Source organism: Thermobia domestica, chromosome 7 (genome assembly GCF_964235325.1).
Source record: "Thermobia domestica chromosome 7, izTheDome1.hap1.1, whole genome shotgun sequence".
NCBI classification, from domain to species: domain Eukaryota; kingdom Metazoa; phylum Arthropoda; class Insecta; order Zygentoma; family Lepismatidae; genus Thermobia; species Thermobia domestica.
This window is the reverse complement of record NC_137460.1, coordinates 265,746,408-265,818,496: the sequence shown is the minus strand read 5'-3', so window position 1 is coordinate 265,818,496 and position 72,089 is coordinate 265,746,408. Positions and strand designations below refer to the sequence as shown.

At 33.1% G+C, this 72,089-nt stretch overlaps 1 protein-coding gene across 1 annotated transcript; it reads left to right on the top strand.

The window, feature by feature from the left end:
- The first annotated feature begins 37,229 nt into the window (after positions 1-37,229).
- Positions 37,230-41,531, top strand: LOC145689707 (uncharacterized). The gene is made up of 4 exons (XM_081763904.1): positions 37,230-37,236; positions 38,643-38,903; positions 39,362-39,562; positions 41,131-41,531. Exons 1-4 carry the CDS (start codon positions 37,230-37,232, stop codon positions 41,391-41,393), a joined length of 732 nt encoding a protein of 243 aa, XP_081620030.1. The 3' UTR covers positions 41,394-41,531.
- Positions 41,532-72,089: the final 30,558 nt, after the last annotated feature.

Below are 72,089 nucleotides of genomic sequence, written 5' to 3'. Positions count from 1 at the left end.
CTAGAGTTAATGTGTAATAGAACCATTTTTATTTCTTTTACAGAAAAAATCCTATTGAATACAGATGCCTAAGAGTGACCACTGTGTTTTATCTTCAACTGCATACGAAAGAATAAGGAGAGAGGTCAACCGACAGTTTGAAGATATAGTGGCAAGTGTTGAACTCTCTAGGAATAATGAATCAGACAGTACCATTGTTTGTGACAAAGATAAGTTTCATTTCGTACAAGAAAACAGCACATGTACATCAGCACATGAAGTCAGTGTTAGTGACATCGAATTAATGAATGTAGTGAATTCAGTATTAGTGATGTTGAAAGTAGTGCACACAGTGACTGCGCGATATATATTCAAGATACAGTTTATTTTTCTGACTTTTCCGTAGAAAAGCCAGATAGGCATATGCACGTTCTACACCCGTAAATCTGGTATTATTTTTTCAGTCATAAAGGACCCTGCCCTTTTCTTATGGAAAATGGCTCTCGGTCAATTTATTATTTCTAACTATGCCACGGTTCCCACCCACCTGAAAAACCGGGAAAAGTCAGGGAATTCACCTTATTCGTGAAAAATCCTGGAAAAGTCAGGGAATTTCAATATGAGTTTATGACTTTCAAATCCAATTTTTAACTTTTATAGTGCTAAGCAGGAATTTCTTCTGGTTCATCGCAAGACGAGCCAGTAGTTTGACATTTCTTTTTTAAAATGATGTTACGGCTTTTAAACGACGAATATAAATGTACATGCACAATATACCTCTGGTCAGAAGAAATAAAGTTCCTTTTTTATATTATATACATACCTGGAAATTTATAAATTGTGCCCTGGAAAACCAGCAAAAGTCAGGGAATTCGTGCTTGCCAAATAAGTAGGAACCCTGTATGCACAAACGAAAGGTTTTGATGTGTAGGTAGAAAGTCTCCATGGGTACAAATCTCTAACAATTATATTTCTCGAGTTATATAGGTTTAAAGTCACGCGATGTCATGAAAACCGCGTAAAATGAAACTGCAATCTGCGCGTACCCCACTGACATTCCGCGTGATACATTATTCGCCAAAATATTACTTCGGAGGATACGATGGCAGTTAGTCAATGACATCAAAGCTAGCAGAAACTCATAATGGCATTGGCTAACTGGCTTTCGATCCCCTCGAAGCTGCATTTTCGCGAATAATGCATCACGCGGGTTGTCGAAGTAGCTTGTAGTTCACGATGCAATCACAGATGTTGCGCAGTCCAGTCATGGGCACATTATAGTTTTATTCCCGCGGTTTTCATGACGTACTGTAAACCCATATAACTCGAGAAATATAATATTTAGAAATTCGTGCCCATGGAGACGTTTTATCGACACATCAAGGCCTTTCGTTTGCGCATAGTTAGAAATAATTTGACCAAGAGACATTTTCCATAAGAAAAGGGCGGGGTCCTTAGAATTAAGCACATACATTTTCCTTGTGATATAACTTGAAGATATTGACCATTTGCACTTTTCTTTAGATTTCCTCTTGTTTTGTGTTTATAAATAAGCGTTTGTTTGAATAAAGTGAGATTTTAGTTTTAATTACTTTCTTTGGTTCTTTCCAGAATTTGTGCCTTCGTAAATTCACTTTAAAATTCATTATTAACTTTTGTAACACTCTCGTAGTGATGCACAATCAATGCATTATTTTCTAATAAGGCTATAGTTCAATTTGCCACACAAATGGAAGTGAGAACTCGTGGCTCATAAGTGCAGGATCTCTCATAATTTATATTTACAGTTTGTGCACTTTACTCCCTACAGTCAAACATTCCAACATGTAATAGCTTATCAACATGTATATTTTAAATCTAAAATCGAATGATGTGTGTCACGATTGAAAAGGGTTTATTTTTTAACTCTGTTTGGCAACACATGTCTTAATTCTTATCTCCTCGATGTATTTTTTACACTTATTTGTTGCTTCAACCAAGGTCAGTTCAAGAAGTTTAATTGTTGAAACTTTGCATTCAAAAATGATAACGCAAATGTAAAGTTAAAAAAAAAATCATCAGACAATAATAGCAAAATATAACCTTGTGGAATTCACCATGTCTGACAATTTTAACATTCTCGATTGACATTTTTATCGAAAGCGACGAATTATATTTTAGAGTAAAAAATACATTCGGGAGATAGAAAGATGTAGAAGCGATGGAGGAACGCCTATAGGTTATTTTTTTCTTTATTGGATCTTTTTAGTTGGTGTCCAACAATTCCCCAATATCCTGAATAGCATAAATAATTATTGAATTATATTTTGCTTCAAATTATGTGAAATTCTTTGTTATCGTTAATAATTGTCAAAACTCCTTCGTCAGTTTGTTCCCTACGTCCTCGTCCCACTCGCCATATTGTCCTCCTCCTTAATTTTCCACCAATTAGCAGGAGGCTTCTGCCAACACAGAATACTGTACTTTAAAGTCCGAAAATGCCTGACCTGATTGATTTTTTTTAACAATAGCTATAGTAAGAATAAAAAGAAAATTGCTTGTTCTTAATGCAATTGTTTTATGCTTATAATTGGTTATTCAAATGCACTTTCTCCCATTTTTATTCATAGAGATTTTGACTCAAAATCTGCAGAAACAGAATGAAGCAAATAATATTCCTGCAGATTTTGAGCCAAAGCTGTGAAGCCTCTATGAATAAAAATGAGAGAAAGTACATTTGAATACCCATTACTTCAAGAACAAGCAATTACTTCTTTTTATTCTTAGCTATGGTTACTATAAATCAATTACATCAGATAATGTTTGGACTACAAAATACGGTGTTCCATGTTGGAAGAAAAAGCATCTGCTAATTGGTGGAACACAGGCGTTTCGTGGCGGCGGGACCCCCGATTTCTGTCACTGGTGGGCCACCCAACAGTAAAATTGGAAAAACGGAAACCGGGCCGCCCGCGAGCGTCGCCACTGACCCACCAATTTCTAACGACGCGTCGCTGGTGGGCCATCCAACTGTAACATAACAAAAATATATAAGCGGGCCGCTGGCGATTGTCGCGGCGGGACTACCGATTTCTGTCGCTGGTGTGCCACCCACCAGTAAAATTGGAAAAACGGCCACTGGGTCGCATGCGAGCGTCGCTTCCGGGCCACCACTTCTTAGCGACGTGTCGCAGGCAGCCCATCAGTGGCCCACCGGCGTTTACGGCATGGGGTTAGGTCATTGGTGATGTCATTACTGCTCACATGCCGATCATATTCCTGGACTTTTCCCAGAATATTATCCGTTTTTTCTGTGATTGGTCGCGCACAGCGTGTGGCATTCTGAACATCAAAATTTCTGGAACTTAAAGCGACTGAATTGTGTTTTTGCTGTTTTTTTTAACGTATCTTGTTCATAAACAACATTAATTTCTTCGCAGGCCTGCGCAGCATTTACATCTTTATTGCAATAAAATCGTAATGCAGAGCGTTTACCTCTGGTGCTTGGGGTCCCGGGTTTGATCCCAGCCCCCACCAAGTGAACTTTGTGGTGGACAAACACCGTGTGCGTGGGTTTTCTCGGGGCTCTCCCGTTTCCTCCTACTTTCTTCATTCCACCATTTCATTCATTACTCATCATCACCGTCTCCTTTAGCCTAACCGGCATAACCCTGGGACGTAAAACTCAAAGATTTCATTTCATTTCAAAATCGTAATGCAGCTTTGCCGAAAGCACACTCATTTTCACGACATAATGTCTTACGTCTGAATGAGAGAATATCGATACATTTTGCATATACTTGCTTCAACCGTCGGCTAACGAATGATATCAAGCCTTACTCGCTGAGATTCATATAATCTGAGCTTTGGGATACTCACGCCATCTTTTGTACAAAAGGCTCACTATTTTTGAACCTGAAAGTGAAATTATGCCCCTATTGCATCAGGACTTGAGATTCATAACAGCAAACTGTTATAGGTCTTCTCTAAGCCCTTTATCGATGCATTTTCTACTACTATGCCGCTCACTAAAACGTTTCTTGGGAGGAAATGGGAGTACCCCGAGAAAACCCAAGGACACGATGTTCTCCACGACAAAGTTACTTGGTCGGGGATGGAACCAAGGACCCTAGGCAAAATGTGGCAACGTAGTACTCCGTATAAACAGCGATAGCGAAGGGCGCAAAGCTGAGAAAATCATAATGTCATATTTGTGATTATTTATCTCTTAAAACAAGTCAAAACAGTTTGGTTGAAAAAGCTACTTTAAGATCTTTCTAAAAGTTTTTTTAAGATTGTTAATACACCGCAGCAATTCAGAGATAATGATGTCTCACTTTTTACGGAATAACAAGAAAATTACTATGTGTTGAGTAATGAAATTTTCAGAACTTACAGGTAACATATGCATCTACATATGGTGCACAGGAAATTATTTCATGTTATCTCCTTTCCGAGATATAGTCCTATAAACATTGATTTACCAAAAAAGTACGAAAAAATACGCACTTTTTCATTAATTTCTATTTTTTCTCACTACACAGTACCAAGAAAATTTGTATGTCTTAAGTATTGAAAAGACAACATTCCAACAATTCCAACGAGGTACGACAATGTAATATAAGTTTTGACTGGACGTCACGGCAGCACCGCCAAGTCAGGGGCCTATCTTTATGAAATGGATAGTAGATAGTGTACCCATTGATGTGTCGTATTTTCTTCCTCGATGAGCGATGTAGCCAGCAAGAAATCGAAACCCTTCCACTTAGCAATCTGTCTGTTGTTCAATAGCCGGTGATTCGGTAGGTGTTCTGTCATCTGATACAAAGATATTTTCGATTTCGGTTTCGCCTTCAATCATTGCCAAGGGTTGCGTCATATCTGGTAGAATTCATTCTAATAACTCGATGTCAAGAAATCTCCATCATCTTCTTGCGCGATAGGAACTTCATTTGAAAGAGGGATTTCATTTATATTTTTCCCCATAAGCAAAAGCCGCAAACGGTGTTTAAATTCGATTGGTGTCGGATGGTCATAGCCCATGTAACCAAAAGGGCTGGGCCAACGTTAAAATAAGGGTTATGTTTAAAACAAAATGTATAAAACATATGTTTTAAACGAGGGACATTGTTTTATACAGTTTGTTTTAAACGTTTTAAACAAAATGTTTTAATCGTGTTTTTTTTCTGACTATTCTAACGGACTATTCTAAGATCCAACTTCACAAATTTAAAACTTGGGTATTTTTTAATCACTATCATTTCCATAATAATGAAGAGTTCTCGCATCATAAGCTAGAAGAAATGCTCTGACAAATACAACACACCTCATAGAAAAGAGCAGTGACTACCCTCAAGGAGCAAATGTCATATTTTAACTAAACAGTTTTTAAGATACATCTTTATCTGCAACATGGGCAGCTAATAATGATTAATGTCTATGGCATAACAAGATAATTAACTCTAGATGCCCGCCAGGGATTTTAACAAAATGGTAGACTCTCACGTTCGGGGCTCTGGTGACCTCCCTAATTTTCACAGTCATGAGTTATACACCATTGGAAAGCTTATAGACCACAAATTCCAATGAGGTAACATTCGTGAAATTCCCGCCGTATTCGTAGAGAAAGAATACATTGAAAAAAAGACATTAAAAATCATTAAAAATATGAAAATATTGATTTTGCGGGGACCTGGCACCCTTGCAGCCATCCTACGCTGACAAAATGATGAATGTGTAGGCCACATACGTGGCCGGGTGACATCCAGAAGTCCTAAACGGCAGAAGTCCTAAATATATAGGCACTAGACCTAAATTTTAGGACTTCTGCAGTTTAGGACTTGTGCCGCGATATGATTTTTAGGACTTGTGCCGTTTAGGTCTTGTGCCTTTTCCATTCACTTGCTTTAGTTCTGAAATTCGCCACCACCACACGAAATTGCGACGATGCAGCAACTAGTAGGCAATAATGTTACGGACGTAGCTAATTTCAACAGTAATAGCTATATTTGTACTACTACGATTATTATTATCACTATCTGTTCTGCACTTATACACGAATTACATAATACAACCAATTTAATTCTAAGAATTAAATACATAATTAGTTAAGAAATTCGTTTCTTTCGAATGGAGATACGAGAATCCCAAGACAAATTCCTAAACCAAAAATAAATAAATAAAGAAAAAATTAAAAAATGTTAAAAAGCATATTTTACCAGACTTCTGAAACCAAGCAAACATTCAGAATTGCAATATATACTGTGCGGAGCGTATTTTATTAAGAGTAGGACAAAAATCCTACTTAATTACTTAATTACTTAATTAGGAGTATACTTAATTAGGACAAAAGCTCACTAGACATTTCACGAGTGAACATTAAGTACTAACTGTATACATAAAGAACGTAGTAAATTCAAAATTGAACAAAGAACATTTATTATGCAATACAGTGGGTGACATTCATAAGTACTAAACGGCACAAGTCCTAAAAATATACCGCCTTATGCAGAGTCGTTTTGACGTAAAATTAGCGTCATACTAAAGACCTCACTACTGCAGGAAACTTATGTTAGTCTAACTCTTTAGTATGGCACTAATCACGCGTCAAAACGACTCTGCATAAGGCGCATAGGCACTAGACCTAAATTTAAATCCTATGCCATTTTTGCAGAAATTACTACATACGGTAGTCATTTAGTGGTGTAGCCTGCAAATTTTTCTAGGGGAGCAGGCTTTTTATATATTAAAAACAAATCAAAAGTTTATTTCCAGATTACGAAAGCTTCAATAAGACAATAAATTTATACATATTACACATGTACATAAATACATAATATTATTATATTTCCAGTTTTTTTTTTAACCTGGACCTTGACAGAGCGTAAATTTAAAACCACAGCTTGTGGGAAATGTACGAATAAGTTAGTTATAAGAAATCGGAAACTGTTCATGGAAGTCCTTTTGTTTGACTGTATTTATCTTCTGTACTCTTATATAAAAGAGTAAAGATGAGTGATTCTTTGGGCATTCTACTACAAGTAGAGTCGTTAAATTTTAATTATAAAATATAATTTTCTTATGAAAGCAGTACATAAGGAAGAATTTTTGGAAATAAGTATCGTAAAAAGGGTGGGGCAAAATTCTTTAAAGGGTAGTGTATCTCGCAAGTTTTTGAAGCTAGTAAAATGAAACTTGGCATATAAACTTTCCTGTTTAAAGAAAAACTGAAAATTGAACACATAAAAGGTAAAGAGCAGAGGAACCATTTTTTTATATTCAAATTCCCCATTACTTACTCAGAATATATGTAAATAAATTAAGGAAGGATTTGTTTGAGCTAGATGCGTATAGCTCGGTATTTGAACTTTTAACTAATAGTAATAAAACTATATGTTTCAGCGTCTTAAAAATTACACTTCTAAGGGGGAGGGTCAGTTTCTATAATATTAAAATATCCCACTGGTTATGAGATTTGGGTAGAAAACTCTTTAGGCCTCGGTTCATCCAGTTAAGTTAAACCTAACGAGAGTACTAAGTGGCTGATTAATTAGGTTCTTTTAATTATTTTAACATGTTGACGTAGTTTAATTCTTTTAAAATTGTATTCTTTCACATTCTATTATAAACATCCTTCCTTTGTTTTAATTATTAAACACGTTTAATAAACATAAAACAGACTAAACCCCGGTACCGGTCAGGAATGTGTTTTTGATGTTAAGCCGTCATTTGCCGTCCGTAACATAACCTTTGATTTTAACTCGACGTACTATCAAGACTCAAGTCTCAGAAATGTAGCATATATGAAATGTACTACTACTACTATTACTACTACTATACTACTACTACTACTACTACTACTACTACTAATAATAATAATAATAATAATAATAATAATAATAATAATAACTTTATAATAATAACTTTATTTTCAGTGCTGTGAACAGCTCATTGGCAAAAATACAGCACTATGTTAGGACTATTATACAATCATTTAAAACAGACCAGAAAATTTGTGATATATAATGAATATTAGTAGGTTAAGACCCTTGTCAGAAGTTTAATATATTCACATTACAAGATTAAAGATGATTATAAAATAAGATTAAAATAGATACAGTCAATATCATAAAATACTATTAACAGAACTATGGAAATTAAAGTTTCATTTAACTATCGTTAAAATAATGAGTCAACTTTGCTTAAAATTTCGTATCTTCTATGTAAAAGATCCTGGTTACCTATTGTCACATTTCCACATAAAATATTGGTTATTTGAATAAAATGTTATAAATAAAGAATCTAAAGATATATAATAATAATAAAATGAAGGCCCTTGTCGTGAAGTTAAAACAAATTAATCTTTGGAAAAAATATAATTAAATAAAATAATTGCTCTATTGTTTCTCCAAATAAATGTTCATTTTAAACTGTTATAAGACACTGTCATTCTTCTCAATATTTCGCGTTTTGAATTTAGTGCTACCAATGTTGACTGACTTCTTACACTATAACATGGCACTCTTATTCCTATATTTTCCAAGCAGTAATCGCTACTATATTTATTATCCAATACCATTTGAATAAAGTATTTATCCATAAAATTTCTTCTTTCTGCTAGAGATTGAAGTCCCCAAAAAGTTAACCAATATTCATACTCGTGTGAATAGTAGTCCTTTTTCATTTTATAACATAGTAGTCGTATAAAACATTTCTGTAATAATAATAATAATAATAATAATAATAATAATAATAATAATAATAATAATAATAATAATAATAATAATAATAATAATAATAATAATAATATGTACTTCTGAAATACGTATGTATCTATGTGTTATTAATTCTTTCATAATCTTGAAAGAAACTTTTGATTTGTTTTTAGTTTGTAAAAATCAAGGCCCTCTAGAATAACTCCCTGGCTACTCCTTGAATGACTATGCATTGGTTTCTGTACACGTATTGTGTTATCACTTACTAGTCTAGTGTTATTTGTAGAACAAGACAATGGTTCTTGTCTTGGAATATTACTAGTTTGGTGTGGTAGTACAGTGATGGAGTGTGACCTATAATTTAATTTCTCTGTAGGGTATGCTATCTGCAATGCAACAAACTGTATATGCTTCTTCTTCCTAACAAGGCTGAGCGATAAGCCCCTGCAATTCCATTACAAATAAAGACGAAATTATTTTATAAACTACTTGGTGAACCTTTGTTAATATAACGCTATTAGTTCTTACAACCTTTTGTTAATCTTATTTAACAATTGCAAAATGGAATAAGGGAGAAAATATATAATGATGATGATCGTTTATTTACATAAGGTATACATACAACAAAAGGGAATCTGTTGGTCACTACTGCGTATCTGCTAAACCAGGGTCAAACTCTGTGTGTCACAAAAGTTAGTTTATCAGAGTTTAAAATAATATATATTTTGTTTGACTTACAAAGATTATCATATTAGCAAAATGATTTAAAATAACACACCAGGCATAAGATAGGCCTTAGGCTATATCGCTTAGAACTGTTTTAAGAGTGAATCTATCATTTATGCATTTAATTTCATTACTGGCTACTTACACGTTTCGGTCTAATATTGGAAGTCAGCTTCTCGTGTTCTTTTCCTATCCCACGATAACTGTTTTAATTGCACACTAATTATAGGCACTACAATTCATTAGATGTATCACGTATTCCTCATCCAAGCCTAGAGTAGCGATCAGGTTTTGAGCCCACTACAAACCTCTTTGTGTGGCTACGTAGTCGGGATCGAACTTTTGACCTCTAAAGACAGCTTCAGTGGTAGCCCACAGCAAACCTCTTTGGGTGGCTATATAGAACTGTATGGATCTCAGGATCTCTGAGATAGGCAACAGTCACAGCCCTCAGCAAACCTTTTAGCGTGGCTTATGGAGCTAAATAATACTGAATTTAACTCTGGGCCTCTCTCTTCCGAAATCGAGGCAGCCTGTTAATCAAGAACTCCTCGGCAAACTGTTCTTGGTTTTTCAGGTCACGAACTACTTTCTGTAACTAAATTTTACTGGGTGCGGAATTGATTAAACGTAAAGTTCTTGTATTAAATAAATTTATTTTAATTATATATCTTTCTCATTAATTACAATTAAGTTGCTTTTCAAAGATCCTCTAAAATTTCAGTGACGCACTATGGGCTATAAGCCATTAACTTCTATGGCCACCCTGCTACAAACTGCAGACTTAAATAATCGATAAAGCATTTCAGTAGTAAGTAGTTGCCACAATACCAATATGAACGTATTTAATTCCAATGGTAATAACTGTCTTAGTAACACTAAAATTATTATTAATAATGATAACGAGTAAGGAGTAGTTAATTTCGAGTATGACAATTATTTAGTACAGAAAGACTTCTGTACAAGAAATATATGTGTAAAAATAATTTAATTCAAAACAACACAAGGAAAGCAAAATTTTTGACGTACATAAATAAAACAATATTATGTTACTAATATGAGGTCAATGGTGTGGGAATAGAGAAAAACAGACATTATGAAAGATCTGGGAATCACATTTGCAAGGAAGTTAAAATTTTGTCAAAATAGAAATATATCATGGAAAGAGCCAGAAAGGACAGTAGGCTCCTTATTTATTATTTCAAAACGGTAGAATATATATTTATACAAATAACTTGTAAGAACTAAGGTTCTGTAGTATGAAACAGTACGGTATATTTAAAACTTTGACTAACAGATTGACAGTATTCTTCTTATGGACGCGATGGTAGCGCCACAAGAGTTTTTTAGGACTTCTGCAGTTTAGGACTTCTGCCGTTTAGATCTTGTGCATTTTATGATTTGTGCCACGAAATGATTTTTAGGACTTGTGCCTTTTAGAACTTCTGCCATTTAGGACTTGTGCCGCGAAATAATTTTTAGGACTTGTCCATTTTAGGTCTAATGCCGTTTAGGTCTTCTGCCGTTTAGAACTTCTGCCGCGTCCCGATATTTGTGACAATAATGTAAGAAACGGTTGCCATTGCGTAATGAATTCGTTACATGTAGGAAATATTTTCAGAAAAAATATGCGCAGAAAACATTCATTGAATTAGACATTCTCTCCCCTCCCCCACTAGTACCACGTCCATATGCAAATCATTTTTGCTGCACACATCATGTATACGAACAAAAATTATTCTCTAGACCACTTCAGTGAAATATATCTTGTGTTGTATGGGACCGTCCCGAAAATAAATGTAAACGAACCAAATTTGACCCACTCTTCTTCTATAAACAACAAGTACACATACAGGTTACTACCATGTAGGGGACTACCTCATTGCTTCACATACCAATTTTTATGGATGTACCACAAAGGGGAGAGGAATACCCACCAAAACTTGATGAAAAAAAAAATGAAAAATTAAAAATCGAACTTCATCCTCCCTTTCTCGGCCGTACATACGTACCTCCTATATACATAAAATGCAACTGACGGAAAGCTTCATCCCTCAAAAATACTTTGGTACCAAATCATCTCTCTAGCTTAATTAAAGGCTGAGCTATTGATGTTTGTTGTAAAAATAAATGTAATTTACGTCAAAAAACTTAAACTCCAAAAAATTGCTAACTTTTTCCCCTCCCTTCTCCCCCATATAAGCAAGAAGTACAAATACACGTTATTACCATGTTGTGGCCTACTTCATTGCTTCACGTAACAATTTTTATGAATTTATCCCCCAAGAGGGGAAATGGCCCCCCGAAAGACTGTTGAAAAACCTCCTCCCATATACATAAAATTCACACCAGCAAGGCTGCATCTTTCAGGAATAAATTGGTATCAAAACCATCTTCCAGCCTTAATTTGAGGTTTAAGACTGAGGCATTGAGGTTTAAAGCCCTGACACAGCAGTTGAGTCAATGGGCGTTTAAAGATTAAGAATGCAGACGACAGTAGGAAAATATAACCAAAATTCGCCCCATGCGGTCTCCCCCAGACAATGGAGAAGGTTAGAATTCGAAAGAGAGAAGCATTATCCAACTGCCACATAAATTTGATCTTTCTAGGTTTAAAAGAATAGAAGTTATTGTCATTTGAAATTGACAGATTGCTTTGGAACAATACTGTAGTTGTTGGAAGTCAAAAGACAGCATTATGAAGGTGTCACATAATTTAGATCATTGTATTTGTAAAGGAATTAAAGTTATTCACATTTGAAATGGATAAATGGATTGGAAGAATGCTGCATCTTGTGGAGGATGGATAGAGGACAAAAAGATGCCAAGTTTAGGAAAAAAATAGCACTCATTAATGTCACGAACTGAAATTTTTAGACTAACACCTGGCCAAAGTTGAATGTCAGTTTGAAAAAGTTATTGCAACATTTGCGGAAAAACCATACTGTTGGACACCACCTGCATGTTGGTGGACACTATTGTACAGAAGCAAACACAATAAGATGAGAGAAATATTGGTAGAAGTTAGACGTCAGTTTGACAAAGTTATTGCGACAATTATTTTTGAGATTTCATTGGAACAATTTTGGAGACCGGAAGCCACATTCTGTTGGACAGCACTGTATACAACCGGTGAGAAAACTTATGTGACATTTATTATTGTTGGGGAGATAGAAAGAGAATCTTATGTGCTACTTGTGAGCACCTGTGTGTTACGATTTTTGAGATGAATGCACACTTGTTTTAGAAAAGAAACATTTGAAATAGATGAAAAAGATCTTTTCACTTGTTAGACAGATAATTGTGACATTTAGCATCCTTAGCTTTGCCATGTTGACTCTCTTTTTTGCCCTGCAGATAGCAGAAAAGAAATAAAGACCCCTTTTATGTGGAAAGAACCTTGTTAACTTGAACAAAACCTATTGTAGTAGTTTTGTGAAAAAACGGAAGGCGGAAAACAGATGTGTACCTGTGTGAATGAAAGCACGTAGCTTAAGGTATATATACGCCTGCTTGAAATAAGATAAAATTAAATACTGTGATTTTGGTTTTGTGGAAAGTTGAGTTGTGCATTTTAGTGTGTGTGATCTTTGGCGAATAAATTTGGAATTACTGAAAGTAAAGGTAACTTAACATTTTCCGTTTATATAAACGAATAGGATAAAAATATTGAACTGCAATTTTAATGTATGTACATGAATTAAAATGAGTTGTTTTTGCTTTTATTTGTTGGAGAACTGTAGCTTGTAAACATTATTATGAACGAAAAGGACACTGAGATTGGCCTGCGAATAAATTAAGAATGAAGATGGGAAGAAGCCGAAATGACTGTATTTGCTGGACTTTCATAGAAATACTTCGTAAAATAAAGACTTGTGTGTGTGTGAGTTAACAGAGAGAAAGACAGGTGTATATATATATATATATATATATATATATATATATATATATATATATATATATATATATATATATATATATATATATATACTTGTTTACTAGGTGTAAAAGATGGTTTAAAGTGAGTGAATGAAAGCTGATGGCTGGAAATGGCTCACCTACAATTTGAAACAAATATTGAGGTTAACAAAGACAGAGCAAAAAAAGAAAAAAATTGGTTTAAATATTATAAAAGTATTTTACTGCTAGATTAACATCTTTTATAGCAAGTAACTCTGAAAAGTTTTGTTGCCTTAAAGAACTATATAAATTAAGGAAATTAGCTTTACTAAAATTATGTGCAATACTAGTAGTTAGTTTGATACGCGGAATAGTGTTATTAAGGTACAGTTGGCAATGTAATGAGGGATGATGTTTATCTTCTTCTAATTAGGGATACATATTTCTAGATACGTTAACTTCCAACTCAACACTAGAGAGAACTAGGTCAAGAGTTTTACCATACGCATTCTTTACTGAGTTCATTGATCTTAAATTATGAATTAGATAAACTTTGCCAAGGACTTACAGATAACGTCACCATCTAACAAATCAAACGAGCAGTCTATAATTGAAGGAATATTAAAATCACCAACTATAACAATATTAAATTGTATTTCAACTATTTGTTTAATTTTTTCAAAGAATTCAAGATATTTTTCCACTTTAGAATTCGGTGGAAAGTATACAACAATGACATAAATATATTTAGTTGCTATTTTAACTTTTATACATGATGCTTCAACATAATTTATAGCAATTGGAATTTCAGTAACACTATAGTTCTTTAAAATTGCTATAAAGTGCACCTCCTCCATCTTTGTGAATTCTATCATATCTAAATACATTATACTTTTCGTCAATAAATTCATTATTATATATACCGTCACACAACCAAGTTTCGGTCAAAAGTATTATGTCGAAATTAGTGGCTGCAATACCCGTGTACAGTTTATGTAATTTGGTTCGAATACCCCTAACATTTTGATAATTTAAAAATAACGTCTGATCATTGCTGTTCATATTTTACGTTAAACTTCTGACTTCATCAATAGTAGTGAGAGTATATACAAAGGAGTCGTCAGCCTTTTTCCTTAATTTGATATTACCCGCATATTCAACCCAGAGAAAAGCCGTTTTTCTCTCTCTTAACTTTCCTGGCCTCACTAAAGATTATTCTACGGTGTAATGTTAAACTCTGGTTGACATAAATAGTCCCACCCTCTGACAGACCCACATCTTTACAATTGAGATTTCTTTTCACTTTTCTTTTTGCAATAAATTTATCCTTATCTAATCTCCTAACAAATCTAACAATAATACCTGGTTCTGGTTGGCTGGGAGATTTCTTCAACCTATGACATACATCTATCATATCATTAGTAACACTTATGTCCAATGCAGTACCTACTCTCTTAATTATATTATTAACATCTTCATTTGGTAAGACAGGTATACCTTGTATTTCAATTGTGTTCCTTCTACTATACTGGTCCAATTCATCTACTTGAACTTTTAATTTGTCAATTTGTTTTTTTAACGATAGATTTTGATTCTTTAATTCGTCAATTGTATTCATGCATTTATTCAATTCCTCAGTTTGATATTTGATGAGGTTACAATTCTGGTCAAGTTTTTCATGGATGGTGTTTAAGGAAGCACCTAACTTATCCTCCAATCTTTTATTAGAGCCTTTAATTTCGTCGACTTCCTTTTTTATTGATAGTAACAAATTGTGTACTATAGACAAAGTGGGGAGTTTTTCAGCCTTATCCACAGAACTGTCACCAGACATGGATTTCCGTCGGGCCTTCTCACAATCTTTACATCGCCATACATGTAAAATCACAAAGTCCAACACTAATAGCAAATATTTTTAAAAATTCGAAAGAATATAAAATGTAAATAAAAATGGTAAAATTGTCAAAATTATATTATGACTATAGGAATCCTGCTTCTTTATCTACTATTAAAACATTACAAGGAAAAACAAAATTATCGAAAAAGAAAATTTGAAATCGGTTAGCATCTCAAGATGCATTTACATTACGTGCACCAGCACGTAAAATGTTTGCAGGTAAACAATATTATATTAGTGCACCAATGAAACATTACAAATGGATTTAGCAGATATGCAAAATATTGCATAATATAAAAAAATATAAATATATTATATGTTGTATCAATATCTTTTCACGGTATGCGTATTGTGTTCGCTTGAAAACAAAAAGAGGTCCTGAAATGACAAAAGCAAACAAAATTTTTTAAAAAAATTTAAACTACCCGAGTTTAATGCACAAACGGATTTAGTTAGAGAAAAGATAATCGATACGTAAAACGATTATTTAAAGGATGCGAAATTAATCATTATAGTGTAGATTCAGAAATTAAATCTGCATTAGCAGAACGGTTTATAAGAACATTAAAAGTAAAATTGTATCGTTATTTTACTGCTAAAAATACAAATCGTTATATAGATGTGTTAGATCAACTTGTAAAAACTCATAATCATTCGTATCATAGTAGTATTAAAATGGCACCGGCAGATGTAAATCATTCTAATGTTGACCAAGTTTGGAATACGTTGTACGGTGATAAAATGAATAAAAAGAAATTAACATGTAAATTTCATCCTGGTGATTATGTGCGTGTTAGAAAATATAAACAAATTAGAAAAGGAATATTTACCGAAATGGTCACAAGAAATTTTTATTGTTGATAAAAGTATTCCGACAAATCCTATTACAGTTTAAATTAAAAGATTGGAATGACGAAGAAATTAAAGTGATATTATACACAGAGGAATAACAAAGTAAATGTAAATTTAAACAAAACATGTTTAATTGAGAAAGTATTAAAACGAAAGAAAGATATGATGTATGTAAAGTGGTTGGGATATCCATCAAGTATGAATTCATGGATTAAAACAAATTCTGTTCAGTCTTCAAAATGAGTTCGATGATAGAACATGATTTCTATGTTACTATTCCGTCAAATGCTAGTAGTGAAATTTTTACTAATAATACAACTTCTTCATTTATAGTAAAGTTAGCACAACCTATTCATTTAAGTGAAGGAAAATGGAATGTTGCCGTAACACAACTTAATGTTCTTTTTGGTTTTTGTAATGCTCGCCAAATGAAACAATGTAATTGAAACCATCATTAATGATGAACTTGAAATTGCACACGTTGATATTACACCAGGATACTATACTTCTATTCCGTCCATTTTAGATATGATTCCTAAACAATTATGCTTGTTAAAATATTATAAAAATAAAAATCAGGTTGGAATTAAACATTCTTTAAAATTAAAAGATTTCTGTGTTATAGCAATAACACGTGGATTACATTTACTTGATTTATAAATGAAAATACAACCGAGTTTACAGATACTGTTTTTCTAAAGCCAGTTAATGAAGATGATCCAACAATAACACGTGCAAAATTTCCATGCAATTTAGAATATAATATACGAAACATTCTTAATGTTTGTTTTGATATTGTAAAACAACAAGAAAATATTGGACCACTACTTCGTAAAGTTAGTGCATATAATATTGAGCATGGAGATGTAAATTGTTTTCTATTTGACACCCCACAATATGTTAAAGTTGTAAAATCTTATTTTAACACGATTGAAGTAAACTTAAAAGATGAGCTCGGTTCAAAATTGCCATTTGGATTTGGAACTTCAAACTTAACACTTCACTTTAAACGAAAATGATTTCTGAAAGTATTGATGATAGTTTTTAAATTACACTTGTATCAAACGCAAGTACTGATGTACATCCTACAAGTAGTCCAACACATTTTACTAAACAACTAAAAATAATATTGAATTATCAGAAACCGATTGGTATGTAGGATTAAGTGAATTACATGTTCCTTTAACATGTTATAATGTTAACGATGGAGAAAATGTTATATGGTATAAAATAAAAATGAAGAAGCACAAAAAAGTAAAATTGTAAGTGGATATTATCACTCCGTGCATCATGTCATTGATGAATTAAATATTGTATATGTAGATTGTAATGATCGTGTTGTATCAGACTTACTATCACCAACATTAGCATTGCAATTAGGATTTCGTCAAGAACTTGTTTTGTATAAACGTGGAGTTAAACAACCATATGTTGATATTGAGTATCCACATCAAATTTTTATTAATACTGATATCATACAATATCAGTTTTTAGGTGATACAAAAGCACCTTTTTTACGTATTGCATCAATATCAAATGTAAAATACGGTAAACTGCAAACATTAACATTTCAAGATATTCATTATCTTCCACTTGCAAAGTTTTCATTTAACCGTACTGAAATACTCTTAAAAGACCATGCAGGACGAAATTTGTCATTTCGTTCTGGGACACTAAATGTTACACTTCATTTTAAGCGCTCTCCTAATATAAATTAATTAATTATATTTTAAAAAAATGACATTTAGACGACATTACGGACGTGGTATCCCATACAGTAGGGTACATATGTACGTTCTGCAGACAACTTTCCCCTCAACCCCCCCCCCTAACTGTCAAAAATTTATGAAGCCACCACTAACTATTGTACTTTAACACAGAGGGATAACCCAAAGTGAGATTGAATATGCTTTTATCACATTTAAAATCAAATAAAAATGAGCTAACTATTTTGGATATTTTATATTTAATAAATCATGAAAAAGTGTGTAATTTGTGGAAAACTAAAACAATTCCAAGAGTTCGCTAGAAATGGAAACAAGAGATCTTATAACTCTAAAAGATGTTATAGAGCAGAGAATCTCAATAAAGAAGTTGAACAGGTTTTAAAATATTCTGGACCGTTGATAGATTATTCACTCTCATCAATAGAACGAGTGATGGAAATACATAATAAAGTGTTAGAGCATGACTTTATAAAAATAATGTATCTTTTCTTTAAGGACATAGACACACAATTTAAGATTTTAAGACCAGCTACATTATCAGAATGTAAGTTTGTAGATCCAATATATAACCCCGTAGGTTTTACATTACCGGCACCAGAAGTTATTTTAAGATATAATACGTGTTGGTTTCCCACCATGTTTTACTAGAAGGAACGAAACTACATCTTGTTATGACTTAACTAATGAAAGAAATATTAATAATAAATGTGTTGTATGTGGAATTCCTGCATATTATAATGAGAACTTTTGTTCCATATCCCATATAAAACTACATGATTGGATACAAGAAAAAAGATTGTCAGAATTTAAAGAAAAGGGATATATCATCACTAACTACAAATCACCAGTAGATAACTAACGTAATTACTAAGCACTTCCTTTGAATATTTCTTTTGCTTTAACATTAGTTGACTAGCACATAAGGGCACAAGAAACTAATGCAAAGTATTCCCATAACTACAATGTTAAAGGGAGATCGTATAGGCTTTTATGACATTTAAAATCATAAAAACTTACATCTAAAACTTATAACTTATAGTGCTGTCTTTGATTGAAAAAGTAGGTTTTGTTTGATCGAAATCGGTCGACAGATGGCTGAATGATGATAAGTTAAAGTTAAGTATGTTGATTCGCTGTTACATACATATATACACTTATACGAGACGCGCATACATATATTCATCTTACAAACCAGTTTCAGTTGAGAGAAGCAATAACATATATGTACATGAAATTATAGCCTCTCTCTTTTCTTCTCCTCTCACCAACAGAACTTCTAGCTGCAGTAGACACCAGATGGAGCTGTTATGACGTAATCCCACGGGATGGGACTACGAAATAACTATGACGTAATCCCACGGAATGGGACGACGTATTAACTATGATGTTAATAGATATACAACATATATCCTTCCACCTCCAGCAAGAAAGAGAGAGAATGACTTACATATAGCTCAACATGCTTTCCTCAAATAAAAGAAAGAAATACACAATTGTCAAATTGTACATGCTGTTCTCACTAGATCTTTTTTTAGAATCAGCGTCTCCAACTCAATATTTTTCGGAACGTTCCAGGATTTTAATTTTTCAAGATATCGCTTTAAAACATATAGGGATGAATTCACCCCATTACTAATAAATATGATAATTGTTAAAAGTGAATTGGCAAGACTGGCAACCTCACCCCAAAATAACGGTAAAATTCAATAGCTCGGTCACTAATTAACCGATTTCAAAAATTCAAACGGCAAATGAATACTAATAACATATCCAATTTTATAAAATGCACAAATGGTTGCATAACCCAGAGGATATTTTTTCCCTTTTTCAATATCTACAAAATTTCATCAAATGGAAAAAATAGAAAAACTACCATAAGTAGAATAACATTTTAAGACTTTTTTAAAGAATAACATTTTCCAGAAAACTCAAAAATAAACCCGTAAAAAAATCCCGAAATTTCGAATTTGCTATAACTACATCAAATATTAACCGATTTTCAAAATTCAAACGGCAATCTATAGAGAAATAAATTGGCTATCTATTGAATGTCTTATAAATTTCATAACTCTAAGGATATAATACAATAAAGCTCAAATAAATCTCTTATTTATACATATATCTTTAAAATTTAAATGACATTATGTTCTGTATATCCAAAGGTCTTAGGTTTTTATAGTCTTGATACTATAAAAAACACTTATACACTTAAAAGATCCTGAAAATTACAAGTTTGGATATTGATAATGAAACCATAATAACACTTATACACTTAAAACATACTTAAAATTACAAGTTTTATTTTTGTTATTTTTTGGATTCATTTCTAAAGTAAAACTGATGTATTTTATAACCATTATCTAAATCTTTCAAACCTTCATACTTAACAAACAGCTTATACTTTTTCAAATCTTTCAATACTTGTTCAGTTTCATCATTATATCTTTGTGGTAATAACGTCTTATATTTCTCATCTAAATGTACTAAAACTCTTTGACCATAACGATGTGTTTGAATCAATTTCCATAATGTTATCTCGTACGCTTTACCTTTTGCTAACTCATCTATGCGAAGGAATCTCAATGCTTTAACGTCATTTTTTTATTCAAATAATTAGCCATAGTTTATTTACTATAAGGAAAATGTTCGTTTTATTCGAAATTCATATAAACCGATTCTCATTTACATACAGGAAATTTACATAAAATTTACATACAGAACTCAACAGTTGGATAATTATCTTTTAGACCAGTGTATTTGATTTTTATTCCATCTTTAACGATCTCATCAATCATTTTATCTGTTAAGTGTTTTGTAAATCTAGGTGGAAGAAACACCTTAAACTCCTCACACTCAACTAAAATGCTCTTTCCAAACTTAGTTTTAATCTTTTCCGTTTTCACAATCTTATATTCTGTATTTAATTCTAATTCTCTTAATCCAATAACTTGTTTTTGTTCAAGACTTCCAAGTTTATTTAAAAGCTCAATATGACTCGACATCGTATTTATTATATAGAAAATCAATGAACACTCTTCAATTTTCATCTTCACCAAAAATATTTAATCATTTTTTATCAATTTCTTTTATGGAAAAACTTCCATAAAACAATACAAACATACATTTAACTATCTAAAACTCTTCTACTACTTTCTCATTCTTCGGATCATATGTAAAGTTCTTTGTCCAATTAAAATGGCATAGCATATAGTATTAGCAGCCACAGCTTCTGCAAAGTCTACTACAATCTTTATGTTTGTTCTCTCATTTACCGATACATTCTTCCTCTTACGACAATTAATCACATACATTGGTCTGTTATCTATAAACTCTTTAGGATCATAGTACATTTCAATATTGCCACATGTTATTCTCTTAAATGCAGTATAATCTTCATACATCTTAAAATAATCCCTGTTAGCAATATCTAAGTTTCTTGATTCTTTTGGAAATACCTCATTCCTCCCATTCTTAAGATAGATATTCTTTACCTTACAATGATCAAACTTACTTGCATCTGCTGTTTGTTTGCCACTTCTATCAGTTTGGAACATTACAACTACGAAATGAGGCATATCAAATTGTCTAGAATTAAATTGAGTAGTAACATCAAACTCCAAGAAAGAACCTACAACAGTCTTCTGAACACATTGATAAGTATGGAATGAAAACATGATTTTAGGTTCTTTAAGAATATTCAACTTTAACTTGTTTTCATAAGTAGATTCGTATTCAACAATAGGCATTCTTATATCCATACTTTTTATTGTTATTTTTCCATCATGAGGAGCTGCTGCACCTGCTGCTGATCCAGTCCATTTGTACAAGACATCGTTATTGTTGATAGCTTTTGTAAATGTTATTCTCAATCCACCTTTCCACATAACCTCTTTATAATCACTTAAAAAGCCTGGAATTAATCTTAATGGGTACAAAACACTAAAGTCCTTTCTTAGACCAAGTTTATCATCTGTTTCAAATCTGTTTGTTTTAAATATTCAACTTCTTATTTGGAAATCTTTAAATTTCCAATAGCTGTAGATGTTATTCCTGGTAGCTCAATCTTATCTATAACAACATCATGCTTTCTAACCTCAATTTGAGAAAAGAAGAATGGTAAGAAGTTATCTACAAGTTTTATAGTATCGTTTGCCCCAAATGTTCCTCCAACTGATGCACCAACAACTTCAAGAGTCCTGTGACAATCTGCTTTGTGTGGTTGTATAAAGCCATGCCCCACATTGAAATCAAACTCAATATCTTTGTTAGCTTCATTCAAATTATTAAATGTTCTTGTGTTAGCTTTAAAGCTCTGTAACTCGTAACTCTCAACACTATCCATTTATTATAAAGAAAATCTTGAAACAACGCTTTTATGGGATATAACCATAAAAGAATCATACATAATAACAATTAAAAAACTTATAATCCCCATCCTAACTTAACCTTAGCATTCATAGCAGTACCAACCCCAAAAGCAGCTAATCGTTCACCAATTGACGCATCACTACTAAATGCTCTTTTCTATGCTTTAGTTTCTAGTTCCTTATCTGCAATATGTCTTGACTCTGTATCTTTATTGTCTCTATAGTATATATCGTGTTCTTTACAAGCCTCATCTAATACCTTCATCACCTCTCTCTAACCTTTCTTGAAGCTTCGTAAAACGCCCGCAAAATCTGAAGCCTGGTATATGTAGCTCCGGTATTCCCTTCATGTTTAAAATCTTATTCATTAGTCCTTTTCCAAGCTTCTCATCATTCCAGAATCGTGGTGGTAATGTATTTAAGATTTTAATCAAATACCCTATACCTTTTGGATCATTAGGAATAAATTGTGAAAGCTTATTATTAATCATACTCACTAAACCTACTTTCTCATTATAAAAGTTATTATTACCAGCCTTTTCTTCTCCATCTATAACTATTAACCGATCAATTAAATTTCTCACATCATCCATCCATATATATTCTTTAGGTATCTCTGTATATTGTTTAATTCCTTCACCAGTCCTTTTAGGAGTTGGAGGTAAAGATGGTTTAATATAATTATCCCAAATAGGCTTGATAATATTAATGTAGTTAGAACCTCTATTAGATGCTACTTTTATCTCAATTATATTTTTGGAAGGCAGCATCTGATTCTATTATTATTTCTTTGTACTGTTCAAAATAATCATCATCATAATCTTCAATGGTTTTATTAGTATTCATCGTTAATAATTCCCATAGACCTTCTGTTCCTTTATAAGTTTTACCATTAATTATCAAATAATCACCATTCACTTTAACTTAAGAAATTCCTATCTTATTTATTATTTTTCCATCTTCTTCTACAGTTCTTATTCCAAACACACTATCATTTCTTTTCTATAATATTTTGTTGCAATCTTACCAAATGATTGCGCTGTTGTTAAAGGTTCTACTCCTTCAACTTTGTCTTTAATTTGTTTTTCATTTGTTTTATTTCACCCGTTATAGGCGTATCACTACTACTTGGAGAACTATCATAAGTTATCTTTTTAGGTGTTTCTAGTAGACTAGGATCTATTGAAACCGTCTTATGTACAACTGGAACAAGTTCAGTTATTAGATTTTTATTTTGTTCTGCTACTTCTTTGATCTCACTTCCCAAGTTTTGAATAGCATCAATTACAGGTTGTTCTTGCATCTTACATTTATCCTATACCTGCTCTTTTTTCTTCCAAGATTTGAAGGCCTTTATCAAGAACTCCTTTAACTAGATATTCTTATTAATATCTTTCTCATCCATTTATTCTATAGAAAACGAACAAACGTCAATAAACGTCAAAGAACATCAATAAACGTAAAAAAGTCAAACGTTTAAGAAATGTTTATCTTTTTCCTATACTTACCATTGTTTACCTTCCTTGTCATATCAATTACCATAAAACCATAATCTTCTTGCCAACAGTTTGAACATATCTCTTTAAATTTATCGTAAGACATATCTCCTCCAACAAACTCATTATACACATGTTTAAGATTAGTATCATCTTGTCTGAATATGCATAGGAAGTTAACATTATCTCTTATAAGCTGTTTAGGTACTTTTGAATATGTTTTTGCAAGATAGAAACAGTCTAAATGTCTATGTCTACCTCTTGTAAAGTAATTTCTAACAGTATCTTGATTCTCCAAAATGTAATCGTCAAACACAACTATAGAGTATTTTTCATATTCATCAATAGGTACAATAGAATCATTACCGCTTAAGAACGTTGCTATTTGCTTCTTAAACTTTAGTTCTGCTTTTTCAAATCGATCTTTTAATTGCTCATACTGTGGCTGATACATGCTTTTAGAATATATATAAAGTAATTATTGTTTTACTAACCTGGCTGTAATAAAAAATTAAATAGCAAAAAAGTTTTACAACACCCAGATGAAACCACTATAAGACATCGAATATCATCAGGTATAAGCCCTCCATTTCTTTTCTTAACTGTTGTCTCTTTTATCATCTCTTTTACATCCCAATTAACAGTTTTCTTACTCATTTATTATAGAAAAAATCATCACCTTTTATGATCTTATATCTTTAAGTTGTTCTCTGATCTTAAGCATCGTATCTTTTATATATTCGTTATCCATTTCACCATTTAATGTTATTATCATCTCTAACTGTTCTTTAAATGAATTAATACAAGTAACAATGGTTTTATATTCATCTTTTCTTTTGCTTATGTTTAACTTAGAAGATAAACCTGTTATAATAGCACATCCAGTTGCAAGAGACGTTGTTAATATTGAGTAAATTGTTACAGGTATAAAAATATTAATAAATCCACTTGTTGCCGAAAGTATAACCGATAACGTAATCAAAGTGTAGTATGCATATCTAACAATTCGTAGTTTTCTCTTTTTCTTCTTTAAACTGTATTCTAACTTTTGAATGATATCTTCTATTAACTTGATTACTTTCTCTCTTGGAATATGTCTAGGTAAATCAAACTCATTCATTTATTATATAATAAATGGCTAAGGTATTTAAGTTAACGAGTGATACTTCTGTTTTAAAGATGAAACTCCATTACGAATTAGACAACAGTAGCAACTATTTAAGTATAGGACTAGTTGGGTTTTACACAACATACTTAACTCCAAACATAACAACAAAAAAACAGTTTCTCATATGGTGTTAGACAAGTTTTTATACCAGAAGGGCAATATAATTTAAAATCACTTAATGAGTATTTAAAATCTCAATCCATCTACATAACATTATCAGAAGATCATTTAAGAAATAGAGTTAAAATAGAAACTGATAGTAATGATGTTACAATTGGGGGTATAGGTACTGTCCTCGGGTTTAATGTTCTTGAAGTTTTAGAAAAAAAACTAAACACATATTGGAAGTAAGTTGCCAAAGTTTCAACCATTCGATACAATTAATGTTCATTGTAATATAGCAGATGGTATGTTTGTTAAAGATACAGAATATACACATAGGGAAACAGGAATTATAGCATCATTTAAAACAGATGCCGAGTTTAAACATAGTATTATTTATGAGCCTACTTATCCATTATTTTTCCCTATATCTAAAGACAAGGTTGACAATTTTGAGATAAGGATAACAGATGAGAATGATTCCTTAATTGAATTTGGTGGAGCAACAACAACTGTACTTTTACAATTTAAGATTTTCTCTTAAATAAATAGGAAGATGTTCTATTAAAGGTTGTATGTTTACTGTTCCTTATAAGGAACTAAAGGATTTAAATATTGATCATGTATTAACAAAGAAAGAACTTAGTGATAAATCTAAGAAAATTAAAGAAGGTAAAGGAATGGATTTAACTTTAACTACTGCAGAAATGAAAAAGATTAAGAAAGAGCATAGGGGTGGTTTTATTTTTACAATTCCGGCCATTTTAGCAGCTTTAGGAGCAGTTGGCTCATTAGCAGGTTGTACAGCATTAGCGATTACTAAAACTGTACTGGATGCTAAGAAGAATAAACAAGAACTTGAAGAACCAAAAAGATACAATATGGCTATGGAAGAAAAGCAGGGAGCAGGTAAACTAAAGAAGTCAAAAAACTAAAACCTTTGACCAACTTCGATATAGAGAGGTTGGTTAAAGAATTAAAGATAAAACGATTTAGAGGTGTATTTATGAGTGATGAACTTCCACAAAAACCTTATGTAAATGAGTGTGGTGTAGTTAACTTCGATAAATCAGAAAACATTGGTACTCATTGGATATGCTATTGGAAAGATAACAACATAAAGTACGTGTTCGATTCTTATTGTGGTATTCCTCCTAAACAACTAGTACAATATCTTGGTATCAAAAACTTATTTTACAATGATGAACGAATACAAGACTTTAATTCAGTTATATGTGGTCATCTTTGTGTTAAGGCTTTAAATCTTCTAAATCAAGGGTATTCTTTTAGTGATGTTATGTATATGATTAAAAATGATTAAATATTATTAAGTTTAAGTACTTTTATGGTTTATATCCATAAGTTTTGTTTTAAGATAAATATGGAAGCTATACACAATAGATTTTTAGATTATTTTGAGAAGCATGAGGATGAGCTAGATGAACTAGTTAAATATAAATTTAATTGGTATTTTCGGGATGTTAGCAAGATGGACTTAAAAGATAAAAACAACGCATATACAGTTGTTCAGTTAAGGAAAATGTTAATACATAAATTTTTGTACACGGAAGAAGAGTTGGTAAAGTTATATCCAATAATTACCTTAAACGATGTTATCAAATTATAGTTCTAAACCATTAAAGTGCAGTAATTATGGTAGTAAGTCATTAACAAAAGGTATAAGCAGTTATATTTGTGATTATTGTTTTGTAGCGAATGGTTGGGTTTACAGTACTTGTGAAGGAATGAGAGCTGCTAGTGTAAGAAAACTATGGTATGATACTATAAAAATAATTAAGTTACAGTTATCTTGTTTGCAAGCTTTACAGGATAGAATTATTCCTGAAGGGGTTTTCAAGGTGTTAAATGATGAATTTAGAGATATATCCAAAGATATAATATCAATAAAAGATGTTCTAGAAATACTAAAGAAAAACAAATACACAAAATATTATGATGATGTTTATTTAATACACTATCACCTTACCGATCAAAAACCATTAAACTTACAAGATATGGAGGAAACACTTATAAATGAATTCGAAAACTTATACGAAACCTTTAAAGAACTGTATCCGAAAAGAGTATTGTTTATTAACTTAAAATGTGTATTGTACCATCTGTTGAAAAAGCATGATGTTCATGTTGATATTGATTTTTAACACTCATCTAAACAAATAGAGATGTTAAAGAAATGTTTTGAAAAATTAGGATCGACATTTTCTGTATTATAAATGAGTATGGATATATTAGGTAATGTTAAAGATAGAAAAGATAATGTTGATATTAGTGAAGAAAAATTAAAATTGTTGGAGAATTTAAATGATGTTGTTAGCGTAAGTCAACTTAGATCAATAGAAGCTCAATTAGAGAACGATAGAAAACGATTTGAAGATGCATTAGAAACGTTACAAGACACATACGTCAAGAAAGAAGATTTTCAAAAGGTTAGGATGGATACTACTAAATTGATTATGCAGAAAGAAACTATACCCCTATTATATCGATTAAAATCTAAAAACGTTAAGGAGCCAATCTTTAGAATATTTAATCTTTTTAATTTTTATAAATTTCTCTATAATGGGAAGATAATGCACATGGAATTAAGTTTGGATAAATATTTTAGACATATATTTAGGTGATACTTTGATTGAAAATATACCTTTTAGCTTTAACAAGAATGATATAATTACAATCAAACCAAGTAAAAATTCAACTATGGAAGAAGGTGAATTATTGTTTGTTGTGATGTACATAGAAAGAGAACTTTCCTAAAGACGTTTGCTATATAATAAATATGGATATTTTTGGTAATGTTAAAATTATAATAGAAGAATCTAGAGAAGTTTTTACATCCTGGGTTGATTTTAAGAACAAAAGATTGGTTAATGTATCTAATGCTATTGATAAACAAGATGTTGTAACATTAGAACAGCTTGAATCAGTGAACGAAGAGTTTAATTTACTTACAAGAAAAGAAATTGTTGAATTACCATGTCGATTGGCAGAAGATGATCTTGGGAAACCAGCCTTTTTTGTATATAATTTAGCTGCTGCCTACAAATATCTTTATAGAAGTAGGTTAATGGATATAGAATCAAGTCTTAATAAACATCTTATAGACTTATTTTTAAATGACGCTTTAGTTGAAAGTTTTCCATTACACTTTAATATGCATGATCAGTTAACAATTAGACCATCTATAGATTCTGATTTAAAAGAAGGTAAGTTATTATTGATTATTATGTATATAGAAATAGAAGATGAAGGTGAAAACGAATCAAGTGATGATGATGATAATGTTAAAAGTATAGTATTAGCTAGCGATAAATTTTAATTTTTTTTCGTTGATTTTCTATACAATAAATAATGATGATGTATTGTGTTAAGTGTGAGAAATTGACAGATGCGGTGAAAGATACCATTAGGATAGAACAAACAAAGAATGGAAGATATCTAAAGAAAGGTATTTGTTCTGTATGTGGTGTTACTAAAACTCAATTCGTTAAAAAGCCTGATTGACTAGAAGAAGGTAAAGGTGTTAGAGAAGACATTATAGAAGAAATTCACAAACCATCTAGAAAAAACTTTGACAGATTAAGTGTAGTTATAAAAGGTATCGGTTATCTTTGGCAAGCAGATCTTTTTGAAATGGATAGTGGAGTATTAAAAGGTGTTTCCAAATTAAATAAAGCTTATAAGTATCTGCTAACGATTATAGATGTGTTCTCTAAATATGCGTTTGTTGTTCCTGTTAAAGATAAAATTGGTAAGAATGTTACAGAAGTATTCGAATCCATATTAAGAACAAGAATACCTAGTAACTTACAAACTGATCAAGGTAAAGAGTTTTACAATAAAGAGTTTAAGAAGTTAATGGAGGAAAAGAAGATTAATCATTAATCAACCTATAGTGGTAAGAAAGCTTCTGTTGTTGAGAGATTTAATAGAACACTTAAACAAAACATGTGGAAAAGGTTCACAACACAAGGGAATTATAAATGGATAGAGATATTACCAACATTGGTTAGTGAGTATAATAATAGAGTGCATAGAACAATTGGTTTAAAGCCTATAGAAGTTAATAAGAAGAATGAGCGAACAATATTGGAGAAAGTGTATCAAAAAGAATATAAGCGTGTTAAACCCAAATACAAATTAGGTGATCATGTTCGTATAAGTAAGTCGAAAGGGTTATTTGAGAAAGGATATACACCTAATTGGTCAACAGAAGTATTTGTTATTAGCGAAGTTATTCCATCTAATCCACCAACATATAGAATTAAAGATGTACAAGGTAGATTTTACGAACCAGAACTATTAATGACGAAACATAAAGATGAATACTTGGAGGAAAAGGTGTTAAGAAAGAAAGGTGATAAAGTGTATGTTAAATGGCTAGGATTTGATGATTCACATAGTAGTTGGGTAGATAAGAGTAATGTTGTAGTGTAAATATAAATGTTATCTTTTATGGTTATTATTCCATAAAAGGCTAAAAATCAACATTTTCTATATAATAAATATGAGTACTATTGATAATTCTCTTAGTTTAAATAATATTTGTTATGAACAGATTAAAGATAATTATTGGTATGGTGTTTTTGGTGATTTTAAACTGATTATAGATAAGAGTACAGGATATTTCAATGCTACTAAGTTGTGTCAAGATGGTGGAAAAGAATTTAAACATTGGTTAGAAAATAAAGAATCGAAAGAACTCATAACATATATTTCCAGGGTCGGTATTCCGGCTGTGGAAATTATTTAAAAAAGTAGCAGGTGGTAAAGGAGAAATATGGAATGAAATAAGAGGAACGTATGTTTGTAAAGAATTGATTCTAGATATATCACGATGGAAATCTCCAGAGTTTTATCTTAAATGTAATAAAATCATTATTAACTACTTTGTTAAAGACTTTCAACAGCTATACCTTACTAACAACGATCAACTTCAAACAAGACTACAAGAAATAGAACAACAAATGAATGAATTACGTATAAACAACGAGAAACAAGGAAAGGAAATAAATCATCTTAAAACAATCGCAGCACCATATACAGACGATAATTTAAAAGATAATTGTCTAATCATATATAAAAAGAACAAACCTAATAATCCTTTCACTTATTATGCTATCAGATGCCAAAAGAGAACTCTATATAAGCTTCTTAATGAAGCAGAAGAAAATTATCCTAGTCATGTAATAATATATGAAAAGTTTAGAGATCCTAACAGTATTAAGCTATTCAACCTAATGCAGCAAGAACTAGATATTCGTAAAGGTAAGGGTAATGAGTTTTGGACATCACTATCAGAAGAAGAATTGATTAACAGTATAGATCGTTTGTATGATAGGTTATTATCTGAGAATTAAGGTTACGACTTTTATGATATAATAATTAAGGCTACAACTTTTATGATATAATAATCATAAAAGTTAATTAGTTAAACATTAAACAAACCATCCGTTGTAACATCGAATGCTAAATTCAATATACCACCTAAATCAGGATTATTACGGTATTTCCATATTATTACTCTCCAATCTACGTAATGTCTAAATAAATATATAAACTCTACAGAGAGGTGTTGATAAATTGAGATGTTATGTCAATGAACTCTGTCTTTGAACTCTGCAATAAATCCTTCTGTTAAATTTTGAAATATTGAAATTATTTCCCAATCTCCTTTGTCAGCGTAATCTCTTATAAGGTTTTCTGATAATTGTTGAGTTCCAGATAAGCGTCCCCAAGAAACTTTATCTGCATGTTCTCGTATAAAGGCTTCAGAGAGTTTGTTTCCATAAGATATCGCATCAAAATCAACTTTATCTATAAACTCATTAATAAATTCTTCAGATAGGTTTTGATTATATGATACTTATTTCCAATCAACTCTATCTGTAAATTCTCTTATAAAGTCTTCTGATAAGTATTGGCTTCCTGAAATAATCTCCCAATCAACTTTATCAGCTAATTCTCTTATAAACTCTTCCGATAACTTTTTCCATGAACATATTTCACTCAAATTAACTTTCTGCAGATATTTGCGTATGAAATCTTCTGTAATGTGATCATAGTTATATTCCTCCTCATAATCATCATAACCTATATATAACCATTGTTCATCAGTCAGTGAATCTAATATTTCATCAGACAAATTCATAACATTTGCATAGAGAATGTTTTGTATAAGAAATGAGTTGTTTTCTTTAGTGGCTTTCTTGAACAAATGATCTAACATACCTATGGAGATGCTAAATTTATTTTGTCTTCATCATTATAACCACCAATATCTAAATATTTACATACACAATCAAATATAGATTTGTAAGATAATATTTCTAAAGCACTAGTCATATTTACCTGTTCGTTTTTATTCTTAGATTTTTTTAAATTTATCTCATTTTTGTTGGTTTTCTATATAATAAATATGGAGATAGAATTTGATTTATTACATGATAGACTTAAACTAATCCATCATGATCTTAAACTCTTAGCAGCACTACTAGAGAAGCAAATACTGTTAAAGGAAAAAGAATTATAAATAATGCAACAAAAACATCTGGTTTGAGTAGTGATGATGAATATAAATATGGTAGTGATGATTATGATGATGATGATGAGTAAGTTTACAAAAATGATTTAATTTTAATACGCGTATATGTGACTTTGATGGGTTATTCTCATCAAAGTCGTGTTCTAATACAACGCGTAATATGTAGACAATGGCATTAGTGTACAATGTTATGTGTTTTATTAGGATAAATGGAAGTAAAAATAGTACAAAAATGAACAAAAATAATCCGGCGAAGATAAAAATTGAGTAGTAAGATTTTCTATATAGTAAATAAAATGAGTAATTATAGTAAATTTACGGTAATAGAGTTAAGACGACAATGTAAAGAAAAGGGAATCAGAAGATATTCCCGATTAAGAAAAGCAGAACTAATAAACCTTCTTAAACAATATGATGATGAACAAAGCAGAAGAGAGATTAGAGATATATTCCCATTTAAACAAGAAGTAATTGAAGAACCGAAACCAACACGTATACCTATAAACGTAGAATTAGAAGAAACAGCATTAAAGAAGCGTTTAGGAACCATTAAAGTTGAAAACACAGGAGGATATAAAGACCCAATAAAATTTTTAGATACAAGTGGAAGAGTTGCTATTAGCAAAATCAAAGAGGAATTAAAATTTCACCCTGTTAAAGTTAACCTTGTTTTCATTTGTGACTATATTAAAGATACAGAAATACAAGAGCGCAATTTTAAAACATCAAACGAGAGAATATTAGAATCAACTGACTTAAGTGAATATATACATCATGCAAAACTCAAACGACGTAGAGAAATGGAAGAGTTTGAAGGTAGAGGATCAGGATGGACATTGCATCAAATTAAATATTTACAAATCAGATTAAACAAGTATGTACCATTAAGAGCTTCTTCCTATATTGAACTTACTAAACCAATTAAAGATAAGAAAGCAGTGATTAATATTAAAAATAAAGACAACAAATGTTTCTTGTATTCTATTGCAAGCTATTTAAAACCTATAGACAGATGTTCTCAGTATCAAAGACCTTCACATTATAAACAGCTTGTTAATGAGTTGCAAAAGAAGTATTTTGATAACATTGAATTTCCTGTACAATTAAAAATATTCCAAAATATCTAAGAAGAAGTAATATTTCTATCAATTTTTACAGCTATGACAAGAACTATAATGTATATCCACTTCAAATCACAAAAACAAAGCAAGAAAAACATGTTAATTTATTATATATAAAAGATGATCAAAATAATAATCATTTTTGTTGGATAAAAGACCTATCACGATTAATAAGAAGTCAAGTGACAAAACATACCAAGAAGTTATACTTTTGTGATAGATGTTTAACAAGACACTTTCGAAATGAGAAGCAGTGGCAAAACCATATGCTATATTGTAAAGAGCATGAGGCTGTTAGAATAGAACTTCCAAAACCATACGACAATCAAATAGAGTTTCAAAACTATAATCGCTCATTAAGAGTTCCATTTGTCATATTTGCCGACTTTGAATGTATCTTATGTAAGTTAAAAATAGAGCATAATTGTAGTAAAACAGTAAAATATCAAAAGCATGAACCAATGAGCTTTTGTTAGTATGTCAAATATTCAAATGGGAACTATAAAGCCCCTGTTAGTTATATAGGTCCAGATGCTGCGAAAGTATTTATTGAAATGTTGCAAAAAGAAGCAATAGAAATTATGAAAATATATAACAGGGTAGTTGATATGACTCCGCTTAGTGAGGAGGAAATAGAAGCTTATAACAGTTCGGATACTTGTCATATATGTGAGAAAAACTTGAATGACTTACCACCAGCTGTTGAGAAAAATAAATATATTAAAGAGGAAAATAGAGTTCTACAAGGATAGAGATGATATGAGTGAAAAAATAAAAGAATGGAAGCATGACTTAAAAAAGTGTTTGTATAAGATAAATAAAAATAAAGCAAAAGTAAGAGATCGTGATCATTTAACTGGAAAGTTTAGAGGTGCAGCTCACAGTTATTGCAATTTAAATTATAAAAATCCCAACTTTGTTCCTGTATTTCTTCACAATTTAACTGGTTATGATACGCATTTGTTTATTAAAGAGTTAGCTTATGATACACAGAAAATTAAACTAATCGCTAATAATGACGAAAGGTACATAACACATGAAAAATATGTAAAAGCAGGACCAGAAAAAGATGGAATAAATTTAAGATTTGTTGATTCATTTAGATTTATGCCAAAGAGTTTAGCAGAGTTAACTAGTAATATAAAACCATAACAATTTCGAGAAACATTAAACTTTCTCCCGATTGATAAACTTGATCCAGTTAATACTAAAGGTGATTATCCATTTGAGTTTGTTGATTCATTTGAAAAATTAGAAGAACCCGTTCCACTATCTCCAGACAAATTTACAAATAGATTAACAGGAGAAAAAATGAGTTCTGAACGTCATAAGCTTCATGTACGAGTTTGTAAAGAATTCGATCTGAAGTTAGTGAGGGACTTAACTGAACATTATAACAAAACAGATGTCATCCAATTAACAGATATATTTGAAAACTTTAGAGTTGTGTGTTTAAAGGCATATGGATTAGATCCTGCTTGGTATTATACAGCACCAGGCTTATCGTGGGATGCAATGTTAAAGATGACTAAAATTAACTTAAAAATGTTAACTGATTATGATAAAATACTAATGCTAGAAAAGTGTATACGAGGAGGAAATTCACAATGCAGTAAAAGATATGTAAAGCTAACAACAAATATATGCAAGAATATAATAAAGATGAGTGTTCAACATACCTAGCATATCTAGACGCAAACAACTTATATGGATGGGCTATGAGTCAATACATGCCTTATAAAGACTTTAAGTGGATTAAACCTTACATAGATATAATGAACATTCCAGATGATTCAGAAACTGGTTACATATTAGAAGTAGATTTAGAATATCCGAAGTATTTACACAACAAACATTCTGATTTAGCATTAGCTCCAGAAAACATGTGTCCACCAGAATCTAAACAATCAAAATTATTAACGACACTTTATAATAAGGAAAGATATGTAATTCACTATAGGAACTTAAAACTATATATGTCACTTGGAATGATATTAAAGAAAGGGCATAGAATATTAGAATTCAAACAATCAGACTGGCTAAAGAAATACATTAATTTAGATACAAATATGAGAACGCGAGCTAAAAACAAGTTTGAAGAATATTTTTATAAGCTCATGAATAACTCGGTAGAAGTAGAAAAAGTAGAGTAGAAACATTAATTGAAAAACCTAATTTTGATTACAGAACAATATTTACAGAGAATTTATGTGCTATACATATGAAAAAAGAGCGATTGACATTTAAAAAAAAACAATATATGTTGGTATGAGTGTATTAGAACTATCAAGACTGTTAATGTATGATTTTCATTATAACACGATGAACCCGAAATATGGAAACAATATAGATTTATGTTATATGGATACTGACAGCTTTATATATGACATTGAGACTGAAGACCTTTACAAAGATATAGCAGAAATAGTTGACTAGTTTGACACGAGTGAATACAAGGAAAATAACATAAGGACTACCACTAATAAACAAAAAAGTAATAGGTAAGATGAAAGATGAGAATAAATTTAAGATAATGACAGAGTTTATTGGATTGAGATCAAAGGTGTATGCTTATAGAGTAGAAAATAAAGAAGAGAAAAAAGCTAAATTGATCACTAATGAAAGTGTCACCATTCATCTCAGCGACCGCAAAAACTATGGATTTGACACTAATATCGGTCATTTTGTATTACTTTTACATGCTTCGGTATCCCCACCCCCCGCTGACGCCCCACATACAATGGTAGCTGAATTAGCAAGTGATCACTAATGAAAGTGTCATCATTCATCTCAGCGACCGCAAAAACTATGGATTTGACACTAATATCGGTCATTGTGGATTAATTTTACATGTTTCGGTAATCCCACCCCCCGCTGACTCCCGGCCCACATACAATGGTAGCTGAATTAGCAAGTGATCACTAATGAAAGTGTCACCATTCATCTCAGCGACCGCAAAAACTATGAATTTGACACGAATATCGGTCATTTTGTATTACTTTTACATGCTTCCGTATCCCCACCCCCCGCTGACTCCCGCCCCACATATAATGGTAGCTGAATTAGCAAGTGATCACTAATCAAAGTGTCACCTTCATCTCAGCGACCGCAAAAACTATGGATTTGACACTAATATCGGTCATTGTGGATTACTTTTACATGTTTCGGTATCCCCACCCCCTGCTGACTCCCGGCCCACATAAAATGGTAGCTGAATTAGCAAGTGATCACTAATGAAAGTGTCACCATTCATCTCATGGATCGCGAAAACTATGGGTTTGACACTAATATCGGTCATTGTGGATTAATTTTACATGTTTCGGTATCCCCACCCCCTGGTGACTCCCGGCCCACATACAATGGTAGCTGAATTAGCAAGTGATCACTAATGAAAGTGTCACCATTCATCTCATGGACCGCGAAAACTATGGATTTGACACTAATATCGGTCATTGTGGATTAATTTTACATGTTTCGGTATCCCCACCCCCGCTGACTCCCGGCCCACATACAATGGTAGCTGAATTAGCAAGTGATCACTAATGAAAGTGTCACCATTCATCTCAGCGACCGCGAAAACTATGGATTTGACACTAATATCGGTCATTTTGGATTACTTTTACTTGTCTCGGTTCCTCCCCCCTCCCCGCTGACTCCCAGCCCCCATTCGATTGTAGCTGAATTTGCAAATCATCGTTAATGGAAGTGTCACTATTGATCTCAGAGACCGCGAAAACTATGGATTTGACACTAATATCGGTCATTGTGGATTACTTTTATATGTCTCGATATCTCAACTCCCCCTTCCCGTTGACCCCCGACTCGGTGCCGCATAGCATGAATTTGGAAGTTAATGCGATCGGAGTTTCACCATTGATTTCAGCGACCGCGAAAACTATGAATTCAACACTAATATCTGTTACTTTCTACTACTTTACATGTCCCGGTAAACAACCCCTGAGTCCCCCCTGGTTCGAATTTTGACAAAATCGTTTAACTCTGGTCTGGAGCCTGGACCAAGGTATTCGTGACTAAAATTTGGTAACTGTCGGTCAATTTGTCTGGTTCCCAAGCCGATTCCGGTAAACGCCTCCCCATGAAACTCCCCTGGTTCGAAATTTGAAGACAACTTTTCGTCTTGATCTCGGGCCTAGGCCAAGGTACCCCTGACCAAAATTTGGTAACTCTCGGTCCACACGTCTGGTCCCCAGGCCGCATAAAGACAGACAAACACACAAACAAACTGTTTATTTTATTTATATTAGACTAGATAGATTCTTGGAAATTATACCAGATTTTCATAATATCTTTCCTACATGTTGTCACTGCCCTCGCTTACGCGTATACCCACCTTCGCTGACACGCCTGCTTCCTTCGGACGCACCCCCCTGCTCCCTTCGGGCTCTCCTGCTGCGCTTCTGCCCTGACTCGGTTAGATAAAATTCGTGCTTTTAGTGGCCACCTAGTACAGGTTGATTTGTTTTTTTACTGTAGTTTATATGCCCCTAACGTAAAGTAACGTCTTCTAATGTAACTTGATGTAATCCAGCAGAATATAGCCGAATGCAGTATATTTTGGTGCTTTTTTTTCAGTTTTCATAGTAGTCCGACGATACGGCACTAATACAGGAGGTTGAACATGTTAGGTAGGTTAAGTTAGTTAAGTTCGGTTAGTACCCCTTGTACAGATAAGCGGGCCAGTGTTCTACTCTTATCGAAATTAACAAGATAACACCGTTCAGCGTCAAAACACAAGTTTCAAAATAAGGTTATTCCGCAACAGCACATGAATATGTGACCATAACAAGAGCAAGTAATTTCCAAATCCCTTTTGGAATTTGAGAGGCATTTTATATTTCTCACTCAGACGTTTCGAGTGGTCTGAGGTTTTATTTTCTAGATTACGTCATGAGTTTTTTTTTTTTTTTTTTTTGTCACAGGTACATGGATATAGGCAGTTGTAGAAACGTCAACAACATATACTCCCTGAAAAAGATAGTTTGTCAATTTTTTATTACTATTATTATTCCTGACAATCTCGGTACTATTTAAGCGATTCAACGACTTGTTTGTACCTTTCAGTTCCAAACGGAACGTCAGACGTATACTGGATAGATGCCGTCTCTGACTAAAAGAAACTGTAGTACAATCTACGCGAATTTTAAATTTCACATGAGCATTATAAGTTTATCGCGGGAGTTTCCCGATTTGTATATAATTCTGTACAAATTTTTTACTTGTGTAACTGTTTATCTTTTTGTCCTTCTGATATGACTCTTGACAATTACATTAACAACTAGGCCTATGTAAAGATCAATACAACGTATCTTTATAAAGAGTCCTTCGTGAGTGAGTCGGCAATCGCATTTATGACCAATTAGTCCCTGTGTCGTGTCCAATTGGAAAATTTCTCTTGGATGTAAGCCGAGAAGCGGTTTGGATTCCGCTTTAAGCTTATGTGACCCCTTCCAGCATAACCTTGTTGTTGCATAATAACGCCAAGGCGAAATAAACTAATTTCTGTCCATATTTAATATAAATACGTAGAGTAAATTATTTAAACCAAAAAAACCTGGTTTAAACTAAAAAACCTAGTTTTTTGTTTTTTTTTTCAATAAAAACCACGGTTTTTGCCAACTCTGATAAATATTGAGTGGGTGTATCTAGCAACAATGGCCAGATTAGCTCCTCCTCTCATACAGCGTTGCGAACGATATAAATCAATGTTTGCGCCTACTAGTAAAGTTTACAATCGTAAACACGAAGTACAACCATGTTCAAATGCGGTCACATCATCCCTTGATTTTGCAGGATATTGAGAGTTCTAGCCATCCGGAAAGGCAGTAACGATACTAGTTAAAGTGCATTGCATTTGATACAAGAACCAACTGTCGAGCTTAAAATATATAAGAGATTCGGCTTCATGTTTATGCATATGTACCTGCTTTTAAAACACCCAAGAGAATTCATTTACCATATACTTGACATTTTGCTGACTGTTTCACTCTTTTCCAGAGGCAATCATTAATATTTTTTCCCTTTCTGTTTTCAGATGATATAGAGAAGGCAAGGTCATATGCAAAGAGATTGGAACATTGTAGTGGCAGTGACATCACAGAGTCAGATGCTGAAGATCGTGTTGGAAACAACAAACGACCTCAGAGGAAATTAAAATCCGTGAACCTTTTTCAACCAAGCAGTATACCTCCCTTACTCTCAGCTGGCACTAGTGTGCCAGAGAAGAAAGCTACAAAAAGGAAGCTTTTTGACATTCAGGGAACGCCGATATTTGAGAACTTGGCTGATGAGGCGGGTAAGAGATATTTTAAAATTATTCTAAGCTGGATATACTTTTTGGCCGTATTGTTAAGAGGTTTTAGAAAGCAAGAAATTATGACAGATTTTGAACAGTTTTAGTGAAGCATAAAATTAAAAGATGACTTTCTGAAAGTTTATATATGTTCAAGCTAAATAAAAAGACAACCCAAGTACAAAATCTGTTAACTTTGCTTCTTCACCATGAAACCAAATAATAATTATCGGAAATATTCATTCATTATTAACATACCTTCCAATAGTGGGGTCCTGGGTTCAACTTCTTGCGGGGGCACACATGAATCTGAACCAGCGTTAAACTTTAGAAGCCCCACAGCTCGTTTAGGACTGAAGGGGAGACTATTACTCATTTTTTTAAAATACTATCTATTTTGTTGCTATGAGTTGTCCTGTTATTGTCAACCTCGTAAGTAAGTTTGCTTTCTTTCTTTACAGCTCCTACAGCTGAACACTCATCATCTGTTTTCGTCGTGAGGGGAGAGGAGAGGATTGCGTCTGGAGACAGAGTGAGCAGTGAGTCGAGTAGATCCCCCACTGGTGACGTGTCTATTCTTGTAGCAGAAGTAAACCCATCGCCTTTCAGTTCGTTGTCTTCACGAACTTACAGCAGGCCAGAGGAAGATAACGCTGGCTTAGGTAAGATGATGATCTAAGGTTCACAACTGATATTTAATTATGCCCAATGACGTTAGAACTTCTATGCATTGTTCCTCTTTACACTAAACTTGAATTTGATTTAACGTTTTTAAGCATCTATGACAGGCTGGGAAAGAGGATGTGGGAAGTTTGTCGACCAGGGCCAATTTTGGAAGGTACCATTCCGGCATTTGCCTAGTGTGACTGAGGGAATGTCTGGAAAAACCTCAATCAGGATGGGCGTCCTCTGGGATCTATCCTAGGACCTTCCGAATGGTAAGCTTACACTTTACCAAATGACCAAATGAGATATGACACATTGGTGCTACATATTGTTTTCCTGTACCTATGCTTGCTTCTGTTGGTCAAAAAAAAAAAACTTCGAATATTTTTTTTAACATATTGATTGTTTTCGCGTAACTATTGTTTAATTTTCTGCTGTCTCATGGAAATTGTGCATAGATGTCTAACTGTATGTGTTTCTTTCCATATAAATATTGTAACTAAACAATAATTCTTCTGTCTTCATATTTTGTCGCTATACTTTTCTTTTCCAATTTCATTATCCGCTTATATACTTCACTCATTGCACATAAGCCTCCACTTGTACTTTTCTTGAAAAAAATCCTTTTTTCTTGAGTACTCTGTTTAACATTCTAGTGAAAACATTTTTTTTTAAACTTTGAGCAAATTTTTACTAAATCAGTTTTCAAAATTATGAAACTAATGACTTAATTATTTGAAGTGTGGAAAATTGACATAAGCACCACTGTTATAATACCTGTAGAAATATTTAATGTTGAGTATTGTTATTGATCTAAAATAAAATACCATGTTTATGATCTAAAGAAAAGGATATTCATGAGATATGATAACTTTGCCAATTTCAAATATTAAATTTGTACTAACTTGCCGTAATTAACACATCCTACTGTATGGTTTTAATCGAGGGGCCATAGCTCAGTTGGTAGAACACTGGCTTCGCATTCGGAAGATCGAGGGTTTGCGCCCACCGGCCAGTCATCGTGACTGAGGATTTTCCAGTGTTTTCTCTCAGTCGCACCAGTTAAATAGCGGGATGGTACCCACAAAACTAAGCCCTGGCCGACAACCTTCCCATGTTCTCCCCTACCCCATCCCGACCTGTGACGAAGATGCTTAAAAACATTAAATCGAATTCCAATTTAATCTATTGGTTTTAATTTTCTTTTACTACAACACATGTTTATTTTCCTGAAGATTTCGCCAACTTTTAGAAACTAATATTAAGTATGTATTCCACCGTTATTAAATTTCCGATGTGTACATTGTATGTTTTCACTTATCATACTTTCTTTTTCGTACGAAAGTACATTTTCAACATCTTTATCTCAAGTCAACTTTTGCATTGTACTTGATCACTTCAGTTAGCCATTTACATTAGCGAGTGCCATCTATATTGGTCTGGGATGTATTGTTCTGTTAAAGCCCAGTAGTTGGTAAGCAATTCTGTATAGCAATTTGATTTGTATTACAGAGATCTTTTCTATCTGACACTGAAGTCTTTCCCTCCTGACTTTCCATTTCAGATCTACAAAAGAAGCTCCTGTCTTACCTCATAGAAGTTAGACAGCAGAATGTTCAGATTTACAGCTTACTGGAGAAAGTGAACAGCAAGCTTTCCTCAGACATACAGCGTATACCAATTTGCAACCTACCAGTGGATTTCCCTTTGAAAACACAAGGAGATGTGGAAAAGTTGGAAGAGTTCGTGAAAGACGACCAACATTTCTCAGACGTGGTAAGCTTGCATTCTCACTTCTACGTACCTGTGTTTCATACGTCTTCATAGGTGAAAGTTAAAGAATTCAAAAGCAGCGGAATTAAGGATAGTAGGTAAAAAGAAAAGTCATGGGTAGTTAGAGAAAGTGATTCAGTATATAGCTGTTAAATGATTTTGTTTCCACACTTCGTCATTGTTTACAGTGAAATTTCTTGTTCATTTTTTTTTTTTTTTTTTTGCTAGTAAAATAATATATGGCATGAAATATTGGAGAAAGTCTGTTGTCGAATGGTAGGAGACCAGTTAAATAGCGAGTAATTTCACACACAAGTTACATTCCTACAGGTACAGCAAGATTTTCAACCTAAATCCATACCACTGCGAGCGCGCAGCTTCGAAGACTCAACAGCTGATGTGAAAGACAAAAATTCGGGAATTTTTCCGATCTAAATCCCGTGTTTGTTTCAATTTTGCACAGCTTGTAACATTTCTCGACTGCTTTTTTTTTTTCTCAAGAAAATTGTACGAGAAGGCTCAAATCACTTGAAGGTTATCATTTTAAGTACATTTTTGGAGGTGGATTTTTTTGGTTTTATTGTGGAATTTAACCGAAGAAACGCACTTTTTCTGGGGGGGGGGACTATGGACTGTTGATGTTCATGCAACATATACGAGTGTCTTTATTATACTGGGTTTCCTGTTCTGCGTTCATGTCTGTCTGGTTTCCCTAGATGTCGCCTTGGACGCTTCGTCAGGTGACCTTCGGTAGAACGCGGCGAGTGTCCAGCATAACATACACTGTAATACCACATTAGCTAAAATTCACAATGCCTTCGCAGTAGTGAGAAGTTATATCTAAGTATTCCCTTTACAAAATTTCATAACCCTGGAATAATATCTTTTGATAAGATCTGAGGTTTTGAAAAAAGATGAAAATAAAAAATGTAATTTGAAAAATATATCACATTAATGACAGTATCTCTTTTGGTAGAGATGAGAAATTCCTTCACAGATAGTTGTTGAGAACCACAGAACCTATTTTCTGTTCTGACAGTGGTCTGAAATTTAATAAAATACCAAAAGTACGGCTTTACAACATCAAAAGGATTAAGTTTGAAATGTTCAATTTATATACTAGGGTCTAAAAAATTGTAGTTTTTATGTTAACAAACTGAAACGTAGGCCTATTATACTGTTATGTTAAATTTACAGTAAATTGGTTTTGAAAATGGGTAAATGTGTAATTTTAACATCGGCAATTGTGCCAACGATAGGGCTAAGGGAGACGATGAAGGATGATAAAGGTAAAGGATGAATGAAATGGTGGAATGAGAAAGTGGGATGACCCCGAGGAAACTCACGAGCACGGTATCGTCCACCACGAATTCACATGGTGGGGCCGGGAATCGAACCCGGGACCTGTAGAACCAGAGATGAGCGTTCTACCACTGAGCTATTGTGCCCCCCTATCGGTTTCGAGTTGTAGGACCTTCGCTTGTAATATCGTTCCCCTCCAAAATTCAAATGAAATTTACAAATACAACAATATTACGACAAAGATTTGGGTACCAAGTCAAACCACTGTTGCAGTAGCATGAAGCATTTTGTAAGACGTAATAGTCAGTGCATTGGATACATTGCTTGCGGCTTACAAGAGCAAGGTAGCTTCAGATAGGCTGTGCACCTGTATCTGAGAATCTGCAAATCGAAATGCGGTTTGCCTGTGTGCATTACGGCTTACGGATTTGCCCCAGTAGATTTTATTTGCCTCTCCTGAAAAAAATTATCTGGTGCATTAGCGCGTTTTGATCCGGAGGTCCTTATTTGATCTTAACATTAACAGCAGACTTGTCAAAACATTGTCAAGAAGAAAAAAAAAATCACGGAGGGAAGTAACGACCGGAGAGCAATAATAGAAGATTAATCTCTCTTGAACGACCCCTATTAGCGCTATGTAGGTGGTGTGGCACCTAACTCGATTTAGTCAGGTCATTTCGGAAAATATAATTCTCTCACAACCAAGGTGCTCGTTTGAGTAGGGATCAAAAGTATTTGGTGGATGTGGTTTTTCTTATTCTGTCAAAATTTATCCTACAGATCTGGCTATATGCAATCGCTGAGTGAAAACGCGGAACGTGTTCGAGTTTGTTTACACAACGAGACCTTTACACAGCCATATTGGAATTCATTCATTATGAGAGTGGATACTATATTCAGGATTCCCATTGAAGTGCAACACTCAATTATAAGGATCCAGCTCGACACATTCACCAGTTCATTATGACTTTTAGGTGCTTGGATAAAATTCATGTCTTCTTCTTTCTCACCACAACCATAGTTTTGTGGACAACATGGAAAATTTTACAACTTTTCTCTTACTTGGCAGAGATGTTTTATAATTTGGTATGTTTTTTTCTTTGTAAGCGCATCAAAATATTCCATCCTGATCTTCCTTTTGCTGGTTTCTCTTCCGCCTTTCCCTCTATCAAGTTGAGTTGAGGTGATTTTGATTTAACGTCCCTTTCAGCAGCGAGACTATATGACACGTGGACCTCACGGTAATCCAATCGGAGTGTTGAATTGAAAAAGTTTTTTAGTGGTAAAAATTTATTCAAAGCATAACTTCCACTACACATACTTTGTGTGTTCCAAGTTCAAAAGGAAAAAGAAAAATAAAAAAGGACCGAAGTACTGTTTTCTAAAGTACCGAAAGTTCTCTTAAAAATGACTTGATCAAAAATTAGTTTTGGTCATTCACAGCATCACACTTTCATCGACTTATATTTTAAGCTTTTTTTCCGGTACTTTTAAGCACTTTCAGACATTCAGTAAAACTTTTACGCCCTAAGTCAAATTGCGTGGCTCGAGTAGAGAAATTTTGCACAGGGAATACTTAGATATACGTACCATGTTTCTTCAATACCGCGAAAAAACCCTACATTTATATATATATATATATAAATTCTGCTGTTGTTTAAAGCATCTTTTAAAAAATTTCAAACACCCTGCCAGAACAGAAAACGTATCTTAGGGTCCCAAAATTTTGCACAGCAAATATCAAGGACATAGTTATAACTGTTCGTTATCCTGCGGATGTTGTCTATGATTTTTTTTTTCAGAAATTTTGTAGAGGAATTACTTAAATAGGTACAGCTTTTTCGCAGTACCTTAAAACGCTCGACAAAATGGCCACACGAAAATTCTTATGGAAATGGAGTCCCGGCCAAATGTTATAAAACTTTGTTTAATGATAGTCCTGAATGAGTACATCGAAAGTGTCAATGGGACGTTACAGTCTCGTGAAATTACCGCATATGTATAATCCAGTCAGCAGGCACTTAGAGGGGGGGGGAGGAGTTCAAGGGTAACTTGCAAACAAGGTACTAAAAATTTTTCTTTCCATATGTTGTATGTACTTAAGCACTAATTATAAGCCCAAGTTTTCGACCTCCTTGATCTTGTGTTCACTCCAGGAATCGCCCGCAAACTCCGAGGGCCGTGAGAGCCAGCTCAAGTATATTTTACCTAGTAGTAAAAGGACATCAGAACTTGAATCAAAGAAACTTGACGTTTTTATTTTGTCTCGATTGTCTGACAATCTTTCAGTATTGTGTGTGAATGAAGTGGCTGCAAAGTGTGTACTGTTGCCATTGAAAGAAAAGTTTGTTTCATTTCCTTTAATTCATTGTTTTTAATTTTCTAAAGAAAGCCACTTAAATCTGTCAAGGAGAAGGTATAGTTTTGCCTCAGTTTTTTAAATTGCACTCTAGGTAAACTGGAAAATAATTTTCATGCATTAATGTGCATTTCTTATTTCAATAATCAGTACATTTTTAAAAAAAACAAATGCTACTGGTAGATTCAGGATTGTGTGCGGACTTTCAGGACATTGCTTTATCCAAAAAGTGTCTACAATCATGTATTAAATCATTAATAGCATTTTGTTTAAAACTAATTGTACTCATTACTGAAGCACAAAACGAGCTAAAATTACTTACTGTTTTGCTGCCCTGATATTTAAATAATAGACGTAACCCGAAAATGGAGCGAAAGCCTACTGGTATTCAGCCATAAGGCTACCCATTGAGTGGTGTTTAGAAACGGGTGAAAAAGGTTTCCCTCTGAAATTGTTAAAATTAATATTCATTTTTGTACTTACTTGTTACTTTTCCTTCTAAATTCTATATCAGTTTTCTTTCTAAGCTAAAATGATAAAAGTAAGGAAACCTAAGTATTGAACACGCTGCGTGGATAACATAATTTATACTTACGGCAGGATCCACGCTGATTAAAAACACTTTTAGAAAAATAGTAAAGAAAAAAACGAGCAGCTGCCCTTCTGGCATTAGCATTGATCTACTCTCTTAGTCCAGACCAATGCTAGCAGCCATGCCATTGGTCTGGACTAAAAGCAGATGCTAGTGGTTGTTTTTTTTTTTTTTTTTTTTTTTTACATATTTTAATCATTTATCGCCTACATTTCCACCACCTGAGGGCGATTTTAAGAGAAAATCGAAAAGCTTTGTGGACTTTACCTTTTAAAAGTGTTTTTAACCAGCGTGGATCCTGCCGTAAGGAAGGAAACCTGTTCTATTTATAAGTTAAAAGAGCTTGCAGTGGACAGCTTTGACCAACATTACTCTTCTATGTGCTCCTCATTATTTATGTTATTATTATTATTATTTAGTGAACATTATGGTTGAGCAACCACATAGTATTTGACGTTTTCTTTATATAAAGAGTGTAATATCTTTTGGTGATCAGTGTGTGAGGTCAAAAATCGAGAGAGCTTTGTTTTCATGATTCCCTCCACTCCCTAAAAGCAAACATCACGTATAAAGAATATGTAAGTTTGAAGCTGCCCTTATGTGTTTCGCAAAAGCACTTGCAAATTAATATTTGTATGCACGTATATTGATTTTTCTTTTGTTTGTTTCCTGAACGTTAGGGTATCTCTGTAACTTTAACAAACACACATGTGTATGACTTTCATACAGTAAAACCACTTGTAATATTGTAGTATGTGTATTTAATGAACATTATGCTTGAACAACCACATAGTATTGTGACGTTTTTATATTGCAATTAATATTTGTATATTATATTATATTATATGTACGTATATTGATTTTTTTTCCTGAACATTAGGGTATCTCTGTAACTTTAACAAACACACATGTGTATGAGTTTCATACAGTAAATCCACTTGCAATATTGTAGTATGTGTTCCAAAATTAAATCAGTGCATAAAAACAGTAAGTTATTTCATTTTGTACAAAGATATTGACCAACAGAACCCATAGTTATCTCAATCGTAACTTTCATCGACCTTAGAAGTTCCTTCGTTAGTACTCTCAAATAAATGAGTAGTTTCGGACAGAGTCGATCCATTTGTTGTGGGTCAAATTAGGTGGCTGGGAATAGTTTATGCTGATACTTCATTGCATGGGTGGACGAGCCATGGAAAGTTCAATTCTGACCCAAAATCCATGCAATGAAGCACGAAAATAAATGGACCCTACCTACCCATTTTGACTCATAACCCATTAGTCGAATCCGTTCCAAATCCACCCATATATTTGAGAGAGCACTTTTCAAGGTACCTCTAAGGTCACCAGACGACTTAAAACGTACGTACCAGGATAACCAAAAGGGTACCTCAAGTAGGTACCAGGATGACGTGATTGAGGTTAAAAAGATGACGTACCATGATGGTACCATATAGGTCATCAGTAGACGTCTACGGACGACGAAATCGAGGTGAAAGAAATGACGGTGCACAAATCGTCCTCTGTAGACGTCTACTGCACCTTACCGAAGACGTTGCAGATCACGTGATATTTGATGACATTATCACCAAAAAAATGACGTCATGTGATACCCTTAAAAAAACGTCTTCTGTTCCTATTTGTGTTACCTGGGTTGTCTGCAGTGATATTTTGAAGTTTTCTCCAATTTCCTCACTTATGGCAAATGTTGTAGACGATATTAAAATAGTTAAAAATACTCAGAAATTGAATGCCTTTTCATGCAATTAACAATGAGAAAAACATTCACACTTCTCTTACTCTTCCATGTAAAACCCGCTGAGGAAGCTATTTACAATCTCTTGAAAGTCTGAAAGCTACAAAATCACTTCACATAATCTAGCTGTTCATGAAACCACTGCAAAATATATAGCATTTATCAAAGACCACAAAGCAAGGTTGCTTGAATATGAGGTTTTCTGGGTGACAGTTGAAAAGCTAATATATGTTCTTAAGTCAGTAGTGTCCTGAATGAATATATTAGAATCTGATGAATGTAACATACACCGAGTTTTTCCTGCTGTCAAAGAAATCGAAGAACAACTAAGAAAGGCTGTACCCGAATTCCCATTGTTCAAAGCATAAGAAACAAATATTCTTAATAATTTCGAAAGGTTACGAAAAAGTTACAGCACTTCAGCTGATTCACCACACCAGAGCCATCCATCATCACAGGGGTTTGACTTGACTCCAGAACAACATCTCGATGGATTGGAGTTCATATACAAGGTTGCAGAGAACATGAAAGTAGATCTTGTAAATGTTATGAAGGTTTTCGCACATTACAAGACACAGAAAAGTTTTGGGGCCAAGAAGTTCATATGGACAAGTTCTGGTGAAATGAACCCAGTAATTTGGTGGCAAGGTTTGTGTGGGAGTACCCATTATCTGAAGTCGCACAGCGGATATTAACAGCATCGGCATTATCAGCCGCCACAGAAAGATCCTTCAGTACTTTCTCAAAAATTTACACTAAGTGAAGAAATAGACTGACTGCTTCCAGAGCCGAAAAATTACGTATAAAGCTATAACTGGAAGTTGCATCACCGGAAACAGAAGCCAAAAGTATCAACACATCGTAAAGAGACTGAGAAGACTGTTGAGTCAGAGCAGCAGGAAGACTTAAAAAATAAGTTATCGGAAGATACAAGTACACTTGGAATGCACCATGGTACCAAAGAAAAGGAAAACCCATTAGGAAGACAGTGAAAGTGACACTTCTTAGATGTGTGAGATAAATGGAGACATTACCAGCGATGATTCCATATATTCATGTATCCGATGAATATGATGAGTAATCTTGGTAGAAATGCCATCTCATAACGAGATAATATTTTGTCCTTATGTGTATAGAATATTTCGAGAACGTTACTAAGTCCTGAATGTTCTGTAATTCAGGACTTTTATTAGCTTGATACTGCCAATTGAGGTGCTTGAAACCAGAGAAAACTAACTGAATTTTGCCCAATTCTAAATTAAAGCATGAAATCATTTAATTACGCGTATGAATCTCATGCCACCCAATCATAAACCAATTAACCAATGGCATTTTATCTATTTTGTTCCCAAGAATGCTAGTTTCCCGCAAAACATGAAAATGCAGTTACTTCATTCAGGTTTCAGACAGCTCATTTTTCATTATATTGTGATGCCTAGCGAGCAAGTGTAGTGAAGTGTGAAAGTCTTCGTATATACTCCTACTCTTTCTGCGTTCAATTTGTAGTTATTAAAGCATGTATGATAAAACAAAAAATATATTTCAAGTATTTCAAAAAATATATTCAGTTGTAATGGCTAGTCGCCCATAGTCACTTACAGAATGTAAATTAAAAGAAAAGCATTTATCAGAGTTCCATGTACTTGCTTAGTTTCTTTATTTGTAAAAAATAATAATAATAATAAATGTAGTCTTTATCAGAGTGATCAGTTCTTAAAACTGTGCTCTCTGGAGAAATATCAAAACAGGAATGACAACATAACTCATTTCTATTAACGAAAATAATAAATTTAATGCCTTTTGACAATTGTTCTAGCTTCTACTGGATATACTGGTTATCTTTTCATTATTTTTATGTATTGCTCAAGAAGATTTGTATCACTTATATGATTGAAAAGGAAAAAAACCCTTATATTTACCCAATTTGGGTAAATGCCTGGGTATTTACCCAAGGTAAATACCCAAAAAATATTTTCCGGTAAAAATCCCATCACTAGTCACAACACGCCGTATTATACACATTACCCAAAGGTGGTTAAAAGGTGCGGTAGACAGGAACGGATGAAGGGAAAGAAGACGTCAGGTATACTTGAGCAGTATATTTTCAAACTCTTTAGGCTGTAAAACATGCAAGCTCAGAGCAGTAAAATTAGTTACTGGCCTAGTATTTTTAAACCTAGTAACATTTGTCCTATTTTATTCACCGTTTGGCTCTAAGCTTAAAGTTTTTGTTCACGCTGCATTGCATTTAAGCTCTCCGTTCAAATGTTTGTATATAGGAAAAGAGTACTTACGAATATACACATGAAGATATTGGAGCAAGCTTTTGGATAAGAAACCAGAACCATGCGGACGAAAACCCGTAGGACTTAGAACCTCAGTTGAAAAGTTCTTTCTACTCTCGCCCGGAATGGAACACAGGTTGCCAGATTGGCAGTCGGTCGTTTTAACGACTAGATTTCATGTCAGCCCAAGGCCAGAAAACAGAGATTATAAATTGCTTTATTATTATTTTTTAAACTAAAAAATATTTTGTGGGGGGAAGAATTTAAATGTTGGAAACTTAATTTTGTCCTTTGCAAATTTACTGGCTTATAATGTCAATTTTTTTTCAAAAAATTTCCCTATTCAAAGAAAAAAAAAAGCTTTTGCAACAAGTACGCAAAGGACAGGTAAATTTCTTTCAAGCATGTATTTTATTGATGCGCGACCTATTGCACGGTCTGCTCTTGATAGATGCAATATACAAATACTGATAAAAAAAAACCTTCTTCCCTCTTCGCGTCACAGTTGCCCGAGTGGAGCCACCTCCGTGGCGGTGTGGTTAGACGCGTTCGGGTGCTGTCCGCACGGTTGTGAGGGTAGTGGTTTTTAATGCACGCCTTGGGCTTGGGTGTTGTTGCCTAGTGTCGTGGTTGTTCTTGTGGAATGTATTAAGCGGAAATCTGTAATCAGAAATTAGTATATGTGCTATGAATGTGTAGCAAAGATCAGCGTGAATGTTAAATAGGTGGGCTAAAGCATAGATTCAGTAATGCAAGGGTCCCTAGTTCGATCCTCGTTCACGGGAAGATAGCTTTTTTTTTATTTTGCTTCTTAGAACGGCCGCCACTTTGAAATTTTCTAACGGTTCGTTCTGATTTTCACACACATCTAGTGTATTGTTAACCTCGATATTTTGGTCAAATATGGAGCCGATCGGTTCATAATTGTAAAAATTACGAATTTTTCAAAAGTTCAAATGGCCACTGTTTTGAAATGTTTCATCCGATCACTCTGGCTAACGAACTCGTTCGAGCTACTGATACGACCAATTTTTATATCAAGCTTGGTTTCAATCCGTGAAAAATTACGGCAGCTAGAACGTTCACAAGAAACTATATATATATATATATATATATATATATATATATATATATATATATATATATATATATATATATATATATATATATATATATATATATATATATGTATTTGAACTGAGGGTGATTTTAGTGTCAGGGAGTCATGATCGGCAAAATATATAGAAATTTTCCGGAAGTGCTGACACGAGAGTCTCTGTTTTAGGCAATTTTTAAAGAAAACTACCTAAAAATCAGGGGGAGGGGAGGATGGTAAAAATAGAACTCCTCCTGGTACAAACTAAGAAATTCTTCAAATATCTTTGTTCATGTGTCTCATGAGTCAGTCTTTCTAGAGCATGCTTAAGGAAGCTCATGTGCACGATTTCTCCTAGTGTGTACTAAGAAAAGTTTTATTTTCATCTTCCTGAAAAGTTTCGTTTTTGGGCAATGGTTATTATTATTATTATTATTATTATTATTATTATTATTATTATTATTATTATTATTATTATTATTTTAATGCTACGTCCTGGAGGAAGGAGTTACGTAAAGGATTAAAATATTATGATGATGATGATACCGAAAGGTAGCTACATTTTCTTTGCGCGCATATTCGTAAAAGCTATTTCCCCTATTTGATTTTCCAATTTGCCTTTAGACACCTTTCGTTGTTCTGTATGTACATATAAGCAATTTTAAAAGCAGTTTAAAATTTTACTGTCGTAATAATTGTCCAGCAGTTAGTAAGCGCAAACAACAAAGAAGTTTGTGTTAGCTGAGTCAACGAGACAGATTCACGGGTTTGTATCCCCTTTTCACAGGATACCTTCTAATTTTTCAATACCGTAGGGATAGTCTGAATTCTGGTTAGCCCTCTGTTGTTCAATGTATTGTTGGTGTTCGTGACCAATCATGCAGGATGTAGAAGAAAGATAGATTAACTCTGTATCTGTCATAACTATTTATATGTACTGGGATATTTTCCTAAGAATAACAAGACCCTTCATCTAATTTTAATTCGGTTTATAATAATAATAAATCACAGCAATATTCGATCCGCTACTGGATGAGGCCTCCTCCCAGAGGGAGGAATTGGTCTACTGCTCCCACGTTGACCAGACGGGTTGGGAGAGGAGAGCCGAAGCTTTCACTGTGATCGTCACTATCTTCATTCATAGCAGTTCCCGAATTGCATTACGATGCTGGGTGGGCACCGTTCCAGACCCACGCCTCGGAAACCATCGCAGCGTCGGGGATCGAACCCGGGACCCCTCAGTCCGTAGTCAGCGACGCTAACCACTGGACCACTACCGGGGCGGTCTAGTGGTTATTTGATAATATATTTTTAGTAGTTTCACTGCTTAAGCACCAGGTTGTAATTGAAAACTAAGAATGTACTGTTTCCTGAGAAAATGGCTTCTAATCTTGCTAAATGTCTAAGTTTCTCAGAGCTTTACTTAGTTTCACCAAATCAGTGTTCAAACACTATCTTCACATTTTTTTTCTTGCTAGGCCTACTACTTCTTAATCATTGCAGGGGAAAATAGCCTTTTCTGAAGTTCTCATGCACGATAGAACTGTACAAACCTCAGTAGTGTTCTTATATTACTAAAAGGTTGTAAAGCAATTTCAGAAATGTCCAACGAACATTTAGTAATACTATTTTAGCCCTAACTACTTTCCAACACTTAAAATTTTAATACATTTCTGATACAAAAATGACACTTTAATTGCGAAAATTAGACAAGTAATTTCAGCATTGCTAATAAAATTAACTTCTGCAGCACCTCCAGTAAAATCTCTTGATTTTTCACCAGTGGCACTATGAATTGAAAGGGTACATGGTGTAACAAATGAGGGTACTTATCCAATTTGCCAACCCTTTTTAACATTATTTTTTTTTCTTCGTGATTGAGATTTTACTAGTGTTAGTTTTTACCCCGATGTGGACTCCCATCTTTCCGTATACGTATACGTCCGTGTAACGGCATCCTATCCTATTTGTTCTCTTATATTCCTGATTTTCTAAATACTCATTTAAAAGCCCCATATCCGGTTTTCTAAGAACTGTTTACTGATCTCAGGGTACAAAAATAGATGACAAAGAGTCTGCAGCACTTGCTGCCAGTGCTGCTGGTTTAAGTGTGGGTTTCAAACTTGTTTGGATCAACTATTATTCCCTTAGATGGTTTAAAGAAAAAGTTCTAATACACAAAAATTACAAATAACTGGTCTTGCACGAAATTTTGTTGCAGAACTACCCCTAATGAAATCTAGAGTTAATGTGTAATAGAACCATTTTTATTTCTTTTACAGAAAAAATCCTATTGAATACAGATGCCTAAGAGTGACCACCGTGTTTTATCTTCAACTGCATACGAAAGAATAAGGAGAGAGGTCAACCGACAGTTTGAAGATATAGTGGCAAGTGTTGAACTCTCTAGGAATAATGAATCAGACAGTACCATTGTTTGTGACAAAGATAAGTTTCATTTCGTACAAGAAAACAGCACATGTACATCAGCACATGAAGTCAGTGTTAGTGACATCGAATTAATGAATGTAGTGAATTCAGTATTAGTGATGTTGAAAGTAGTGCACACAGTGACTGCGCGATATATATTCAAGATACAATTTATTTTTCTGACTTTTCCGTAGAAAAGCCAGATAGGCATATGCACGTTCTACACCCGTAAATCTGGTATTATTTTTTCAGTCATAAAGGACCCTGCCCTTTTCTTATGGAAAATGGCTCTCGGTCAATTTATTATTTCTAACTATGCCACGGTTCCCACCCACCTGAAAAACCGGGAAAAGTCAGGGAATTCACCTTATTCGTGAAAAATCCTGGAAAAGTCAGGGAATTTCAATATGAGTTTATGACTTTCAAATCCAATTTTTAACTTTTATAGTGCTAAGCAGGAATTTCTTCTGGTTCATCGCAAGACGAGCCAGTAGTTTGACATTTCTTTTTTAAAATGATGTTACGGCTTTTAAACGACGAATATAAATGTACATGCACAATATACCTCTGGTCAGAAGAAATAAAGTTCCTTTTTTATATTATATACATACCTGGAAATTTATAAATTGTGCCCTGGAAAACCAGCAAAAGTCAGGGAATTCGTGCTTGCCAAATAAGTAGGAACCCTGTATGCACAAACGAAAGGTTTTGATGTGTAGGTAGAAAGTCTCCATGGGCACAAATCTCTAACAATTATATTTCTCGAGTTATATAGGTTTAAAGTCACGCGATGTCATGAAAACCGCGTGAAATGAAACTGGAATCTGCACGTACTCCACTGACATTCCGCGTGATACATTATTCGCCAAAATATTACTTCGGAGGATACGATGGCAGTTAGTCAATGACATCAAAGCTAGCAGAAACTCATAATGGCATTGGCTAACTGGCTTTCGATCCCCTCGAAGCTGCATTTTCGCGAATAATGCATCACGCGGGTTGTCGAAGTAGCTTGTAGTTCACGATGCGATCACAGATGTTGCGCAGTTCAGTCATGGGCACATTATAGTTTTATTCCCGCGGTTTTCATGACGTACTGTAAACCCATATAACTCAAGAAATATAATATTTAGAAATTCGTGCCCATGGAGACGTTTTATCGACACATCAAGGCCTTTCGTTTGCGCATAGTTAGAAATAATTTGACCAAGAGTCATTTTCCATAAGAAAAAATCGGGGTCCTTAGAATTAAGCATATACATTTTTTTTGTGATATAACTTGAAGATATTGACCATTTGCACTTTTCTTTAGATTTCCTCTTCTTTTGTGTTTATAAATAAGCGTTTGTTTGAATAAAGTGAGATTTTAGTTTTAATTACTTTCTTTGGTTCTTTCCAGATTTTATGCCTTCGTAAATTTACTTTAAAATTCATTATTAACTTTTGTAACACTCTCGTAGTGATGCACAATCAATGCATTATTTTCTAATAAGGCTATAGTTCAATTTGCCACACAAATGGAAGTGAGAACTCGTGGCTCATAAGTGCAGGATCTCTCATAATTTATATTTACAGTTTGTGCACTTTACTCCCTACAGTCAAACATTCCAACATGTAATAGCTTATCAACATGTATATTTTAAATCTAAAATCGAATGATGTGTGTCACGATTGAAAAGGGTTTATTTTTTAACTCTGTTTGGCAACACATGTCTTAATTCTTATCTCCTCGATGTATTTTTTACACTTATTTGTTGCTTCAACCAAGGTCAGTTCAAGAAGTTTAATTGTTGAAACTTTGCATTCAAAAATGATAACGCAAATGTAAAGTTAAAAAAAAAAATCATCAGACAATAATAGCAAAATATAACCTTGTGGAATTCACCATGTCTGACAATTTTAACATTCTCGGTTGACATTTTTATCGAAAGCGACGAATTATATTTTAGAGTAAAAAATACATTCGGGAGATAGAAAGATGTAGAAGCGATGGAGGAACGCCTATAGGTTAATTTTTTCTTTATTGGATCTTTTTAGTTGGTGTCCAACAATTCCCCAATATCCTGAATAGCATAAATAATTATTGAATTATATTTTGCTTCAAATTGTGTGAAATTCTTTGTTATCGTTAATAATTGTCAAAACTCCTTCGTCAGTTTCTTCTCCACGTCCTCGTCCCACTCGCCATATTGTCCGCCTCCTTAATTTTATACCAATTAGCAGGAGGCTTCTGCCAACACAGAATACTGTACTTTAAAGTCCCAAAATGCCTGACCTGATTGAATTTTTTTAACAATAGCTATAAATATTATAAGAATTAAAGAAAATATAATATAAGAATTAAATACATAATTAGTTAAGAAATTCGTTTCTTTCGAATGGAGATACGAGAATCCCAAGACAAATTCCTACACCAAAAATAAATAAATAAACAAAAAATTAAAAAAAATGTTAAAAAGCATATTTTACCAGAATCCTGAAACCAAGCAAACATTCAGAATACAATATATACTGTGGGGAGCGTATTTTATTAAGAGTAGGACAAAATCCGTCGAAGTTTACTTAATTGGGACAAAAGCTCACTAGACATTTCACGAGTGAACATTAAATACTAACTGTATACATAAAGAACGTAGTAAATTCAAAATTGAACAAAGAACATTTATTATGCAATACAGTGGGTGACACTCATAAGTACTAAACGGCACAAGTCCTAAAAATATAGGCACTAGACCTAAATTTTAGATCCTTTGCCATTTTTGCAGAAACTACTACATACGGTAGTCATTTAGTGGTGTAGCCTGCACATTTTTCTAGGGGAGCAGGCTTTTTATATATTAAAAACAAATCAAAAGTTTAATTCCAGATTACGAAAGCTTCAATAAGACAATAAATTTATATATATTACACATGTACTACCATGAGCAAAATAAATGACGCGTCTCTTTATTTTGAAATTTTTTGAAAATATCTCTGTTTTCTTTATATGTTCGAAATTTCGGAAGGTTTCCCCAGCAGGACAGGTTAATAACAAACCCGTTTTTAATATTTGTGTTAGATATTAGCTTAAAATAAATAAATTAGAAGCAAAAAACATTAAATCGACAGAAATCTCGAGAATTACCAACTCTGCTAAAGTGGGAAATTTTCAAGAACGCGAGGGAATTCTGCAGTTCAACACGAAGCAGCGACATTTATGTCACTGAGAGAAATGTGGATAAAATCTACAAACGAAACTTTTAACGAAATATTTCTAATATGTCTTATTTCGTGTATTATCTGCAAACTCCAAATATATGAATATATGCCAAGTATTAACGTAAAGATAGAGCAAAAAGTGGAAATTGTCTATGGAAAAGGACGAATTGGTAGCGCGACCGTAATGAAAAATCGTCTTTACCGTAGAACAGGGTCAGTTCACGTAAGGAAACAAATAGCTCAGTTGGTTAAAGCAACTAGTCTGTATGCCGAAGGTAGCGGGTCCGAATCCAGATGGAAGTGACGTTGTCATTTTTATTATTACGGTTATTTTATTTATTTTTTTATGTGGGAAAGAATCAAATTGTAACATATGTGTAAAATTCATGACGATACCAAAAAAAGAAAAAATGTCGTTGTCGCACTTGCATTTGCGTCCCTAATTTTGTTTGCAAAAAGGTTAGTAATTATTTCCCCTGTGCTCACTGCTCACTATACGTAATGCTCGCTGGCGCGTTGTTTCCCAGTAAATGTTAACCCTAATTTGGAGAATTTTATAAAGTTTCACAATATTTCTCACTAGATAGTCTTCTATCTACTTGTTTGGATATTTTGATAACAGATTTCCCTATTAAATGTTTAATATTCCCTGGATGTTTAATTACGGAAAAGTTTTACAATGTATTTGTATTAAATTGAAATTGTTTTGAATTTACCACATGAGATAAGTAGCTCGAAGGAGGAAAACTCAAGTAATTGATATTCTACGTAAAAGCTACCTATTGTAGAATGATGATACTTCTTGCCATCAGCACATAATCTTCACGTTAGAGAGTCAGACAGAAAAAAATTCTGGTTTTTTATCCCTATGACCACCCATCTTAAACCTCTACATTCCATTGTTCGTCTCACAAAATTTCGGTGCTCCAAAAACATTCATATAATAATAATAATAATAATAATAATAATAATAATAATAATAATAATAATAATAATAATAATCCTGAATATGCCATCCTTACATAACGTAAGGATATCTTAGTTTCTTAGTTTAAATCTTAGATATCTTAGTCTTAAGTGCTTTCTTTAGTAATTATTTGAACAACCATGTAGGAGGGGGTACGGCGTTTTATTTTGCCCCTCTCATTTCAGTACCCTTCCAACAGAAAGTAATTTCTCATAAGCAGGGTAGACAAAATGAATAAGAAATATATTTACAGCATCCTCTCCCCTTTCATGATTGGAATATCACGTAGCATTTTTTTATTCTACCAAAGATGGCCCTGTGCGGTTAGGGGTAGGTAACTAAAGAAATACCTAATATATAGCGCCCCTTGATTGTAATATTACCGCTTCTTTATTTGTACGAGGGAGCCCCAACAAGGTGATAAAAAGAATAGGAAAAATGTCTATTGAATCCAGTGTCGGATCCAGCACAAACTTCTGGGAGGGAGGGTAGTGAAAGATTCTTTTGATGATGTGAAGCTGTCACAAATTACCACTTTACTAAACTAAACATAATAGTGGGGTAAACTGGAACCCAGTCAGTTTAAATTGATGTAAAAGTTTAATTTTTGGCTTCATATTAAAGTTTTGGTTTCAAATGAAAATTTCAGTCCCAGTGGTCAAGGATCAAATCTCGTGGGGATCTTCAGTGTAGGCTAATACGGGTCCCTTATGAGAAAAGGCAAAAATATTAAAATGTTTCTAACGTTCGAATTTTTCGCCTATTTTAAAGAATTGTTGGGCTTCGTATTAAAGTGTTGGTTCCAAATGGCAATTTCAGTCCAATGGAGAATGATCAAATCCTGGAGTCGGGGGGGGGGGGGCTCATCAGTATAGTGTGCTACGGCTTCATTATGGGAAAAGGCAAAAATATGAAAATGCTTATAACTTTCGAATTTTTCGTCTATTTTAAAGAAATTATTGGCTTCATATTAAAGTCTTGGCTTCAAATGACAATTTCAGTCCTTGTGGACAATTATCAAATCTCGGAGGGCTCTTTGGTGCAGGGGTTTCGGCTTCTTTATGGGACAAGATTCACGTAGTTGATATTGCAAAATTGTTTTGTATACATTAGTGGAAACTTGCACCATTTGGTTAATTTTACCTCTTATATTTTGCAGATTTCAAATTCCAAGCAATAGTTACTTCTCAAAACTAAAAGAAGGCTTATTAGTTTCATTAAAATGAAATGTCTTTTATGAGAAATTGTCATGGAGTAGACGAACGAACAGGCACCCAAACATTGTTTGAGTCGGACGGTTGAAACTCGTTTAGCTCACTTCAATTATTAATATTATTATTATTATTATTATTATTATTATTATTATTATTATTGTTATTATTATTAATAATAATAATAATAATAATAATAATAATAATAATAGAGCATTCATGGGGTCCGTGGCTCGACTCCACTTCGCGCCAAGTGAAATTTGAGGTAGACAAATACCGTGTGCATGGGTATGGGTTTTCTTGGAATTTTCCATTTTCTTCCCACTTTCTTCATTTCATCATTTCATTCATCATCATTCTCCCTTAGCGTAGGTGCATAATCGTGCAACGTTAAACTAGATATTCCATTTAATTTTAATTTCAATAATAATAATAAACAATTAATTGAACTGAAAGAACTGTAATTTATGTTGACGGCAATTATCATAAATATGCAACCATTATAAAAACAATGCTTTGAGTAGAAAGATAATCCTTCCCAAGTGTTAACAAATGCGCACGAGATAAGACATGTCTCGAGAAAGAGACGAGACGCGCTTTGTGACATCCAAAAGAAGACGTAACAAATGTTTTGGACACGAGATAGCTTTTAAAATGTCCCGTCTTGTCTGGAATGTCTCGAAAACAAAAGTCTAAGTTTCAAAATTATTTTTAAAGATCTATTCTCTCAAAAGTAGCTCTCTGCCTTAAAATTAATAACGGCATTTGTGATTTTTTTTAAAAAATAAACAATGTCTTAAGTTAATAGTTAACTTTTCGAATAGAAGCTTCATTAAGGGTGAACCTGAAAGATGTCCATAAACTTCGGGAGATGATTCCTGACATCAAAAGGAGACAAATAGCCCTCTTGCAGTTTTCGGGTGCAGCTTCCTTGTCGAGATACAGTGTTACCAACTGGTCGTGTTTGAGAAACTCACTGGAAATAAATTCAACTCCAAGAATAAGCTACTACAGGTCAATTGACTTATACCATGCTGCAAGGTTAAATATTTGTTTATGAAGTGTGTACAAAATTTGCCAGTGTCCTTTCTGAGAACATCATCGAGAAAAAGTCACCTCCAAGAATAAACTACCCCTCGTAAATTTTTCTAAGAGAAATATCTGATACTGCATAATGTGTTAGGGGCTATAATACGTGTAAATTCGTTGAAATCTCAAATTTGATTTTTTTTTCGATCACCATACTTTCTTCTCTCATTTGTCACTTCAAAGTAAAAGGAACTCAGAACTACAGATAAGAGACACCTACTTTTACACATAGACATTTATTGATTTAAAACTGTTTTAGTTTGTCATTTCACTTCCAAATGAAAGGTTTTACCATGACTAACGGCATACCAATGACGAGACGGAAGTTTTGAGGAAGTAAATGCATTCAGAAGTCTAGACTACATTACGCCTATCAGCCTGTTTTTACTTTTGCAATTGTTGACAGTTGTAATTTCGTCCAAACGCTACATGAAATAATTCTTGGTTGACGTCATTGTGTTACTATTTTAGTATTGTTCTCTTCAGACTTGGTTGAAGTTTTGTCTTAACGGTTATACATTTTTTCTTTCTTATTTCATCGTTACACATAAGAATAAAATGTTCTGGTGAGTGGATAAATTCGAACCTACGAACATTGAGTTTTCATTCTTCCAACATATTACCAATGGACCAAGCTTTGTCTTCACGTTAACGCACGGTTACAGGGTTTATTACGATTTAAATAAAATGGCTGGCTGTTAGAGTTTCCTGCCCAAATATTTCGATAAAAAATTTTCATTGCTTCGTAGATACGTAGAGCAATGTTTAGATACACATTTTAGGATAGTGCATTTTAGTGTATATAATAATTTAATGCCAGATAAAAGCTAGATAAGTTTTGATAAAAAGTTTCATATGTAGTTCTCAATAATAGGCTTGCTGTTCGGGGTGAAGTTTCAAGGTTCAGCATTGACTAGCAGTTTTTGCTATTAATATCCCTTCTAACAATATTGGCAGTGGACAAAAGTTAGCCCGTGTTGAAGCTTTTTGCTCCTAATTTAATTATTTTACTTTATTATTTAACGAATATATTGAAAATTGTCAGCAGGCACGTATACAGTAATTTATTTCGGAAGGGGCCCGACTTCAATAATAGGATAAATTATAATAAACTTTTAAAAGATAATCCCAAAAATTAGGCTAAATTTACAGAAAAGTTGGGATTTCAGAGGGGGTCCGGACCCCCTGTACCCACCCCTAAATGCGTCCTTGTTTGTCAGTAACGTTTCCTCATTTTGAAACCCTCAAAAACTTCGGATATATAAAGGGAAAAGAGTTATTTTCGATAAAATATCACTTCAAGGAGACGCGACAGTTTTATTGCACATGGTGGTATCCAACGTTCACAAGGGCAAGAATTCCTTCCCTTTTACTTTTGCTATTGTGCTCTATCGAAAGGTTAGGTTTGTAAAATATTACTCTTACAAACAAGCGTGATTGGCAGATAGGAATACTGAACAGAACTCCACAGAAATGCATGATGAACTTACGTTTATAGCTAGTCTTTGGTGATTTGGCCTCAAGGTCAATCGAGTGGTAATTCAGTTCCGTCTCTGTTCTTGAGCCATGTTCGTATTACTTCGAACAGTTTTGCTAATGAAAAGCATGCCTCGTAATATAACAGACTTCTTTCGCGTAAGAAATCGAAACTCAGTTGGTCACAGCAACTTTTGTTACCTAACCATAACGGCCTAGGGTCGTCTTCAGTAGAATAAAAAATATTACGTGATATTCCATTCACGAAGGAGGAAAGGTTACTTTAAATATATTTCTTATTCATTTTGTCTACTCTGCTTGTCAGAAATTATATACTTTCTGTTGGGACGGTGCTGAAAAGAGAGGGGGGAAATAAAACTTCGCGCCCCCTCATACATTTTAAATTTTGTTACATGGTGGCTCAAATTATTACTAAAGAAAGCACTTAAACCAAGATATCTAAAGTTACATTATGTAAGGGTGGCATATTCAGGAATAATAATAATAATAATAATAATAATAATAATAATAATAATAATAATAATAATAATAATAAATGTCTTTGGAGAGCCGAAATTATGTGACACGTATCATTACATGTAGAGCTTTAAGATGAGTGGTCATAGGAGAGGAAAAAACAGGGTTTTTCTCTGTCTGACCAACGTAAAGATTATGTGCTGAAGTTAAGAAGCATAATAATTCTACAATAGGTTGCGTTTACGTAGAATATCAGTTACTTCAGTTCTCCTCCTTCGGGCTACTTACATCATGTGGTAAATTCAAAACAATTTCAATTTAAGACAAATACATGTAAAACTTTTCTGTAATTAAATATATATAGGGGAAATTAAACATTTAATAGGGAAATCTGTTATCAAAGTGTCCAAAAAAGTAGATAGAAGACTATCAAGCGAGAAACATTGTGAAACTTTATAAAATTCTCCAAATTAGAATTAACATTTACTGGAAAACAGTCGTTATGCACCAGTGAGCATGTAGTGAGTAGTGAGCACAGGGGAAATTATTACGAAACTGTTTGCAAACAAAAATTAGAGACACTAATGCAAGTGCGAGAACGGCATTTTTTTTTTTGGTATCGTCATGAGTTTTACACATATGTTACAATTTGATTTTTTTCCCACATAAAAAAATAAATAAAATAACCACAGTAATAAAAATGACAACCGCACTTCCATGGGGCTCGAACCCAATACCTTCGGCATACAGACTAGTTGCTTTAACCAACTGAGCTACTTGTTTTCTTACGTGAACTGAACCTGTTCTACGGTAAAGACGATTTTTCATTACGATTGTGCTAAGAATTCGTCTTTTTCCATAGGTAATTTCCACTATTTGCTCTATCTATACGTTAATACTTAGCATAGATTCATATATTTGGAGTTCGCTGATAATGCATGTAATAAGACACATTAGAAATGTTTCGTTAAAAGTTTCGTTTGTAGATCTAATCCACGTCTCTCTCAATGACATAGATGTCACTGCTTCGTGTTGAACTGCAGAATTCCCTCGCGTTCTTGAAAATTTCCCACTTTAGCAGAGTTGGTAATTCTCGAGATTTCTGTCGATTTAATGTTTTTTGCTTCTAATTTATTTATTTTAAGCTAATATTTAACACAAATATTAAAAACGGGTTTGTTATTAACCTGTCCTGCTGGGGAAACCTTCCGAAATTTCGAACATATAAAGAAAATGGAGATATTTTCAAAAAACTTCAGAATAAAGAGACGCGTCATTTATTTTGCTCATGGTAGTACATAAATACATGATATTATTATATTCCCAGTTAGTTTTTTTTTTAAACCTGGACCTCGACAGAGCGTAAATTTAAAACCACAGCTTGTGGGAAATGTACGAATAAGTTAGTTATAAGAAATCGGAAACTGTTCATGGAAGTCCTTTTGTTTGACTGTATTTATCTTCTGTACTCTTATATAAAAGAGTAAAGATGAGTGATTCTTTGGGCATACTACTACAAGTAGAGTCGTTAAATTTTAATTATAAAATATAATTTTCTTATGAAAGCAGTACATAAGAAAGAATGTTTGGAAATAAGTATCGTAAAAAGGTGGGGCAAGGTTCTTTAAAGGGTAGTGTATCTCGCAAGTTTTTGAAGCTAGTAAAATGAAACTTGGCATATAAACTTTCCTGTTTAAAGAAAAACTGAAAATTGAACACATAAAAGGTAAAGAGCAGAGGAACCACTTTTTTATATTCGAATTCCCCATTACTTACTCAGAAAATATGTAAATAAATTAAGGAAGGATTTGTTTGAGCTAGATGCGTATAGCTCGGTATTTGAACTTTTAACTAATAGTAAGAAAATACTATATGTTTCAGCGTCTTAAAAATTACACTTCTAAGGGGGAGGGTCAGTTTCTATAATATTAAAATATCCCACTGCTTATGAGATTTGGGTAGAAAACTCTTTAGGCCTCGGTTCATCCAGTTAAGTTAAACCTAACGAGAGTACTAAGTGGCTGATTAATTAGGTTCTTTTAATTATTTTAACATGTTGACGTAGTTTAATTCTTTTAAAATTGTATTCTTTCACATTCTATTATAAACATCCTTCCTTTGTTTTAATTATTAAACACGTTTAATAAACATAAAACAGACTAAACCCCGGTACCGGTCAGGAATGTGTTTTTGGTGTTAAGCCGTCATTTGCCGTCCGTAACATAACCTTTGATTTTAACTTGACGTACTATCAAGACTCAAGTTTCAGAAATGTAGCATATATGAAATGTACTACTACTACTATTACTACTACTATCTACTACTACTATTACTACTACTATACTACTACTACTACTACTACTACTACTACTACTACTATTACCTGACCAGGATAGCAGTGCGGTTTTGGGAGGATGGCGCTGCTGTTGTGTTTATATCAGTTTCTTGGCAAGCGCGGTGAGGCAGGGGAGCGGAGAGTTCCACTCTGCAGTGTATCCAACGGTTTTTAAAAGTTGCAGTTTAGATGTTATGCATAGCCTAATCCCTTTCCGCTTAATAAAGAACGCCGTAAGTTATGCAATTGTAGTGAATAGTGATATATGAATGGAAACTACCAATTTAAAAACAACATAACACAATTGACAATTCAGTGAGCTTCTACCGTGTATTAAAAAGATTATATAAAAATTGATTACGTTTTATTCGATGTCATTATAAAACGGGAGCAACCTGTAAAACGCTGCTCTCGTTAGTTTGTTGGCAAGTTAATATGGAGTTATAGTTTTTGTTCTTGATGTTTTTTGCTTGTTACTTAAGGTGTTCTGCAAACAACTTCAATAACTTTTGAAACTGTCTTAACTTGAGCCAAGGGTGGATACATGTTGAATGTTTGGGGGGTGGTCGTTCGAAGTCAAATCAAGGTAAGAGGTATTGCAAAAAAAAAAAAAAAAAAAAAAGTAAAACAACTTTAGAAAAGAAGTAGCTATTGTCTGCAATTTCTAGAAGAGAAATGGCCACCTGCGATTTCGAAGGTGGACATTTTTTTTTTTTTTTTTTTTAGCAAGAACGCCAATGTAAGTAATTTCTTGCAATTTATTATTTGACTTCTGCAACGTAAAACAAAAAAAGTAAGGCCTACCTATTTTAATTTTTTTTACATTTATAATACAAAGGTGAAAATTCTTAGGTTTTGTTTTTAAAATAAAAAATCCTATTCTGGGGGGGGGGGCAATCGCCCTCCTCCCGGATCTGCCCCTGACTTGAGCATATGCGTGAAGTGGTTTATTACGAACAGGACAAAAAGAACTGTGATAGATTGATTACAAGTAACCCGGTTAGAAACACTGCTGCTTGCATTTTAGTTCCAAAACCGGCCGCCCGCACTCGTTCGCTGGTCAGGATATACTACTACTACTACTACTACTAATAATAATAATAATAATAATAATAACATGTACTTCTGAAATACGTATGTATCTATGTGTTATTAATTCTTTCATAATCTTGAAAGAAACTTTTGATTTGTTTTTAGTTTGTAAAAATCAAGGCCCTCTAGAATAACTTCCTGGCTACTCCCTGAATGACCATGTATTGGTTTCTGTACACGTATTGTGTTATCACTTACTAGTCTAGTGTTATTTGTAGAACAAGACAATGGTTCTTGTCTTGGAATATTACTAGTTTGGTGTGGCAGTACAGTGATGGAGTGTGACCTATAATTTAATTTCTCTGTAGGGTATTCTATCTGCAATGCAATAAACTGTATATGCTTCTTCTTCCTAACAAGGCTGGGCGATAAGCCCCTGCAATTCCATTACAAATAAAGACGAAATTATTTTATAAACTACTTGGTGAACCTTTGTTAATATAACGCTATTAGTTCTTACAACCTTTTGTTAATCTTATTTAACAATTGCAAAATGGAATAAGGGAGAAAATATATAATGATGATGATCGTTTATTTACATAAGGTATACATACAACAAAAGGGAATCTGTTGGTCACTACTGCGTATCTGCTAAACCAGGGTCAAACTCTGTGTGTCACAAAAGTTAGTTTATCAGAGTTTAAAATAATATATATTTTGTTTGACTTACAAAGATTATCATATTAGCAAAATGATTTAAAATAACACGCCAGGCATAAGATAAGCCTTTGGCTATATCGCTTAGAACTGTTTTAAGAGTGAATCTATCATTTATGCATTAAATTTCATTACTGGCTACTTACACGTTTCGGCCTCATATTGGAAGTCAGCTTCTCGTGTTCTTTTCCTATCCCACGATAACTGTTTTAATTGCACACTAATTATAGGCACTACAATTCATTAGATGTATCACGTATTCCTCTTCCAAGCCTAGAGTAGCGATCAGGTTTGAGCCCACTACAAACCTCTTTGTGTGGCTACGTAGTCGGGATCGAACTTTTGACCTCTAAAGACAGCTTCAGTGGTAGCCCACAGCAAACCTCTTTGGGTGGCTATATAGAACTGGATGGATCTCAGGATCTCTGAGGTAGGCAACAGTCACAGCCCTCAGCAAACCTTTTAGCGTGGCTTATGGAGCTAAATAATACTGAATTTAACTCTGGGCCTCTCTCTTCCGAAATCGAGGCAGCCTGTTAATCAAGAACTCCTCGGCAAACGTGCAGCACCTTGGCCTTACCCTCCGAGAAGGACCTCCGTGACCTCAAAACCCGAAGTTTAAATACTCCTTACTGTTCTTGGTTTTTCAGGTCACGAACTATTTTCTGTAACTAAATTTTACTGGGTGCGGAATTGATTAAACGTAAAGTTCTTGTATTAAATAAATTTATTTTAATTATATATCTTTCTCATTAATTACAATTAAGTTGCTTTTCAAAGATCCTCTAAAATTTCAGTGACGCACTATGGGCTATAAGCCATTAACTTCTATGGCCACCCTGCTACAAACTGCAGACTTAAATAATCGATAAAGCATTTCAGTAGTAAGTAGTTGCCACAATACCAATATGAACGTATTTAATTCCAATGGTAATAACTATCTTAGTAACACTAAAATTATTATTAATAATGATAATGAGTAAGGAGTAGTTAATTTCGAGTATGACAATTATTTAGTACAGAAAGACTTCTGTACAAGAAATATATGTGTAAAAATAATTTAATTCAAAACAACACAAGGAAAGCAAAATTTTTGACGTACATAAATAAAACAATATTATGTTACTAATATGAGGTCAATGGTGTGGGAATAGAGAAAAACAGACATTATGAAAGATCTGGGAATCACATTTGCTAGGAAGTTAAAATTTTGTCAAAATAGAAATATATATTGGAAAGAGCCAGATGGACAGTAGGCTCCTTATTTATTATTTCAAAACGGTAGAATATATATTTATACAAATAAGTTGTAAGAACTAAGGTTCTAAAGTATGAAACAGTAAGGTATATCTAAAACTTTGACTAACAGATTGACACCATCTAACAAATCAAACGACCAGTCTATAATTGAAGATATATTAAAATCACCAACTATAACAATATTAAATTATATTTCAACTATTTGTTTAATTTTTTCAAAGAATTCAATATATTTTTCCACTTTAGAATTCGGTGGAAAGTATACAAAAATGACATAAATATATTTAGTTGCTATTTTAACTTTTATACATGATGATTCAACATAATTTATAGCAATTGTAATTTCAGTAACACTATAGTTCTTTAAAATTGCTATAAGTGCATATCCTCCATCTTTGTGAATTCTATCATATCTAAATACATTATACTTTTCGTCAATAAATTCATTATTATATATACCGTCACAGAACCAAGTTTCGGTCAAAAGTATTATGTCGAAATTAGTGGCTGCAATACCCGTGTACAGTTTATGTAATTTGGTTCGAATACCCCTAACATTTTGATAATTTAAAAGTAACGTCTGATCATTGCTGTTCATATTTTACGTTAAACTTCTGACTTCATCAATAGTAGTGAGAGTATATACAAAGGAGTCATCAGCCTTTTTCCTTAGATTGATATTTCCCGCATAGTCAACCCAGAGGAAAGCCGTTTTTCTCTCTCTTAACTTTCCTGGCCTCACTAAAGATTATTCTACGGTGTAATGTTAAACTCTGGTTGACATAAATAGTCCCACCCTCTGACAGACCCACATCTTTACAATTGAGATTTCTTTTCACTTTTCTTTTTGCAATAAATTTATCCGTATCTAATCTCCTAACAAATCTAACAATAATACCTGGTTCTGGTTGGCTGGGAGATTTCTTCAACCTATGACATACATCTATCATATCATTAGTAACATTTATGTCCAATGCAGTACCTACTCCCTTAATTATATTATTAACATCTTCATTTGGTAAGACAGGTATACCTTGTATTTCAATTGTGTTCCTTCTACTATAATGGTCCAATTCATCTACTTGAACTTTAAATTTGTCAATTGGTTTTTTAACTATAGATTTTGATTCTTTAATTCGTCAATTGTATTCATGCATTTATTCAATTCCTCAGTTTCATATTTGATGAGGTTACAATTCTGGTCAAGTTTTTCATGGATGGTGTTTAAGGAAGCTCCTAACTCATCCTCCAATCTTTCATTAGAGCCTTTAATTTCGTCGACTTCCTTTTTGATTGATAGTAACAAATTGTGTACTATAGACAAAGTGGGGAGTTTTTCAGCCTTATCCACAGAACTGTCACCAGACATGGATTTCCGTCGGGCCTTCTCACAATCTTTACATCGCCATACATGTAAAATCACAAAGTCCAAGACTAGTAGCAAATATTTTTAAAAATTCGAAAGAATATAAAATGTAAATAAAAATGGTAAAATTGTCAAAATTATATTATGATTATAGGAATCCTGCTTCTTTATCTACTATTAAAACATTACAAGGAAAAACAAAATTATCGAAAAAGAAAATTAAAATCGGTTAGCATCTCAAGATGCATTTACATTACGTGCACCAGCACGTAAAATGTTTGCAGGTAAACAATATTATATTAGTGCACCAATGAAACATTACAAATGGATTTAGCAGATATGCAAAATATTGCATAGTATAACAAAAATTATAAATATATTATATGTTGTATCAATATTCTTTCACGGTATGCGTATTGTGTTCCCTTGAAAACAAAAAGAGGTCCTGAAATGACAAAAGCAAATAAATTTTTTTTAAAAAATTTAAACTACCCGAGTTTAATGCACAAACGGATTTAGTTAGAGAAAAGATAATCGATACGTAAAACGATTATTTAAAGAATGCGAAATTAATCATTATAGTGTACATTCAGAAATTAAATGTGCATTAGCAGAACGGTTTATAAGAACATTAAAAGTAAAATTGTATCGTTATTTTACTGCTAAAAATACAAATCGTTATATAGATGTGTTAGATCAGCTTGTAAAAAATCATAATCATTCGTATTATAGTAGTATTAAAATGGCACCGGCAGATCTAAAACATTCTAATGTTGACCAAGTTTGGAATACGTTGTACGGTGATAAAATGAATAAAAAGAAATTAACATGTAAATTTCATCCTGGTGATTATGTGCGTGTTAGAAAATATAAACAAATTAGAAAATGAATATTAACCGAAATGGTCACAAGAAATTTTTATTGTTGATAAATGTATTCCGACAAATCCTATTACAGTTTAAATTAAAAGATTGGAATGACGAAGAAATTAAAGTGATATACACAGAGGAATAACAAAGTAAATGTAAATTTAAACAAAACATTTTAATTGAGAAAGTATTAAAACGAAAGAAAGATATGATGTATGTAAAGTGGTTTGAATATCCATCAAGTATGAATTCATGGATTGAAACAAATTCTGTTCAGTCTTCAAAATGAGTTCCATGATAGAACATGATTTCTATGTTACTCTTCCTTCAAATGCTAGTAGTGAAATTTTTACTAATAATACAACTTCTTCATTTATAGTAAAGTTAGCACAACCTATTCATTTAAGTGAAGGAAAATGGAATGTTGCCGTAACACAACTTAATGTTCTTTTTGGTTTTTGTAATGTTCGCCAAATGAAAAAAATGTAATTGAAACCATCATTAATGATGAACTTGAAATTGCACACGTTGATATTACACCAGGATACTATACTTCTATTCCGTCCATTTTAGATATGATTCCTAAACAATTATGCATGTTAAAATATTATAAAAATAAAAATCAGGTTGGAATTAAACATTCTTTAAAATTAAAAGATTTCTGTGTTATAGCAATAACACGTGGATTACATTTACTTGATTTATAAATGAAAATACAAACGAGTTTACAGATACTGTTTTTCTAAAACCAGTTAATGAAGATGTTCCAACAATAACACGTGCAAAATTTCCATGCAATTTAGAATATAATATACGAAACATTCTTAATGTTTGTGTTGATATTGTAAAACAACAAGAAAATATTGGACCACTACTTTGTAAAGTTAGTGCATATAATATTGAGCATGGAGATGTAAAATATTTTTTATTTGACACCCCACAATATGTTAAAGTTGTAAAATCTTATTTTAACACGATTGAAGTAAACTTAAAAGATGAGCGCGGTTCAAACTTGCCATTTGGATTTGGAACTTCAAACTTAACACTTCACTTTAAACGAAAATGATTTCTGAAAGTATTGATGATAGTTTTTAAATTACACTTGTATCAAACGCAAGTACTGATGTACATCCTACAAGTAGTCCAACACATTTTATTAAACAACTAAAAAATAATATTCAATTATCAGAAACCGATTGGTATGTAGGATTAAGTGAATTACATGTTCCTTTAACATGTTATAATGTTAACGATGGAGAAAATGTTATATGGTATAAAATAAAAATGATGAAGCACAAAAAAATAAAATTGTAAGTGGATATTATCACTCCGTACATCATATCATTGATGAATTAAATATTGTGCATGTAGATTGTAACGATCGTGTTGTATCAGACTTACTATCACCAACATTAGCATTGCAATTAGGATTTCGTCAAGATCTTGTTTTGTATAAACGTGGATTTAAACAACCATATGTTGATATTGAGTATCCACATCAAATTTTTATTAATACTGATATCATACAATATCAGTTTTTAGGTGATACAAAAGCACCTTTTTTACGTATTGCATCAATATCAAATGTAAAATACGGTAAAGTGCAAACATTAACATTTCAAGATATTCATTATTTTCCACTTGCAAAGTTTTTTTTAATCGTATTAAAATACTATTAAAAGACCATGCAGGACGAAATTTGTCATTTCGTTCTGGGACACTAAATGTTACACTTCATTTTAAGCGCTCTCCTAATAAAAATTAATTAATTATATTTTAAAAAAATGACATTTAGACGACATTACGGACGTGGTATCCCATACAGTAGGGTACATATACGTTCTGCAGACAACTTTCCCCTCAACCCCCCCCCCTAACTGTCAAAAATTTATGAAGCCACCACTAACTATTGTACTTTAACACAGAGGGATAACCCAAAGTGAGATTGAATATGCTTTTATCACATTTAACATCAAATAAAAATGAGCTAACTATTTTGGATATTTTATATTTAATAAATCATGAAAAAATGTGTAATTTGTGGAGAACTAAAACAATTCCAAGAGTTCGCTAGAAATGGAAACAAGAGGTCTTATAACTCTAAAAGATGTTATAGAGCAGAGAATCTCAATAAAGAAGTTGAACAGGTTTTAAAATATTCTGGACCGTTGATAGATTAATTACTCTCATCAATAGAACGAGTGATGGAAATACATAATAAAATGTTAGAGCATGACTTTATAAAAATAATGTATCTTTTCTTTAAGGACATAGACACACAATTTAAGATTTTAAGACCAGCTACATTATCAGAATGTAAGTTTGTAGATCCAATATATAACCCCGTAGGTTTTACATTACCGGCACCAGAAGTTATTTTATTTAAAGATATAATACGTGTTGGTTTCCCACCATGTTTTACTAGAAGGAACGAAACTACATCTTGTTATGACTTAACTAATGAAAGAAATATTAATAATAAATGTGTTGTATGTGGAATTCCTGCATATTATAATGAGAACTTTTGTTCCATATCCCATACAAACTACATGATTGGATACAAAAAAGATTGTCAGAATTTAAAGAAAAGGGATATATCATCACTAACTACAAATCACCACTAGATGACTAACGTAATTACTAAGCATTTTCTTTGAAAATTTCTTTTGCTTTAACATTAGTTGACTAGCACATAAGGGCAAAAGAAACTAATGCAAAGTATTCCCATACCTACAATGTTAAAGGGAGATCGTATAGGCTTTTATGACATTTAAAATCATAAAAACTTACATCTAAAACTTGTAGCTTATAGTGCTGTCTTTGATTGAAAAAGTAGGTTTTGATTGATCGAAATCGGTCGACAGATGGCTGAATGATGATAAGTTAAAGTTAAGTATGTTGATTCGCTGTTACATACATATATACACTTATAC

Excerpts from the sequence above, each read along its gene's own strand:
- LOC145689707 (XM_081763904.1), top strand. Across the intron at positions 38,904-39,361 it reads GAACTTGGCTGATGAGGCGG|CTCCTACAGCTGAACACTCA; the intron begins GTAAGAGATATT and ends CTTTCTTTACAG. Across the intron at positions 39,563-41,130 it reads GGAAGATAACGCTGGCTTAG|ATCTACAAAAGAAGCTCCTG; the intron begins GTAAGATGATGA and ends TTTCCATTTCAG.